We start from the raw sequence: 72,089 nt of genomic DNA on the forward strand, positions 1-72,089 counted from the left end.
CAGTCCGCCCGCCGCTCGGAACCCCCGCTCCGGTGCCGCCCTCGCCCCTCGCGCGGTGAGCCCTCTTCCCCCTCTCCCCCGCCTCCCCTTCTCCTTCCTTAGCCTGACACGGCCTCCCTCCCCTCTCCCTCGCGCTCGCGTGGCCATGGCTCCCCGGCACGGCCTCGCCCCTGCCCCGCGCGGCGACGCTCGATCCGGCACGCGGCGGCGGCCGCGGCATCCCGCCCCGCCCCGGCGCACCCCCCTCCCTCCCCGTCGCATTCGCCCCAGTGCGGCCCGGCGCGGCAGCAGTGCCCCCGGCACGCGCGGTCCTGGCCCCCGCCCCGGCACAGCCCTGCCTCGGTGCGCTCACCCCCAACCTGGCCACCCCGGCGCGCGGCCCCATTGCGCTCGGCCCCTCCCCGCGCAGCTGCCCCGTGGCGCGGCGTGGCATGCCCGCCCTTGCCTGTGGCGTGCCCACCTCAGCGCGGCTCCCTACGCGCACTCCCAGTGCGCTGTTCCCTGTCTAGGCACGGCCTGGCCCCTGCGTAGCGCGGCCCCGGCACGGTGCGGCCTCGACTTGCGCTGCCGTGGTGCCCCTGCGTGGCGTGGCCCCCTACCCGCGACTTCGCCCAGTGCAGCACATAGCGCCCTGTCACGCGGGTGACGTGCCCGTCTACCCCCCTGTGTATTATATGCGCATGGAACGTGTCGTTTATTTTATGTAGTTGCCCCTCTACTTAAAATGGATCATGTTATATTCAATCTCGATTTATAAATCTCATCTGAAACTCATTTAATCAAACTCTCGACGGTTGTTATTTGATCTGAGCCCGAGTCTAATTCCTCGAACCTCGATCGATGCCTGACTATTTTAATTCGAGTCCGTACTCTCAAATGGAATACTCAATATGTCGTCCTCTAATCAAATTTATCCGACTCGGCCAAATATCTCATGTCCGAACCGAATTCAAAACCCCGTATCGACAGCGATTTTAAAATGCCACGATTCACCTTCTCTGACTAAAAATCTGAAAGCTGTCGTATCCCGAGGCAATTTATTTTCGAATCATGCTTAGGGAGTTATTTTCGAGCAAATTCAAAACAGACTCTCGATCGAATTAATCGCTCCATCGTCCGTTCGTCCGTTCGTCCGAACTGTAGTTCACTCTGTTTTGTGTATAGACAAAATCCGCTGGAACATTTTTATTTCGGAAAATAAATTAGCGCGGCCCGATTTAGCGTTTTGGGCCAGCCCAACCCAGCCCAATAGGCCCACTAAGAAACCCTAACCCTACCTCATGCCTATAAATAGGAGCCCTCTCTCCTTGCACTTGGCTATTTTGCACTCCCACCCCTCAAAAATTTTCAGCCGCCAGCAGCCTTTCTTCCTCCCACGCATAGCAGCCAGCGCGCAGGGAGCTCAGCTCCACCTCTCCCCATGGCTGCGAGCTCCCTTCTCCAGCTGCGTGGCGCCCCATGCTCCTTCTTCCTCGTGCAGCAGCAGCCAGCGCCTGTTCATCTTCCTCCCTGCTGCTCCTCCCCTGGTGCTAGCGCAGGGAGCAGTCCCTATGGCCGACGCCCTGCTCAAAGGATGAAGCCCGACGCCCCTTGCCTGGCCTCCTTGGGATGGCGCAGCACCACTCGCAAGGCTCTCCCAGTCGTGGACAGCACCCTCTCCCTCCTCCTACTGAGCTCCCTAGCACTGCCCTCTTCCATGGCGTGGGCGAGCTCTTATCCATGGCGCCCGGGACTCCCATGGCCGCCCCCCTACTCCCTGTGCACAGCACCCCCTTCACCTTTGGCCGCGCCCCTGCACAGCAACCCCCTCCCCCTGGCTCCATCGCGCGCAGGGCATTTTCTCTGGGTCCAAGCTCGAGGAGATGGCCCACCGTCGCCCATGGCCGACCTCCACTTCCCTATCCATGGCGTCCAAAGTTCTCTGCGCCCAGCTCTTCTCTCCCCCAGCAGCAGCCCTGGATTTTCCCTCCACATCGCGTCTCACTTCGCCGGATCTGCGCAGCCCCAACATCGACGACGTTCACCCCCGGTGAGATGACGATGATCCTTGTTGATTCTGTATCGGTATTATTTTTCCTATGATTAATTGTGTATGTGTGCTGTTTTGTTTTTGTTTTGTGGAGGAGAGGAACCCTGTGTTTTGTGAGGAGAAGGCAAGTCGCCCAACGCTCGTCGGATGTTCGTAGCGATGCACAAATCGGAATCACCATCGTTCTTGCAAACACCGATTGGGTTTGTTTATGGTGAGTCGATGCATGTCGCTCTCGATTGGCTTGATTAATAAATTATATAGATGTGGTTGAAATGTTTCGGTGGTAGGTCGTAGTATGGTTATGTTCATGATTACAAATTAGAGATTGGTGGTTTACGATTCGTATAAATCGGTCGATGATGTGCATGTGTGATTATATGTGTAGAAATGTATTAGTATGGGTAGAAGTTTGTGGCGAAAGAAAATGAGTTAGAAAGAGGGCTCGGATGTTTTTAAGTTTCGGTAAGAATGTATTTGATGGATGGTTTGCTGTGAGGATAATTTTTAAAATGCGGATTATGTGTTGGGGAATGCATCGATAGGTGTCTACGTGAAAAGTGTAATTGTTTTATGCATGTGATCGATGATTGGGATAGTCGAGGTGAATGAGGAGTATGATTAATCCTGTTAGTCACTATGATGTTGATGCCTTGTGCGTAACGTGGGGGCACGTATGTGCGTGTGTGCCATGGTGTATTATAGTGATGGTGGCGTAAGATATTTGATTGAGATGTGCGGGTATATGCTGCATTATGGTTATACTCACGACGAGGAAAGATGTATGTATTGTGTAACACGGCGCTTAGGTCGCTATTATATAGTCGTGTGAAGGATGCTCCTGATGGTCGTGTGATTGAGGAGTGATGTAGTGGCAAGCGAGGAGTAAGTTTAGTTTTTCAAACGGTTAGTGGATAGTATCTATCGGTGTTGTCATGATTTTTGTTGTATGGCAATGTGATGCTTCGCTTTGTCAATCATCACATTCCATGCCCATGGGATAAATAATGTCTTGTTGATCGATTAAAAATCTTGTGTGAGCGTTGTCGCAGCCCAATAATTATTGGAGGCGAGTAGCGTTCAGAAGTCGGTCCTTGTTAAAATTGAAGAACAATCCGATAAGATGTGCACATAAGTGCTTTAGGTCCTTCAGTAGCAAATGTAGTCTTATGGAGTTTTTATGCCATGTGTTAATGCATCTATATTAGACCCCCTAAAATGTTCTATTTTAGGTGACTTGTGTGTTAACTAATTTAAGTTGAGCAATGGTTAAGAAACACTGATTAATCTGCTCCAACCCATGTTTTTGAGTTGCGATGTCTAAAATGGTTCGCTAAGTCTTATACTGTGATTAGCCAACTCATGTTAAGTAGGAGTCGATTTCGTAAGTGATTGTTATATATATGTTGTGTCTCGGATTGCGATAATAATAGGCACGTCGACGTGTATGATGTATAGCGGCCTATATTGTTGCTCTAGTTAGTCGAATTGTTAGATGACTTGGTTAAGCGTGTAATCACGGTGAATTGCTTGTTGTGGTCTAAATGTGTATGGTTATGATCGCGGGTAAAAATTAGTAGTGCTCATGTGGTATCTAAGATAAAATGCAAACTAGTGGGTGAAAAGCGCTTCAATATACATATATGTCGTGTTTGATGATTGTGGTGAATGCGTTGATTAATTGTGTATGGTAGTTCTCGCGCACGAAATAACTTGTATAAAAATTAGTAAGTCTACTTGTTAGTTCTCCCTTGGTTATGTTATCTCTAACAAATGGTAAAGTGTTAGGATAATTCAAGTCTCTGGAACGCGGCAATTCTTGAATTGTATAGGAGCTGAAATTTATTAGTTGCTGTTTTGGACTGCACGCAGTGATTTCCTTGTGTTGTATGTTTGATGAACTAATTCATATTTTCTGTAGAAACGTCATATAGAAGAGTTGTAGATAATCTTATTATCTTGCTTGTACTAAAATTTGACAGCCCACAAGTCCAGCACCTAAATCTGCCGAATTTCTGAACAGATTTTAGAGATTGCAATGGTTGCTTAACTTAATGTTGAAATCAGTTATTGGTGGTCACAAGAAAGTTGTAGATAACTTTATTATATAACTTGTGTTAAAATTTGATAGGCATAAGTCTGATCGTTTAGGAGTTATGCTTTTTACAAATTCAGTAATTAAATCTGTCCAAATTCTGTACAGATTTCAGAAACTGCATTGTTTGCTTAAGTTAATGTTACAATCTGTTCATGATCGTTACAAGAAAGCTGTTGATGCTTTTCTTATCTTGCTTGTGTTAAAATTTCATAACCATAGGCCTGATAGTTTAAGAGTTATGAATTTTACAAACTGGTTGCTGTATTCTGTCCACCGTCAGAACAGACTTCGAAAACTGTGTTGTTTGATTTAGTTAAACATTGAATCACTTCTTCGTGATTATAAAAGTTGTGTAGTATGTTTGCTGAGCTTTCCAAAAAGTCTTGGATCACTCTTTTTGGTGATCTGAAGATTAAGTTATGGATGTTTAAATTGTGAAGACTGAATCTGTCTAGTTCTGCACAGCAAAGCCTTCTAGTGTCTTTTATCCTTAGTTAAATATTGAATCACCTTGAGATGTTTATAAATGATATGTAGAAAATTTTATTACTTTTCCAGAAATTCTAGGATCAATTTGTTTGGATGTCTGAATCTTTAGTTGTGAATTTTTGAAGTTGCAAGTCTGAATCTGTCCAAATCTGGATAGAGCTGTTGTATTAGCACGTTTTGACCTTGCTAAGTGTTGAATCATGTTGTGATGACAATACTAAAGTTGTAGAGCACTTTTTAAGTTTTCCAGAAAGTCCTAGTTTGATATTTTTGGACTAATAATTGAAGAGTTATGATTAAAACAAGTAAATGTTGTATTGTTGTCCAAAAATTCTGCTAGTGCTTATTTGATTGTTAGTTCACCCTTTTGGCTTAAAATGGTTGGTTAGCACTAAATTAATATAGACTTGCAATGACTAAGCTTAATAATGCATGTGTGTCATGTTTTATATGTTTCTTCTCTAATTGATTGTGATATAGGAGTTTCATAGACATTGATGCCTAGGTCCTATTTAAACTTACGTTGTCTTGGTTGCTCTTGTGTTGTCAATAGGAGAACAAATGAATGATTAACGTGAGCGTAGTAAATGCGTGTACTTGTGATGTCATATTTGTGTTGCGTAAATATATAAAATGTTGTCATCTTTTTAATGGTGTTAATGTTGATCGTCGATAACGCGTAGATAACTAATGCTAACGTGTGGTTGTTACAGTGTCTTCCAACTTAATTTTTAGTTATTTGAATATCTTGTGCTACTTTCATTTTATTCATACATATGCATCATGCATCTCATTTATGACCGAAAGATGATGATCGAGCAACTGATGTGGTGCCAACCACAAGATGCTGTTGGTGGACGACCTGAAGACTGATGGACTTAACCAGTGGATGCTCGCCAAGCGAGCACCTCCCCCAGCAAACACTATCTAAGTGTTAAATTAAAGGCAAGCTCCAGTTTTATACATAACCGTTATATATGCTATTTTACTGCACTTAATGATTGTAGGCTTGTACTGTGCACTTAAGTGTAGGAGTTGACGAAAACTCTAGTTGCATGAACTCAGGATTCCTTTTGAGATGGATACTAGTATGCTAGGTCGAGTAGCTGCTTTACTAATTAGGGATCTCGGTAGAAGTCGAGTGATTTTTCTAGCACTCGCGCGAGGTCAGGAATTGGTTGTATCCAGTTTTATATCAGAATGATGATGGTCTGTGGACAATGATCCATGGGGATGTGTTGTCTACGAGACGGAAATTGGAATAAGGATTAAGGTGTGGTACCGTGTGTCAAGCGTTTGAACGTACTAAGCACATGCCGAGAAATATGGTAAATCGGTAAGCCTAGTACCTGAGTGAACCTGGCAGAAGATTGCCCTCCTCACGCGACCTGAGACGTGGTCTCCCATTCCGGTTATGGTGGGTACAAGTGCGGTCACTGCACGACGGCAGTCGGGGTCAGTGAGGCATTGTACGCCAAGGCGGTGAGCCCCTCTCTGCTGACGGGGTATCGATGGGGACAGTTGATGTGTGTGGGGACGGAGTGCCTCGCCACGTCGTGTGTTTAGGTTTACCTTGCAAGGTTTAAAAACTCGATTCGAATCGTCTGCTTCTCGCAGCTAATGAGACTGCTTGATCCATGCTGCTACATTGAGTAATAAGTGGAAATGAGTTGACTGGCAAAAGATGTTGATTGATAAAATGATTGATACTATGTATGAATAGCTAGGTACTCATTTAGTTTAAAAAGGATCATACTAAAACTTGAAAAGCTAAAACTTGATTTTAGACTCAGCTAGCACTTTTGGCAAACCAAACCCCTCAGCCAAACAGCTGCATGTCTAGAGGTAGAGGAGTAGACTCCTCACACCGGGTAAGTCTAGCTGAGTATTAGTATACTCAGCCTTGCTTGTGGCATAATTTTTGCAGGTACTCCTTAGAATGATTTGTTGATGGTGTGACTTGGCCTTCGTCCCTGCCACTGGGACAGACGGTCGAGTGGGTTACTGCTTCCGCAGGAGAGGACCAGGAGGAGTAGTGTGGCCAGGCTTCGCCATGTTACTCGGTTTTCTCCGTTAGTTATTTCCGCTGCATTAAAATTTATGGTTATTATTTCTGAAACTCCGATAATGTAATCACTAATGATACTTATTAAATTGTGGTATTATGTTTTATTGTATTTCTCTGTTCCTCACCTTCGTGTGAGCTAGTGGTATTCGATCCTAGATAAATGGCTTTATCGGACTAGATCCGAGGGACTGACGTTTTATTCCTATTTAAGTGTGGTCTAGCATCTAAGGTGGGACTTAGGCACTTAAGCGGGAATAATTCGGGCGGTTCCGCCACAGTTAGCATCAAAGTCTGTAATAAATTCTTAAGTCATAAGTCTCAGTCTTAGTTTGTCATGTTAATTTGCTTATCAGTTGCTTCCATGCTTGTTATGGTGAACCTATGATGGATTTGGATCTTTGTAATGACTGTTGTCACATTGTGGGTTTCCCCTACAGCTTGGTTTAGCTAGTGATGATTAGTTAGTCAATTGTTTAGTTGGAAAACCATTTACTTTCACTTTACTCTTTATCTGAGAAGCTGTGTTTGATCATGTTGAGAATCAGCGGAAGCAATGTTCATTCAATTTTATGAAGGATCTTGTATACCTTCTCTTATGCTAGAAGATTTGCAAGGTTTGTGTTGATGTTGTGATTACCTTCCACAGATGTCTGATGCAAGGCGCCGAGGTGGTAGGTGTGATCAACAAGGGGCAGCGTGCCTAGCAAGAGGAGGAACCCCAGCAGCAACAACTACCTCCCCCACCACCTTAGTTTACTGTGGAGCAGATGTACATGATGCAAACTCAGGCTATGCAGGTCATTGGGCAGACTCTGGCTGCTATACAACAAGCTTAATAGCAACCACAACCACAGGTGCAGATGCCACCGATGCCACAAGTGTGGCGAGTTCATGCGAGGCACCCTCCTTCCTTCCTCCACTTTGCTGACCCTATGGATGCTAAATACTGGCTGCGTGCAGTGGAAAGGGATCTGCACACCGCTCAATGTGATGACAAGGAAAAGGTTTTGTATGGTCCCCGTCAGCTGAGAGGAGCAGCATAGTCTTGGTGGGAGTCCTACCTCACCACACATGCCAAACATGAAGCCATCACTTGTGAGGAGTTCAGAGACAACTTCCGCATGTACCATGTTCCGGAGGCACTGATGATCGTGAAGGAGGAAGAGTTCCTAACACTTAGGCAAGGACCTATGTCTTTTAGTGAGTACAGAGACATATTCCTGTAGTTGTCTCGTTATGCACCCGAAGACATCAACACTAAGGCTATTCACAATGAGGATTCCATGTCTCTGTTTCCAAAAATGCCACATCAGATTTATGGATGAATGAAATACCCACTCTCAATAGAGAGTTTCATCTCACTATTTCATATGTCAACATACTTCTTAAATGCTGCATATAAATAACCAATAGGATTTACTCAATTATATGAAGATGAAACAAAACACTCTCAGTGGAGGTTTCACACAGTTTCCAAGATCTTGGAAACGAGTTAACATGGTTTCATCCCCATGAAACTCCATGAAACTCTTCCTTCTTAAATGATGTGACATGTCATCAAAATAGCTGATGTGGCAGGCTAATTAATATATGAAACACCCCATGAAACCTTCATTGTGAATAGCCTAATGCTAAAAAGCAGTACAGGTTCATGAGAGGTTTGGTCGACCCCTGCATTTAATGGTTGGTCTATTTCTTCCTCTCACATATTGTGTAATTGTGTTGGAGTCCATAAGCAGCCTGATGTTAGCTGGCTATTAATAAGCACCCACTTTTATTCTCTCTTTCACGTCACCGTAAATCTAATGTGGTACTCTATGCCTTACATCCAGCCTATATATCTTATTATACTTGGTCTCATATAAAACCAAACTATTCGGTACCGGGTTCAGTCGGCCTCTAGCACTTGGCAGCGTACACAACCGTCCGCACCAAATACTATGCAGGATACCACTCCGAAGCGGCCAGGAATTAAGGATGGCACGAGAAAGGGGCGCCAGGCAAACCGATTCGACCAGCAGACACTGCGACGAGGACTGGCCGCGGGGGCTGTCGCGTGCACAGCCACGTCGGAATCAAATCCTCTACAGTAACATCCTTTTGACGTATGGGGCCAGGCACCGGTCGGCCCCACACGTCAAGGATGAGGTACGTTCATGCACGTTACTGCAGGCGCCACGCCCGTGCCCCGGGCGGGCCCGGAGGTCGTTGTTCCTCTCCACCGCTGCAGCGCAGCTTACAGCTCAGGTGGCCAGGACGAGACCAGTAACGTGGCCGGCGCGGCGGCAAAAGATCCGAGGCCTTCTCGTGGGCAAAGAAAGGACATGTCATCTACCGGGTCGGCGACGTCGACAAAGACAATCAGGTACCACAAAACAATACAAGTCACAGTCCGCTCTGAAGTCTGAGCTGAAACAGATTATACAAATTAATGCATGTTCTAAACCGGGTGCCTGGGCGATGAAGCTGCTCAGCAAGATGGGCATATATACCTAAGGCTGAGGAGAAGTAAACCGACGCGTTCCTCGAATACGGGCCCGCGGAATCGCATTTCGTCGTCGAGCAGTGCTGTTGGCAAACCTAGAACTTCCCCGTCGATCGGTTACAATTGAGATCTCATAAAGAGGGCAGCAAGAGCGTCATCGCCTTCGTGGTGTGGGCCCTGACGGGTGACGGCTACAAGTTTGAGAGGCCTGGAACGCTGGAGCATACCTACAACTATGGTGTCACCGACACCGAGTATGACAAGGGGAATTGCATATGCCCAGGTGTGCAATCTGGTTTTCTTCGCGCTAGGTCCCTGCAGCTGAGATGCTTCTCTGGACACAACATGATGCTGAGTTGTGAGCCATTGCCCTTGCCAGGGATCAATCCACACCAATGCATGTCACATCCATCCTGGACCCTGATGAGTGAAATCGGTACTATCCAATGCACCGACGTTTTTGGACTATAGAGAAGGATGATTCCCTTCGCTTTTCGACAAACTTCCTACGGTGTTCATATATCGTAATTCGTAATGCAGGTGTTCGTCAACGACATCGACTTTGCCAAGGAACAAATGAGCTCAAACACTCTGCGAACAGGATTCTGTCTCGAAAACAAGAACAAGCGTTAGACTAAGGCGGCTCCAGCTGTGAAAATTGCCAAATTCAAGAACTCGACTATATAGTTAAACCAGGAATGTTATAAGCGCGATGACTAAAGCTGGACTTTAACATTCTGCTCTGTTTCATGTTGTCGCACAACAAATGCATGAATAAATTGGGCAGTTTTGAATTCTGGCGAAGTGCTGTTCAGACTCGACAAAGTATAAAGATGGCTCCACTCCTAGATACAGTTCATCCTTTTTATAACTAAAAAAACATTCACTTCGGAACCAGCGTTATATCATTGAAAGATATTGATGCAATCAGAAAAATGAGGGATACCTAAATATGTACACTTTTATCAAGTAAATCATCTCATTCCACCTCAACACTTAAGAACAGCCCTTCTAAGAAATTATGTACAGTTCATTGTTTTTATGACAACTGGAGAGAGAATGCCAACAAAAAAAACACCAACATGAAAAATCAATATGTGGTAGGACTTCCTCACAATGTTATAAGCTATTCAACCCTCATTCAAATAAAATACAGGCAACCATGTCTATGACAGGAGCACGGCATGATATTTACCTCTGCCCAACCAGATTGTTGTCGATTGCAATTTAACCTTTTTTTATCTCGAGGCCATGAGCCACAGCATGTGTTTCTTCAAAGTTGCGGTCACAGTTATAGATACATGGATGCTACCCAATCATAAGCTTCCCAGACCTCTTCATAGTCTTTGTATGGTGCTATTTGGTGTCATACATTGCAAGCTGCGGCCAATCCAAGTAGAATATGACAGCCTTTCAGCAAAGAGGGTGTATGCTAACCAACCATGAACTTCCCGTATACCACCACTCTGTAGTTTTTGTATGGCGATTTGGTGTCAAGACACTGGAAACTGCAGGTCAATACTGGTCGGATATTCACTTTTAGCGAAGAGGCGTTGTCCTAACTGATGCATGCATATGTCATTGAATGTGCATGCTAACCAATCATAAACTTCCCAGATACCTCTTCGCGATGTTTTGCATGGTGTAATTTTGTGTTCAACACAATGGAAGCTGCAGTAAATCTAAGTCAATTAGTACATCACTTTCTACAAATAAATTGACAGCATCAAAATGGAATATGATCAGAAAAAATACGGTGAGAAATCCAATTCCTGTTACTTGCAAGAGAATGCGACAAATAGCAAAAGTAACTTGCCTTATACAAGTTAAAAAGTTGTAACTCAATCCAAGTAGAATGCACATTGTCGCACTGCTGCAGCCCGTAATTAAAATGAAAGCTATCCAGGTGAAACCCCAAATTTTCATTATGCATAGAATGTGTCACCATTATTAGGTTTGTAAAGGATCCTGAATCAACGACCCCATGCAGATGAGTTACAATGTATCCACTCGTGTTGAACACAAAAATGAATATCTGACGTTCCTAGGCAAGTTTTCAAATTATACGCAGATGGAGAAGAACAAAAAACAACCAGAACAACCAACTGATGCTGAATTCATAACCAGCATCAACCACATTTCTGGTTGGTAGTAATCACCTCAAGCAATACAGAAGTCCTCATAAAAATCCGACAGCTATTTCCAGCAATGGCCTCATGCAACTAAGAAGCATTGGATGTTTGTCCAGAATGCATCCATGAAACTACATCAGGCAACCTACAAGAGCGGTGGAGTGCAGCAGTGAGCCAAGTGCCAAAAGTTCAGAAAAAGGGCCTCAAATCCTTGATAATTCTTGTGGCATGGTGGCTTTGGAATCACAGGAATTTGTGTTTTTGAGAGGGCATCTCCTAGCAGTGCTGTCATTCTACAACACATTCGAGAAGATGCTATCTTGTAGGGCATGGCTGGGGCGAAAGCTCTCAGAAGATTGTGGCCTTAGGTCTTAGGCTTCTTTGGAGCCTGTTGGGTGTGTTGGGTTGCGTTTGGAGGCCACTGGTAGTGGTGTGCATAATTGAATATGTTCTTGGCTGCTTTCTTAGCGCCTTGTACTTGGTCTTTTTAAGACCCTTTTTCTCTTCTTAATACAAAAAAATGAGCAGCTCTCCTTGTTAGAGTATATGGTAGGCCCAAGTAGCCCATGTATAACACTATATAGCTACCCATTAGGGTTAGCCCTAAGCATTAATTATCACTGTAACATGGTATCACGCTAGGTTACCCTCCTCTCCCACCCAGCCGCTGCCGCCCTTCCCTCAGGCGTGCGCGGCTTAGCCAGCCGCCGCCGCCCTTCCCTCAGGTGGCCTCCGCCGCCCTCTCTGCTCCCTCCAAGCGCCGCCGCCGGAGCCTTTCCACGCGCGCGCTGCGCACCCGCCCGTCGAACCGGCTCCGCGCGGCCCGCGCCCACCGTCGTCGGCGTAGACCCGGCTGGCCGCCGCCGCCCCAGCTCCCGCGCGGCCCGCGCCCACCGTCGTCGGTCCCTTCTCCGGCCGCGCCCCATCTCCCTCTGCTCGCCGCGCCCCAAGTCTCTCTGGTGGTCGTGCCCCTGCTTCTGCCCGCAGCGGTGCCGCGCCGCGACTCGTCCCTCCATGGTTGAGCAGCAACCTCCTCCCCCTCCTACTTCCACGTCTTCCCTCCCCTCTCCTCCTCTTGGGCTCGCGCCGCAGCTAGTACACCCCGCGCCCCCTACGTCGCGCGCGTTCCCCGGTCTCCCCTGCGTTCGGGCCAGAGTGGGGGTCAGGCCCTAGCGCCGCTGCGAGCACCGCCTCTGCCCTTACTGTTGTGGCGACTGCGGTTCCCGCGGGGGTTGCAGATCCGGAGGACCCTTCCCCGCCATCGTCGCTTCCTATCGTCGATCAGCCACCTCCACCGGTCGCCCACCAGGGATACACTGTCGCCGCCCTTACCGCTGCCCGCGCGGAGCACGCGGTGCGACAGGCGCGACTGCGGGAAGCGGCCCTCATGTGGGAGCGTGAGCGCGATGCCGCCGACGCTATCGCTGCTCAGATTGTCGCGGCGGAACAGCACCTTGCCTCGCCTGCGGCCCACGACGGCGGGGCCACCTCCTCTGACACCGTGGGCGGCGTGTACGGCGTCTCAACCGCACCACAGTCAGAACCGGGCCACGCACCATCCCCACGGTGCTCTGGCATGACCCGACTGACCCGCTCGTGTCTCAGCTCCACCTTCAGGCTGGGAGTGTCCAGAACATTCGTCTCATGGTTCCTGTCGTCCTGGAGCCAGAGTCGCCGTCCTACGCACGCTGGCGGGACTTGCTCCTCCTTACCCTTCGCCGCTACGCCCTGGATGACCACGTCCTCTGCGACCCCACCGGCATGGCGCCGACTGCCGCGTGGGTCCGCCTCGACAGCATCGTACTCACCTGGATCGTGGGGACGATTTCCGTCGACCTCCACAGCCTCCTCCGGAACCTTCCTCACGCTCGGGCTGCTTGGCTAGCCATCGAGGGCCAGTTCCTGGGCAATGCCGAGGCCCGGGCTCTCCGCCTCGACGCGGCCTTCCGCATCTTCGTCCAGGGGGACCTCAGCGTCAGTGAGTACTGTCGCAAGATGAAGACCATGGCGGACTCACTTGGCGATCTGGGCTGCCCCGTGGAGGATCGCATGCTCGTCCTCAATGTCCTCTGCGGTGTCAGCGATCGCTACACCCACCTCCTGTTCGCTGGTTCGCAGCCGAGGTTCACCTCGCTGCCGGGGTTCACCTTCGCCTCTCCGTCGCCCTGGAGGCCTGGACCTCGACGCCTGCCGCTTCCTCGTGGCCCACGCTGTCGGCTGCTCCACCGTCCGGGCTGGTTGGTTGGGACGCGGCCGCCCTGGCTGCCTTCCAGACTCCCACTCTGGCTCCGCCGATGGGGTCCCGAGTGGATCGGACACCGGTGCTACCTACCACACCACTCCCAACCCCGGTATACTCACCTTTGTTCGCCCTCCTTCCTCTCTTCCTTCGTCCATCATGGTGGCGAATGGCTCGTGTCTTCCTGTCACATCTGTGGGTGCCGCCGGCCCTCCCGGCTCTTTTCGTATTCCCGATGTTCTTGTCGCTCCTTCTTTGGTCCACAATCTTCTTTCTATTCGCCGTTTTACCGCTGATAATTCTTGTTCTGTCGAGTTTGACTCTTCTGGTCTTACTGTGAAGGACTCGGCAACTCGGCGCCCCCTCCTCCAATGTGACAGCACCGGCCCCCTCTACACCCTTCGACTTCCGCATGCCACCTCTTCTTCGTCTTCGTCACCTGCCATTGCTGCTGTTTTTGCTGCCACCACGTCTTCTACCACCTGGCATCGTCGCCTTGGTCACCCCGGACGCGAGGCCTTGATGCAGTTTACTCGTAGTGCCACTATCCCATGTACTAGATCACGTGATGAGCATCTTTGTCATGCGTGCTAGTTAGGCCGCCATGTTCGTCTTCCTTTTTCTTCGTCTTCCTCGCATGCTACTCATGCATTTGATCTTGTACACTGCGATTTGTGGACTTCACCTATTACCAGTATGTCAGGCTACAAATACTATCTTGTGGTGCTTGATGATTTTTCTCATTATGTGTGGACTTTTCCTTTGCGTGCCAAGTCTGAGGCTTTCCCCGCCCTTCGCCACTTCTTCGCCTGGGTGTCCACTCAGTTCGGCCGTTCAGTGTGACAATGGTCATTCAGTGTGACAATGGTCGGGAGTTTGATAACTCCACCTCCCGCGACTTCTTTCTCTCCCACGGGATGCAGTTGCGTATGTCTTGCTCGTATACCTCCTCTCAGAACGGCAAGGTTGAGCGCATGATCTGCACGACCAACGACACCATTCGCACTCTTCTCCTCCAGGCGCACCTACCGGCACACTTCTGGGCCGAGGGCCTCCACACCTCTACCTACCTCCTCAATCGTCTCCCTTCCACTGCGTGCCCGGCCCCCACTCCTCACCAGGCACTCTTCGGTACCCCTCCGCGCTATGACCACCTCCGTGTCTTCGGGTGTGCTTGCTACCCGAACACCGCTGCCACTGCTCCTCACAAGCTAGCACCCCGTTCCACCCTCTGTGTGTTTCTCGGGTACTCCCCGGACCACAAGGGCTACCGCTGCTTTGACCTCTCCTCTCGTCGGGTCCTCATCTCTCGCCATGTGGTGTTTGATGAGACTGTATTTCCCTTCTCCACCACCACACCACCCTCCTCTGACCCTGACCCTGACCTTGACCTCCTCTCTCTCTTTCCGATTGACGTGGTGGTCGAGCCACCTATCCTACCTCTCTCTGCAGGTACTCGCTCACTGTCTGTCGGTCCTACTCCCGGCCCGGTGCCTTGCCCGGGTCCGGTGGTGTCGCCTCTCCGTGGGGCCCCGTCTCCGATCACCCCCGGGCCGAGCGGGGGTGGTGGGTCTGCACCGCCTGCGGGGCCGTCGGTACCGACCCCTCCAGCTCGCTTCACCCAGCCAGTGCGGGTCTACCAGCGCTAGCCCCCGGTGCCCACGTCGTCGGCCGTAGGACCGCCACCGCCGGTCCCTCCAGCACGCTTCGCCCAGCCGGTGCGCGTCTACCAGCGCCGTCTGCCGCCGCCGGGGTTCGCACCTCCAGCGGCACCTCCGGTGGCCCAGTCCCCACCAGGGACACCTACACCTCCGCCGCAGCCACCAGCGGCACGTGTCGACACGCCGGTGTACCACCCACCGCTCCTTCACCGCGACCCACGGCACGTCCACCCGATGGTGACGCGGCACGTGGCTGGTACCCTGCCGCCCCGAGTCCTGGCAGCCACGACCGGAGACTCGCGGGTTTCTCTGGTACCCTCCTCCGTCCGCGCCGCCCTGCTGGACCCCCACTGGCGTCGGGCGATGGAGGAGTACGCGGCGCTCGTCGCCAACCAGACGTGGGATCTGGTACCTCGTCCGCCCGGCACCAATGTCGTCACCGGCAAGTGGATCTGGATGCACAAGCGGCGGGCCGATGGTACCTTGGAGCGGTACAAGGCTCGTTGGGTTCTTCGGGGCTTCACTCAGCGCCCCGGAGTTGACTACGATGAGACCTTCAGCCCGGTTGTGAAGCCGGCCACCGTCCGCACGGTGCTCTCGCTGGCCCTCGCTCGCTCCTAGCCAGTTCACCAGCTCGACGTCAAGAACGCCTTCCTGCACGGCGCCCTCACCGAGACCGTCTACTGATGTCAACCGGCGGGGTTCGTGGACTCCTCTCGCCCTGACATGGTCTGTCGGCTCAACAGGTCCCTCTACGGCCTCAAGCAGGCCCCCCGGGCGTGGCACTCCAGACTGGCTACGTTCCTATTGACACTGGGCTTTGTGGAGGCCAAGTCAGACACGTCTCTGTTCGTCCACCATCATGGAGCAAAGACTGTCTACTTGCTTCTCTACGTGGATGACATTGTCCTCACCGCCTCCAGTCCGTCACTTCTTCGTCGCCTCGTCGACGCCCTTCAGCGGGAGTTTCCGGTCAAGGATCTGGGCGTGCTTCACCATTTCCTGGGGGTCACTGCTGAGCCTCGCCCCTCTAGACTCCTCCTTCACCAGCGATAGTACACTCTTGACATTCTGGAGCGGGCCCAGATGAGTGACTGGAAGCCCTGCTCCACCGTAGTCGACACGCAGACCAAGCTCTCTGAGGCCACGGGTGACTCAGTTGCGGACCCTACCGGCTATAGGAGTCTTGTCGGTGCCCTTCAGTACCTCACCTTCACTAGGTCGGACATCTCCTACGCCGTGCAGCAGGTCTGTCTCCATATGCACGATCCCCAGAAGCCCCACCTCGCGGCTCTCAAGCGCCTCCTCCGCTACCTCCGGGGCACCGTCGACTACGGGCTGCTTCTTCACCAGTCTACATCCTCCGAGCTGGTCGTCTACACCGACGCTGACTGGGCCGGGTGCCCAGACACTCGGCGCTCCACCTCCGGCTACGCCGTCTTCTTAGGCAGCAACCTTGTGTCCTAGTCATCGAAGCGCCAGTCGGTCGTTTCCTGCTCGAGTGCCAAGGCGGAGTACCGTGTCGTGGCCAACGGCGTGGCGGAGGCTGCCTGGCTCCGACAGCTCCTAGCCGAGCTTCACAGTCCCCTCTCCAGGAGCACGTTGGTCTACTGCGACAACGTCAGCGCCGTCTACCTCTCCACCAACCCAGTGCAGCACCAGCGGACCAAGCATGTCGAGATTGATCTCCACTTCGTCCACGATTATGTCGTCGTTGGTGCTATTCGGGTCCTCCACGTCCCGACCACCTCCCAGTTTGCTGACATCTTCACCAAGGGTCTTCCGTCCTCGACCTTCGTCGAGTTTCGCTCCAGCCTCAACATCAGTAGTGGCTAGTTGCGGCTGTGGGGGGATCCTATGGTGTAATGTACGGTGTAATGTATGTCTTCCTTTTTCAGTCCAGTCTGTGAACTCCGTTGCGACGGAAGTTCAGACTGTGAGGGGTGTTAGAGTATATGGTAGGCCCATGTGGCTAGGCCCATGTGGCACATGTATAACACTATATAGCTACCCATTAGGGTTAGCCCTAAGCATTAATTATCACTGTAACACTCCTGCATGTTCTAGGGAAAAAAACAGGATACCTAATTTGCTGCATGTAAGCGGGGAAAACACCAATACAAACTACACAGAAGATGCAAGACATAGTAGCATCAAAAGTAATCTCACCAATTGTTTACTGCATGGACCCGCAAGCTTTTACGAACAATGCAAAAGGTTAAGTGCGGTTAGAGGGCCCTGGACTATAACTTCCACGAGTGTGTGGATCAATGGACCCCTGTGCTTTTGAATGTGTCGCGTGGTCCATTGGAGCATCAGCATTGTCAAGTGACGTGGATTGCAGCAGTACATTATTATGACTAGCAGACACTCCCTGCAGTGAAAAATGGGGGGACATTATTACCACAAGGAAATGCAAATCATACTTTGAAAGCCTAACAGCTATAAAATGTATAGAGTTGTGACGAAGACCAAAATGGCTCTAAAATTCAATTAGCACGTAAAGATTATGCAAGCAAAGAAATAAACAGCATATGCTAAAATTCAACATCATCAACAATGAGAAAGGTGAGTATTCCTAGTTGAAGTTGAATGTCTGTCACTCTCTCAAAAAATGTCCAACACACACAACTTATGGAAACTCACTCATGAAGCTCTTTCAGTATAGTTTATTCTCAAAGACAATTATGGAGGAAGAACATAGTCGCACCCATTTACATAGAAGCTACATGCCTACATACTGCCTTTTTGCCTTGTGTTCTCAATATTTATAGTACATAACTTCATGGCATATGCTAAATGTAGCAGCTGAAGCATGTAAGTCGTCTTGGACTTCGTCAGTTTGTTGTGTTTATGTGATTGTGAATTTGATGGACTTTTCATGGCAGGCGGCTGCCTTCGCCGATCATGTTGCGTCGGGCGCTCTGACCTCGGAGTTCGCTGCCGAGAGGCGACGACTCGAGGGTAAAATTGAGCGCTTCCGAACGCAGCATACGGAAGCTGTGCGGGACAAGTCAGATGCGAAAAACAAGAGCCGCAGGTGTCGTCCGCCGGCGCGAGCACACGTGAGCACAGTGCCTCGGCAGCCTGCAGAAGAAGCACCTCACCAAACAACGACACACCGCCACGTGATGGGAGGGGGAGAAACAATTGAAGCACTTCCCACGCAAGTCGGCAAGGATAGGCCTGGGTGGAGTCTTCGAAGGGCGGGAAAGGCGCCAGCGAGCACGCCGACTAACGACCGTCACCCAGCCATCACCGGCAATGGGGTGAGACAAGAGGGCTGGAGGAGGAGACAAGCACGTCCTTGTATGAAGGCCGCCTATCAGGATGGTCGCCACCATCATCGCGCCAGCGTTGGGCCTTGGAGCCGCCAACCCCTGTTTTCAAGTCGTCGACTAGTCGTCCAGTCGGTCCTGGGAGCTCGACTTGGGGAGTCGGCTAGACTTTTCTGGCAAGTCGGACGACTTGTCAACTACTGAAAATTCTCAGTCGACCGACTTGTGCCCCAGTTCAGCCCAAACAGCCCAAAGGCCCATTACACAACATTTTTTCTTGATTTGGGAGATATTTAGGGTATCTACTATCTAGTATCTATCTAGCTGCAGCAGCAGCTTAGCTATCTAATGGAGCTTATTTCCTTTCAAGTTTGAACTATATTTTCTTGCTATTTGTTTTCCAATTTGAACTATATGGCTGTTATGACTTATGAGTTTATGACTTATCACTTATGTGGCTGATTTGGTTCAGTTTAAGGCTTCAAATGAGGTAAGACTTGCTGTTTATTTCAGTTTCGTTCAATTTCAGGCTTCAAATGAGGTAAAACATGCTCTTTCTTCATATATAAATGCTATATAGTCTATATGAAGCCATTATATACGCAAAACAGCCAATATATTGGCAAGTCGACGACTAGACGACTGACTTATCGACTAGTCACCAAGTCGGTACCTTGTCGACTCGACTTAAAAACCTTGCCGCCAACAGGCAACGAAGCTGGAGAGGAGGGTCCCGACGCTAGGGAGGGGAGGGTTGTGGCCGCCGAGCCTGGAGTAGACGTCAGCGTGAGCTCTAGGTGGTTTGGGCGTCGGGGGGAGGAGGGGGTGGAGGAGGGCAGGGGGGCGGGAGACACATTTTTCAATTCCCCCATCAGCTCGATGTCAAGAATAAATGTAGTAGTATCGTACGATAATGGAATCAAATATGCAGTATTTACAGAGAAGAGTCTTCGTTTATTGGGAAAGAATCAATATACTTGAATGTCGAATCGAGGTTCAATAAGACAGTCCTCAAATGTTCAGCAGGAAGTATTTTTCTGGAATATTTATGTGTGCTTCCATAGACCCAAATGGTTTGCATGATACGTTACTGTCCCATCAACATAGACAACTGGAGAAGCTCATTTTCCAATCTGCAGCATTGCTAGAGAATTTGAACTGCTCATCGTGTCTGTGTACTGAAAATTCCAACCAAATACACTTCGCACAGACCATACTGGCTCGTAATCTTTCTTGAATTGAATAGCCTGTGAAAGTCTTAACAATATTAATTGAAGCAGAACAGTAAATTCATAGTGCTCTAAAGATGCCTGTACTACTGAAGAGTATAAACTCAAATTGTACCACATGGAAATAACATCTTCTCATCGTGATCTCATTTCTGTCATAAGCTTTACTTTGCCACTTCGTCATTCTGTATCTGCCTACCAAATTCATTCCAATTTTGAGATCCCTCAGGAACCATCATTATGTTTGTTTTCATGCTACAGAGTCATACATAGCAGAGCGATCTCAAGAACTGAAGAATAAGGATGATGCCATCGGAACCTGGAGAAAGCAATTCAGGAGAAGTCAAAGGTTATTACCTCTATGCAGGGTGATTGCTTCCCTCCAGGTATGCTATTTCAAAAGTTAACCGGGATAGAGATGACGGGAAGGAGAATGAGAGGATCCGTCGTGTGCCGTCGCAACGCACGGGCACTGTACTAGTTCACCTACAAATGTCACTGGTGTGTGCACCACATATAGACCTGTTGATGGACGAACATCCAAATCCAATCCAATCAACGTCCAATTAAAATCATGCTCCTATCCAATCCTAATAATTAGTGGAGATATCCAATCCAGACGAATCCAACTCCTCTAAATTCAAATCCATCCAATACTAGTTGCCTCTTTGCTGCAAACTCCACACAACCTACCAGAGTTTCCAATCCAATAATGACCAGACTAAAGCTGAGGATCAGGAATTAGTCGCTTTATGCTTTCTGCATCTCGTGGCCACACATTGGGGCGCTCCACGATCTCTCCTTCTGCGTCAGCAATGACCTCGGCGTGCCACAAGACCCTGCTGCCAGCCGCCACCTCACCCTCACTGGTAACTTGCAGGAGTTATGTGCACGTACCCGGAAGGGATGGAGAGGGTGGTGGCCTTTGCCTGCATCCGCAGCAAACCCCAGGTGCTTGGTCAGCGAGCTTCATGCTTCACCATTGTGCCAACCAAATTCAAGTGGGCACACCCAGTCAACAGATTCCTAACCAAGTGGTTTGTGGCACCGAGTGGATTGTGGTGCATCCACTGCTGTTCCCTCTTGCATAGCTGATGATCATGTGATCTATGTCCACCTGTGGGCGCCCAGAGACATGAGGGCTCGAGTACTGTCGATGCCTGTTGTCCAGGCGGGCGGGCTGATCTTGGCATCTTCCTCAGCACAGGGGAGTGGAGTGTTAAAAAGGCCATCGCGAAGGACTATCTGAGCCAGCCGTGAGATATGCATGATGTTGTGGCCAGTTTCCTGCTACCTAGTATAAGTCCAATAGAATTTGGGTTCTCCAAATTTTTTTGTACAGAATCCAAAGCTATTGGATCTATACAGAATGGATGCCATGTCCAACCGAGTCCAAACCCAATGGAGTCCAAGTGCCAAAATCCAAATGGATCTTGGACTAATGCCAAGCCAGTCCCGGGTCTAACCACATACATGCAGACGTTGTAACACACTCTACATGATTTGTTCACTAACTCTACAGCTAAACTCATGCCATACACTTGATGACTAATGTGTGCTTAGATCACTTCCAATGCAAGTGCTCTCCAGCATGCACTAATGCATGCTAACAGTGCAACACTTCTAAACTTATGTGTATATCGAGTTCATAGCCTCAAGACTCCACACCATACAAACATGATTAAGTACATCAAGATTATATCCAACACTCATTAACTAAACTTGGCTTACCAATCTCTCAGGATGCAGATTATTGGAACGGCTGTTTAATTGCATTCTGATTGCCGGGCGTTGTTCTGCTTCAAGCAGACCTGAAGCATTAATTGGGCGTGCAACACCAACTGAAAAAGGTTGTTATAAACATGCCACTGTGAATTGACATCCTATAGAAGTTACAACTAAAGAAGTACATTTTTTGACAAAAAAAAAACTAACACCACAAAGAAGCATTATGCACGAAAACTTGAAATCCAGAAAGCAAAATGCACTGTACAAATAGAGAAAAATGACTACAAACAGCACTAGTTTTATACTACATCACCTAGTTTTATACTACATAGACTACCTTGGTGCTTGTCCACGTTTGTTGCAACTGGACGGCTGCTTACGCCTGCATCATGCTGCCACGGCGGGAGAACAATCAGCAAAACCGCTAAAACAATTGGGGAAGATACACTCGTTTATTTGTTGCATCAAATCCATATTAGAAAGTATCACTTTCTGGAAACCTCCAACATATTTAAAATGAAATACTGAGGGAAGTTATAACTCCAAAAACAAGCAGTACTTACAGAGCATCCTTGCTGAACCTTAGCCTTCTGGGATTGCTTACACTTCAACAAAGTCCAGTCATACACATAATCAAATTGATAGCCTAGAGAAGATCAAATAATAAACAAGTTATCAAGCTTTTCATAATTAATAAGATATGATGGGAGATTGCACACCAGAATTCCAAATGTTTACCTTCGCGCTCAAACAATTCTCGAAAGACATGCCTCAAGAAACTATAATCGGGACGCTGATCAAATGTCAGAGAATGGCAGTAGTGGAAATAGGAAGCAAATTCCACAGGATGGGATTTACATAGAGCCTATAATGACAAAAGTCATGAGTACTCTTCCTGTCAACGATATCAAAGGAGTTAACATTCGTAAATGCAAAGCAAGTTACTCAAACAACCTCAATAGGAGTCGAAAGCTTCTTCTCACTTATTTTGTCATACTTCTGTTTCTTTGTGGCTGCTTTCAAGCCCTGCCAAGGAAGACTGGACAGAACAGATAGTTAGTTAGTTACACTTACACCAAGTCCATAAAATGTTTCATACACAACAAATTACGATCAAAATGTTTCATACACAAGAAATCACAATCAAAGATAGCTGGCATATTGAGTTATTGACCACTGGTTTTCAGGACAGATTTGAGAAAAATGTACTAGTTGTTTTGCTTCAGGCATAACCACATAATATATTGGGGGAAAGTGTTTTTGCCCTGTCCAAAATTTCAATTGTGATTTACTGAGCCATTTGCCATTTGCATGTCCATTATTTGGACGGAGATTAAACGATCTAAAAAATAAAACACATAAAACCAGATGCAAAATGACCGAATTGCCCTTATCCAAGCTATCCAACCAGGCCCATCCCAACCGTCTCGATAGCCCAAACTTAGGGAAGACGGCGCACGGGTGCAGACACGAGCAGCACACAGGCAGGACCCGCGTGGGTCGGTCATTGCCAGTGCGGCGTGTAGGCACTAGCCAGTACTCTTATCTGTTTCGTTTCGCACAGGGCAGCCTCGGCGAGCTGATTTCATTTCGCTTTTGTGTGAGTGTCTTCTAATCTGTTTCGGCAACGTTTTTTCCTGTCTGTGCCCAGACCTGTGTGCTCAAGGTGAATATTCACTGTGATGGCTGCACAAAGAAGGTGAAGAAGGTCCTTCACAAGATTGATGATAAGTTGCGGGAGCAAGAAAGATCTTTTTTAAAATGCAAATTGCTTGCTTTTTTCCATTCTTGTGTGTGCGTCTTACTGCTACTGTGATGCCGCCAGGGTGAGAGGGTCTATTCAGTTCGGTTCAGCTGTGCTATTTTGTTTTTCTCTGTAACATGGTTTTCATTAATGACTGCTACACATGCAGCATTATTCTAGGACAATGGTGAAAGAAATAAACTATCGAGATCTTTAGCACAAAATAATACCTTCCCCTAAGGAAATACAGAAGAACGTATCCGATCGATTCCAAATCATCTCTGCGGCTTTGCTCTGGCAACAAAACTTAGTGATAGTGAACCAAAGGAAAAATAAATGGCTATAATTTTGTCCGATAATCTATAGAACCAGTGCTATTTTAGTGTTATAATAATATACATGTGCACAATACAAGCATTCAAAGTAATGACACAAGAGATAAATGCAAAATAGAACGGCCATATTACTCACCAATCCCAAGATGAGTATTACGGCTAGCATAGCGAGCTGTGCCAGTCAAGTTTTTATTTTCTCTGTAAAAACAATTATGTTAACTGGTCAAAAAAATAAACAGGTATTACCACAATTGCAAAAATAAGAATAAAATGAAACAAAAACTGATAGTTCCGGAAGCAATGGGTTTTAAAATCATTAGCTCACCTATAAGGTATATGGCGGTTGGTGGCTGAATCACGATATCTCTTTGCAAGCCCGAAGTCAATTACATAAACCTGACAGTCAGAACACAAAATAATCAAGATAAACATTTGTGCCAAAATCTTTCTTCTCCTTTAATGATACACAACTCTCCTTGTTCAATAAAATTCATAGTGCAATCTAAGTATCACTGGCCAACTAAGGTTTTGTTTGAGCTTGCACATTGACACAATCTGCAAACTAAAACAGATAGGGTCCAGTTGTGACTATTGTAATAATACACATGCAAGATCGTTACGATCCACAAAGCTGTATCACCGCAGATGCCCAGCTTCAAGCACTCCCTCCCTCCCTCCGTCCCCGTGCATGAAGTCAGTGGATTGGAGTGAACTGACCGTACTACAAATCAACATACTTGAGGAAGCTTCTTACTAAAACAAAGAAAGGCCAGCTCCAGAGCTCTCACACTCTAGGATGGGAGTACCTTCCAAGACTTGACCAAAAGTTTCTCTCTTTCATCTCAATTTAACATTTTCCGAAACGTAGCTAGACTGAGGCAAAGCAAGAGTGCAGCTTGAACCGATCCCAGGCGACATCTTTTTTAAGCCGATGTTGGGCGTATCAGCTATCTCACCTGGAGCATGAGGAAAGAAAACGGTCTCGATAGCGGACAAAGCTCTTCCGGTTTAGCAAGTTTCTCTTGGACTGTGTGTTCTTCCAACAGACGAGACGTGAGGAGAAATGGAGACTTCTCCCCATATTTGGTCTAATCCAACTTTTCTTTAAAGTCTCTAGCGGGTGCAAGCGGCTCCCGCACTGAGTCGGGTCTGTAGTCTGTCATTTTGACCAAAGATGAAGTTTGGTTAAGTCCTCTAAATGAGTCCATTCACCTCATTCACATAGGTCCTTTCCTCGGTAGTCTGACTATTTCGATATAGCATCTCTATCTTTCGGTACATCCCAGGCAAGCCTTAACTAAACAGTTTTGTGCGCACGTGTCCATTTTAGAGTAGTTCGTGTGTTGGGTAAGGTTTCCATTCGAGACCATGAAAATGAGATATTTTATTAGATAGAGCCGATGAATCAAAAGAAAAGCAAGCCTCTTCAGCTTGAGTTGGGTTAAAAGCGGTTAGCAGTGACCATTGAATCAGTTTCTTTAACTTGAGTTGGGTTAAAAGTTCGGATGGTATTTGCACCATCGCCATCTTCAAATAGAGTGTTTTCTATAATAGCCCCAAGGATAGCACATAGCAGAGCTACGCCAAATACACCGGCAACTCCCATCATATGAATGGGTTCAACGTCCAATTATGAAACCCTTGGAAGACAAGGATGAACTGAAATATAGGTGCTGCGCCAAAACTCGGCGCAAAGAACCAACCAGATTGTTCCAGTGGATAAATAAGGAATACGGAAACAATTGCATTATAAGAGCAACTCTAATAGTTCTCTAAACAACTCCCTAAACCTTAAATTTAAGAAGTGAACAGAAAAATGCTTCACCAATAATTCTCCAAATAGATTTGCTAAATTTCATTACTTGCTATCCAACCCCATTTACTCCCCAAGTTTGGCAACTCGATAATCACTCCCTAAACACAGTTGGCGTCAATTTCTTCACATCCGCATGTTCATTTTTTTTCTCTTCTCCGCGCAGCGGGGTAGACAAGTCTATCGCGCTTTTTTTCCCCTTTCCTGCGCAGTGAGACAGCCAGATCCAACGTGTGTGACACAAGCTTTTTATCCGCCATCGGACCACCGCCGCCCCATTGGTCGCGCCTCCAGACCGCCGCTCCACCACAGGTCACGCCAACCAGCCTTCTCCTCCGCCCTCCGATTGATAGGATTTGATGTTAGCCGTCGATAATGGATCCTCAACCCTAGGTGATGGTCACCCACCATTCGTAATTTTTGTTAAGCCATTTCAGGGTGGGTGATGATGACGAATAGCAAGCCACATCCACTAACAAGCATTTATTTGTCCATGTCAGCATACCACACATCAACTAAAAATTCCTTTATAATAGTTTATACCTTCATGCAAGTAAATATTAGTCGTCTAATTTCATTCCAAATTATTTGTGGTCCCCGCAGCAATGCACGGGTATGCTTCCAGTTGTATAACAATCTGCAAGCTAAAACAGAAAGCGCCCACATACAAACCTGGTTAGCTTTTCGACCAAGGCCCATGAGGAAGTTATCAGGCTTGATGTCTCTGTGCAGATAGCCTTTAGAATGCATAAATTCTATTCTTGTTATCTGTAATAGTAAATGAAAACCAGTTTCAACCAACTACAGCATGGGTAAAAAAGAGGTGATTTTTTAAGGTTAAATAAGGAACAGAAAGGCAGGACTATTTTGCTGTTCTGCTCATGTGCCATCTCAATGTAGCTACTGTGTAAATCACTTGAGATTGTGTGTTCCACTGTCAGCTATTTGTGTGTGATCCACTTAAATTTGAGTGTAATTCACTTGAATTTGAGTGTTCCTTACATATGGCATAATCCAGTCGATCACAAACAAGTGCTAATGGCATATGTAGCAATCGTGGGATGCACTGTAAGAGTGCTACACAAGCATCACTGAGAAATAAACATAAGTGATTGGCACCTTTCACAAATTCATCACAATAGTAAATAAAACCTAGGGAGGTTGGAGAAGAATTATTACCATCTGGTCCGCTAGCATCAAGACCGTCTTCAGTGAGAATCTCCGGCCACAATAAACAAACAGATCTTCAAGGCTTGGTCCGAGTAAATCAATAACAAGAATGTTTTCATCGCCGTCAATGCCGCACCATTTTATGTTTGCGATACCAGCTACATGGATTCAAAATAGCAACAATTCAACACAGATAATGGTATAACAATCAGCAAAGTAAGATTTGTATGTACTCAAACGCATACTCCCTCCTTGAAGAGCATTGTACAGTTTGGCCTCATATAGCAACTGTGGATGATTGGTTTTGCTGCTTTCCTGTACATAATAATAAACATAAGTTCCAAAAATAAACATGGCAAATACACATCTACAGCATATATTAATTTGCAATGTGTTGTCATATAATAACTCCATTCATTTGTAACTTCATCAAATGACTACTTATCATGTCCTAACAGATGTCATTTTACAGAGATGGTTTCGTTTTCATTTTTTTTACAAAGAGGTTGCAAGTAACCTAGAGCACAAAAACCTGAGGGGTCCAGGACGCTGAATCAACATTACACAATTTTAAGCTCCACCTCATAACCCTACTGCGCGCCGCAATAAGCATAGCAAGAAGCCGCGAAACCATAGACGAATTCCAACAAAATCAAACAAAAACGAGGGACGGCTGAGGGAACGGGGGCTCACAATCTTGACGGCGACGATCTCGTAGGTGTCGACGTGCGTCGCTGCATAGAGAGGGAGGGGACAACAACAAGCACAGCACCAAAACCTCGTCAGATCCAAACACCAAGCAAAGTGAACAACAGCTGTCGTGATCGAGGTCGAACCGAGGTAGATCTCCCCGAAGGAACCGCTTCCGATCTTGCGACCCAGCTTGTACTTGCTGCCTACGATCCGGTCCATCCCCTCCTCCACCAGCTTTTCCTACGCCTTTCAGCTCTGGCTCTATCGGCGCCGCGACGGCGAGTGGAAGGAAAGCGAGGGGACTAGGGTTTCGACTGCCGACTACTGCGACGAAATGGGTAGCAAAGAAGGAAGAGGAGAGTGGGCAAAGTGGCGGGTTGAAGGCTTCTAGAAGGTCGGAAACGGATTAGATTTTGCAGCGCAAGACGCGACGGTGAGAAAAAAAAAGTAATGTCGGAGACTCAAGCAGCTTTGCTTCCAACAGCAAACTTCAGGCAAATGGATTTAAATAAAATATATATAAGGACAAAGTATTATCTCTACTACTTATTAAGGCTCTAAGGGTAGCCCGCATGGCTGTTGTTCAATCTGGATCGTCCATCCGTGCGCACAAAAGTTCAATACATGTTTACAATATACCACTAACTGATTACAAGAGCTAATTGCTTTCTCTGTAGCAGCCACGTTTATAAGTTGCTGCCGCACTCTTTTGCTAGCCGATATGGTACCATTTATTTGTGCCGCGGTAGAGAACATGAAATTTATTTGGCTGGCTGATATGAGGCCCATCTATCAATTCAATTGTAAACGGCCCATCTAGGAAAAACCCTAGATATGCCCGCGCCCGCAGGCTCTCCGTCGGTCGCGCGGCTCTCGCGCGGCGGCTCCTCACCCGCCGTCGGTCGCTCCTCATCTCGCAGACAGTCGCGCACCTCCTCTCCTCTACCACTGTCGCCCCCTCCTCGCCGCCATTACTGCTCGCCGCGTCCTGACTCCTGTAGTGGAAATCGGGCGGAAGGAGGTGTTCGGAACATCGAGGCTGCGATCCCAGCGAGCAAGCTCGCGTGGCTTGGTGGGCACAGCCTCCTTCTCGCCGCCAGCTCTCACTCTGGGCCGGCCGGGGTGGTGGGGGACATACGTCTTTGGGATGTTCGGGCGAGCGCCACGGTGCCAGTGTGGGAGGTCAGGGAGAAGGAGGATTGCTTTGCTGATGTTGCCGCGTCTGACGCACTGTCAGCGGTGTTCAAGGTGGGTGCAGCATCCAGTGAGGTGTTCATGGCTGACCTGAGGAGGCTTGGTAACGGTGGTGGCGTTGGATTGGAGCCATGGGTGTGCATTGGCGATGGATAGAAGGCGGCTGCAGCCGCATCATCTGGAAGGAAAGAGAGGAATGGTTGTAGAATTGAGTGCTACTGCAGTTGGGTGTTTGTGGCACGAGGCGCGGACGTTGAGGTGTGGAGTCAGGTGGGATTGGCACCAGAAGCCAGTGGAAAGAAGGTGATGAGGAGGAATTGGGTTGGCAGTGAACTATCCACAAAGCCCAAGATTGTGAGCTGGGCATTTGGTGGCAGCAGGATGGCATTGGCCAGAGCTGATCAGCTGCCTGTGGAGATATGGGATAGTGCTACAGCAGCAATTGGCGCAAATCCCTGAGTAGAGGGAGGATATCGCAAAAGCAAGCCGACGCTTGTCAAATGTTCAATTGCTGCTTGTTCCTCTATGCAATGTAAATTTACTTTAGCGTGTTGTTTGTGATGTATCCCAGATAGTTAGAATCTTGAATGCAATGCCTGGAAGGTATGGAATGATTTTACTGGGGTTGAATATATTCTGTGTTTTCTGATCATGCAATCTACTGAATTTTGTTATCACCCTAGGAAAAAGGGTAATACAGTATCTTTTTAAGCAATTGTGGAAAAAGGTCTTTGCCAGGGTAAACTTTGTTTAACTGAGTTATTCTTTTTGGGTATTGAAAATCTAACTTCCTCAATAAGAATTTGCATAATTGTCTTACATCAGTTATAGATTTGGTGCTTCTAGAAGCTCAACACAATTCCATAGAAGCTCACCACAATTCCAGCATGATATGGGAATCTGTTACAACATGCTTTGCAATAGTTCATGTGTGCTCTCAGGTCTGCAAGATTTTATGGTACTCCCTCCGTCCCATAGTACTATTTGTTTTAGCTCTTATTTTTTATGTTTATATTCAAATGAATGATGATAAATATATACATATATATAAAACATATACATCAAGTATTGTATGAATCTATTAACATCCCAAAATAAATTTTTATTTGGGACAGAGGGAGTACCATTTAGATATGAGGATTGCCTAGAGATTCGTCACTCGTTTGCTCAGAAGTTGGAAATAAATGATGACTACTTAAAGCAAACAAATACTGTGGATGGAACACAAGGTTTGATGAACATTTGGGCGTTTGAATCATTCCTGTTCTGCTGGTCGCCTCACATTTAAATTATCGAGTACCCTGCAACTAAACCATCGAGTTCCACTGAAGTGCAAATTAGTCTTGACAAGCACCTAACTGTTGCAGGGGCGCAGGGGCAGATGTTTCTTGTAGGTAATATATGTGCTGAAATTGGGTATATAGCCCGGTGGTTAAGGGCTTGAGGCTCCAAGGGAGGAGCCGGCCGGCTGCGGTTTGAACCTCGTTTGGCACCAGGCCTAGCCGTGCCAGGGTGGTGTTGTTCATGTGTCATGAAATTGGACGGTTTTTATAGCGAATACCTTTGGCATTTGTACATTTCCTTTGTGCTTTCTGATTGAATCCCTGCACCCGAAAGCTCGCACAGTTTGAAGGTCATTCTGACCATGAAGTTGTCAACCAGCTGCTCTCGGCGTGAAGATGAAAACTCGGGCTGGTTAGTTTGTTGTATTGTATGGGTCATGCACACTCACCAGGCCACAGGAACTTAGGCTCCACCCTCTGTCAGTGCAGGTTTGGCGACAAAGAGAGGATGACGTCCATGGCACCATGCTACTGGATACAAGAATTGTTTAGCTTCAACAACAACATGCGTGTACGTTAAAACATGGAGCGTCTCCACGGAATGGGCGAGCGAACGCACGGAGCCGCATCCTATATATATAGGACGAGTTCTGCTCTTTTCTTATCTTTGAGGCAGGGAGGGCAGCAGAGCAGCGTCGATGGCCATGGATGGAGCTGTGTCTGATCTCCATCTAATCGCCTTCTTTGCCTTCCTTCTCAGTACACATGGTATATATACAATATGCAATGCTCACACATAACATAGACTTCCTTTTTACTTCTGAATTTGTACATGCATATATTTAAGATAATTAGGTAGGTGCCCGTGCGATGCCACAGAACATAAATCTCGATTTGTATATCAGTTATGCTTCCTGTGGAGCAAGGAAGCGAACGCAAGCCAGCCTTTTTGTATTAGTGCATTTTGTTCGGTTCTTACTTGATCATCCTGTGTTCTTGTGTGTGCCATGGCCGAGTGGCAAGCTCAACACTGGTATTGTTGTCTTGTCTCAAATGAAGTCCGGTTCCACAAGTTAACCGGAAATCTTCGTGGGTGATAGCTGTGTCAGATTCTTCCGCGCATAGGGCAAGTAATGCAAGTGATAGCTGTGTCAGTTTACCCCTATTTTCTTAGGCATCACTTTTCTCAAATGAAGTCCATTGGAGGTTCGCAATTTATGTTCCGTGGCATCGCACGGACACCTACCTAGTTGATTTAAAAGAAAACAAAACCAATAACTATTCTTTATAAATACCTGTGGCATCGATCAATGTTTTCCTAGCCCAGATCTGCGGCAGGCTCTGGACGTCCAAATCGGATGTTGTCCGTGTTGACAGCATGGACTATTCGCATGGGTAGAATCAGTTAAAGTTTTAGATTTTAGTAAAATTTATTAGTAAAATCTGTAGAATTAATTCGGGAGCTAACTTGTAATGGTTATAGACCTCCTTCATTTATATAGAACCTTCACAATCGATTTAATCAACTATATTTATCGTTTTCCTTATGTATTAGGAGTAGCTCTAGTTTAGCACTAGATTAGCCTTCCTCCACCTCAAATATCCAACTCCCTTCGGTTCTACGTTGATTAGAGACGTCTTGGGTGGCCTACCAACACCAAGATACACCCTAGGATCTCTCCTCCCTGACAAACTCTGCTACGAAAAAGATGGCCCTCTGCGCCAGCACGGACCGTCTGAGCCCCAGGCGCAAACCATCCGGACGTACGCATAGAAGGAGTCGCTCCTGCGCTCATATCGCGGACCGTCTAGCCCTGTACCGCGGACCGTCTGAGCTCCAGGCACAAACCATCCGGACGTACGCAGAGAAGGAGCCGCTCCTGCGCTCATATGGCGGACCGTCTGGCCCTGTACCGCGAATCATCTACGCCTCCGCAAAGAGCATCGGCAGGTGATTCGCTCTAGTGTTTGGCGTCCAGATCGATGCCAACATACTTTTTTGCGACTCCGCTGGGAACTAGTTGTCTAGATCTACTAAAATCAGGCCCCCAAATGGTCGATTCTAAAGATCGCACCGATATCTCCCCAGACAATATCTTTAGGTCGACTATCGGAAGCCTATCGACCGATGAGCAATAACTATGGTCAATGATCAATGGCCACACAACCCCCATTTTTGTCGAAAATAGCCATGAACGACCATTTTCAATGACACTGAAGGCTAACACCTATGGATTTTTGACCAAGAAATGGTCTCCACCATAAATCCAAGAATGTGATCTATGACAAGGAAACATATGTGTAGTGAGGTGTATGAGCCTCTGGTCGAAGATCAATGGCCACACAACCCCCATTTTTGTCGAAAATAGCCATGAATGACCATTTTCAAAAATACCGAAGGCTAACAAATTCGGATTTTTGCCCAAGAAATGGTCTCCACCAGAAATCCAAGAATGTGATCTATGGCAAGGAAACATATGTGGGGTGAGGTGTATGAGCCTCTAGTTGATGATCAATGGACACACAACCCCCATTTTGTCGAAAATAGCCATGAACGACCATTTTCAATAATACCGAAGGCTAACACGTACGAATTTTTGACTAAGAAATGGTCTCCACCAGAAATCCAAGAATGTGATCTATGGCAAGGAAACATATGTGGGGTGAGGTGTACGAGCCTCTAGTCGATGATAAATGGCCACGCAACCCCCATTTTTGATGAAAATAGCCATGAACGACCATTTTCAATAATACCAGAGGCTAACACCTACGGATTTTTGACCAAGAAATGGTCTCCACTAGAAATCCAAGAATGTGATCTATGGCAAAGAAACATATGTGGGGTGAGGTGTATGAGCCTCTTGTCGATGATAAATAGCCACACAACCCCCATTTTTGTCGAAAATAGCCATGAACGACCATTTTCAATAATACCGAACCTATGGATTTTTTACCAAGAAATGGTATCCACCAGAAATCCAAAAATGTGATTTATGGCAAGGAAACATATGTGGGGTGAGGTGTACGAGCCTCTGGTCGATGATCAATGGCCACACAACCCCCATTTTTTCGAAAATAGCCATGAATGACCATTTTCAATGACACTGAAGGCTAACACCTACGGATTTTTGACCAAGAAATGGTCTCCACCATAAATCCAAGAATGTGATCTATGGCAAGGAAACATATGTGTAATGAGGTGTATGAGCCTCTGGTCGAATATCAATGGCCACACAACCCCCATTTTTGTCGAAAATAGCCATGAACGACCATTTTCAATAGTATCGAAGGCTAACACATTCGGATTTTTGACCAAAAAATGGTCTCCACCAGAAATCAAAGAATGTGATCTATGACAAGGAAACATATGTGGGGTGAGGTTTACGAGCCTCTGGTCGATGATCAAAAAAGAATTTAAGTTGAAAACATTATTCAAACAAAAGAAATTGCATGCAAGACTCTTTTTTAAATACTACTCCCTCCATCCAAAAATATAATTCAGGAATCTCGTTGATAATTATCTACTACTACACATTGTGCAAAGGTAGCAGGTGGGCTTTGGGAGAGATGTAGTATATATTTTTACTGTAACAAATATTGACATAAACACACATGTGGTTTAGTGGTAGCTACGAGCACATTTGCTTGAGAGGGCGCAGGTTCGAATCCCATTGGAGCCACATTTGTGTTTTTTTAATTTAATTTTAGCTAGGCGTGGGATGCACGTGGGAATGGGAATGAGCTTTGCGGGGAGGTGGGAATGAGAAAAACAGTGCGGGGAGGGGGTAATGGGAATGGCAGAACACGGAATGGCAGAGCTTTGCGGGGAGGGGAGAATGAGAAAGACAGTGCGGGAATGGGAATGGCAGAACACGGAATGGTAGCCTACCCCTTACCGCCTTAATAATCTCTATTGATGGAACTATGGAAGGTGGAAATCGGCAGTGTCCTCATCGGCTATAAATGTAGCCACACCCCAGTTTCTATCTGCTCTCCCTCTTTTCGCGCCTCCAGAATTTGTCACCTATCACAAAAAATTAAGATCGCATTGCAGAGTGCATGTGTTGGTTCTCTTCTTCCTCACGCCAACACTAACGCCGGACAGAGGCCGACAACAGCAGCGGCACCGCAGATCTGTCTCTTTCCTTCTTACTCTCTCTCTCTCTCCCTGCATGGAGTCTGGCTCTGCCGTTAAACTGTTTGGATCATTAGATTGGTAGGATAAAACCGAGTGAAGTTCAGTCACAAACTTGGCTTTGTTCTTATTCTTCATACCGATTTATGTTAGTGTCGTTACTATCTGTCTGCTTGAGTAATAACAACATACTGTATGGCACTGAATCATTTGGTGGATAACTGAAATGCGTGAACTTGGAAACGGCCTTGAACCAGGCTTCCTGTATATGCGTGGAGACATATACAATACAGTATATTTAGCGAGGGCGTGATTTTAGCTTTTGTCTCTGTGTCTTGTTTTTACCAAGATAGCAAGTTATGCTACTATATTTAGCAAAAACTATCAGAAGAGAGTATAGCACATACTCAAATTGCCTGTTTTCTCACCATGGACGAGCCAAAAAATAGTTACCAGAATATTAATTTTTGAAGCAAAGAAATCAATACAAACAAATCAGCATCAGTTGTAAACGAGCTTTTAGGCTGGTGATTACACGTGGAGTGGCAATAGCGGTACAATTGAACATATAGAAATGTATGGTGGATTACTGAATTGTGTGGACTTGGAAACGGCCTCGAACCAGGCTGCCTGTATATGCGTGGAAAGGAACTCGTGAGTCTGTTTGGCGGAGCTTTACCAAGCTAATGGGGATCAGTGCACCGACTCCCATTACCATGTGTATGTGTGTTTGCGTGCTGCTACGACGACTACTTTCACGCACGCGCACACAGAAAATGCGATGCTACCACTCCATATGACTCTAAGATGTTTTGACATGGATGTTCGACTGCTTGCCAATAAAGAGTCATGTGGGACGAAAGGAGAAATCATAAATAATAGAAAGCATTATATGGACATGCGTTTCTGGGTAAGTTTGTTTCCAATCATTAATGTATTAATATATAGTATCTACATCTAATCCTCATGTGGACATGTATATATATTGTCCAGAGAATGGTTGGTTTTGGTCATCAGGATCCAAAGTACCATCAGGATTCTACAACAGAAGAGTTAGCCAAAACACTCTATTGTTGGCCATCAATGAATTATTATATCACAGGTTGTAGATATGTAAGTATGTGTTCATTTCGAATGTATTTATAAAGGACAGTTCTTTGCAATCCTAATGACTGATATTTTGCATGTTCTTATGCCATGAAAATTAAACAGATGTCACACCCTTTTCGTAATAGATCATGTTAAAAGGCATGTGACTTTTATCGACTTTACACTGACTCAAGATTGGTGTAAACACATGCCACACAAGAGGTTTGCGGAAGCGATTATCATGGCCTCAAAGAAATATAAGATTGCTTACAATAAGAAACGTTCTGGATGAGCGGAGGATATATTTAAGTGGGAACATACAATTCAGATTGGTGTTCCAATTGACTTAAGAGGGTATTTTCTTCGTACCACCTTCTCAGCAATTTAATTTTTTTTATGATAATCATTGTATAAAACATAGTTGTCTAAACATTATTCTATAGGTTTAATACCAGCTACCTTGTTCTACAAGTGTCGGTGTTTTGGGTCCGACCGCACACCTGGGGCTGCCCCTCAAGGTGTTTTTAGAAGTAGGACGGTGTCGCCGACTGTAGCAAAATGGTTCGTGCCAGATGCACGAGGGACAATGGACAATGTTTGCAGGTTCGGGCCGCTTAGAGATGCGTAACACCCTACGTCCTGGTGAGTATGCTTTGTGTAATGGGTTACAATGTAGCTCTAAAGCGAGAACGTGGAGAGTTGAGGTGGATGGCTGAGTAGTGAGATTGATCGTTCTAAAGGGGTGCCCCTAGGCCTTATATATTCGACCGTGGGGCAATACATGTGGATATGATAACAATGTGCACCTAAAAGATAGTGAACTGTTTGAGTCTATCTTCCTATGGTTCTGCCGACCTATCCTCGCCTGGTTCCGTTGCATGGGGCTCCAGCGTGGGAAAGTTGGATCTTTGTTGTGGTCGCTTGCTCAACGCTGTGGGCCGTCCGGGCTTGCACCAATCCGGCCTTACGTCAATCTGCTTTACTGATTGTCCCTCCCCAGGCCCATGAAGGAATGACCTTACGATTTATTGGGCCCTTGGGCCTCTCGTGAGGTCTTTTATCCTTCCAGTGGACCCGGGGGATATCTGTCCCCCACAAGCCCCCGATCTTTGGGTTGATTTTGATGTAATCAGCCCAAAGATCCCAGGTCCATCTTGCAGGTAATTTGGAGGAAAACGACTTCTTACTGTCTCCTTCTGCTTTGATCACTCGTAGACTGGAGCTTTGTTTCATGTTTGTGCCTTAGAGGTCGGCATTTCATATTGTAGGACCCTGAACTTCATTGGGTGCACCGGAGGTGCACCCAATGGGTGTAGCCCCCGAGCTTCGAGTAGATTTTGGAAAATAATCTACTCGAAGGTCTTCATCAGAAATTATTTTTATTTTACTCTTGTACTTTGGTTGAGGGCCAGCCTTGTCTTTAGTCTTGTCTTATGCCTTAGAAGTCGGCACTATCTTGGCTTGAAATGGTGATTCATGGGGTGCACCGAAGGTGCACCCAGTGGGTGTAGCCCCCGAGCTTTGAGTGGATTTTTGAAAATAATCCTCTCGAAGGTCTTCATTTCGTGTCCTTCTGCTGAGAATAATCTTTTCTTTTTTCTGAATGCCTTAGAGGTCAGCATTATGTCATCAATATTATGCTTTAGAGGTCAGCATGTATTTTGTCTTTTGCAGCCGAGTTCGTGATCCGCCCGTATCTTGCTAGGTGGTGTAATTTACTTGCTCTGCGACTGATTGGACATTTGATGGACGTTCTCTGGCTCGTCTTCACGTCGCTTCTGTCGGTCAGATTTTGTACTTCACCGGCTATATTTGGTTTTCCTCTGATCCTTACTGATATCTCATTTTTGTCTTGAGGTATTCATTGCATGCCCTGCACGGATGTGACAGTTTTGAAAAATATACTGATAATTCCTGGGCGTCCCCCCAATGGGTGTGGGCAAGGGACGGCTTGGTACGTTGAGTGTTTTAGCCGACTGCTTCTGAGTAGTAATGTGATGTGACGGCGGGTGTAATCATATCATCCGCGTTGTTGCCTGGAGTCCCAATGGGTGTTGCGTTGCGTGAAACGGCGTCAGCCGCCTGACGTGTCTTCAGACGGGTTGAAGTGTGTATTGAATGCTTCGCGACTGTTTAGTGACCGTGGTTGGAGGTGAGCGGTTGCTTTCTTCTTCTATAAATAATGCCTTTGCCTCTCCGGCTTTTTCACATCTCTTGCTGTTCTCTGCTGCTTGCTTTCCTCTCATCCTTTCATTTCCACCATGGGCAAGAACAACAAACGCAAGCGTGAGCCGACTCCTCCATCGGAGGACTTTGGTGACTCGGAGTACTCAGAGGAGGAGTTCTCCTCTGAGTCCGAGGGGTCTCCGGCTCCCATCCCTCTGCGTGAGTCGTCTGACGATTCAGACGACTCCCAAGGGCTTGCGGCGGAGGTCTGGACTTACATCCGGGCCGTCGAGCGCTCCGGGCTCGAGGGCTCGGATGAGTCGGAGTACTCCTCGGACGAGGAGGACTCGTCCGAGGAGGGCGGTGGTGGCGATGGCGACGACGACGACGACGAAGGCGGTGGCGGCGATGACGGTGACGACGGCGGCAGCGGCGGCAGCAAGGATGGCGACGGCGGCAGCAGCAGGGGCAGCAACAGGGGCAGCGGCGGCGGCGGCAGCAGCAAGGGCAGCAACAAGGCCAGTGGCTAAATGCCACTGGTTTTTAGATATTAGTATAGATTAGAAGTAGTATAGTGAAGTAATGTAGTAGTATTAGTAGTGTAGAGTAGTATAGTGTAGTGTATTAGTAGTAGTAGTAGTAGGGAAGTATCAACTCATAATGAGTTGATTTGTAAGTACTGTTACTTCCCCTTAATGAAGAATGATATTGCCTTCTCTGTGCCAATTGTTCTGCTTCGTAATCAGTTAACTTCTGCCGTGATATTCATTGCTCATGATGCTCTCTATCCGTTATGTTTGTAGCATAACTCAGAGTTCTTGAATCATTCCTCCGCCCACCTTATTTGTGAAGTTGATTCCCTTGGAATAGTAAGTAAATAACTCGGGCATCATATCGACGCTTTTAGAGGTAGCTGCCGAGTGACTTGAAGACGACATCGAAGTTTTAGAGATAACTGCCAAGCGACTGAAGACGACGTCGATGTTTTAGAGATAACTGCCGAGCGACTAAAGACGACGTCGGCGTGTTAGAGGTAACTGCTGAGCGACTGAACACGACATCAGAGTTTTAGAGGTAACTGCCGAGCGACTGAAGACGACGTCGGCGTGTTAGAGGTAACTCCCGAGCGACTGAACACGACATCGGAGTTTTAGAGGTAACTGCCGAGCGACTGAGAACGACGTCGGAGTTTTAGAGGTAACGCCGAGTGACTTGAAGACGACGTCAGCGTTTTAGAGATAACCGTCGAGCGACTGAAGACGACGTCAGCGTGTTAGAGGTAACTGCCGAGTGACTGGTAGTAACATCGGTGTTTTAGAAATAACAGCCGACTTATAGCGGACCGCGTCGGCCACTTTGAGGATAATAGCCGAGTGATGATGTGGTGCACCGGTGTTTTAGAAGTAATTGCCGGGTGATGACGTGGCACGCCGGTGTTTTGGAAGTAACTGCCGGGTGCTGACTGGGCGCTTTTGGAAACGGTATCTGACTCGGGAATATCCCATAAGTACTGCGCTTTTAGCCGCCTCTGCTTTCCGTGCCCTAGTTCTTGCTTTCCTGCCTCCAAATTCTCTCTGCAATTCGGCTCCCGCTCTGTTCGCCAGTAGAGTCGAGATGGCGCCCAAGAGGAAGGCCTCGAGTTCATCCGCCGCGGTGATTCCCCCAATCGACCCCAACAGTCAGTTGCCTTTCGCAGGTAACCACATGTGTGTTGTCTCCGAGCTCGACCTTCTCCACCTCGTGTCCATCGGGGTCCTTCCCCCGAGGGAGCTCTGTTCTTGGCGGATTTGTCATGGGGTCACTATCCCGACAGAGGATACCCATGAGTCCGTAATTTACGTTCCTTTCCTTCTCCGTGGTCTCGGTCTTCCCATTTCTCCCTTTTTCTGCGGCCTCCTTGATTTCTATCATCTTAACCTGACCCATCTGAGTCCCAATTCCATTCTGCAAATTTCCATTTATGTTCATTTATGCGAAGCTTTTCTTGGCGTGCTGCCACATTTTGGATTGTGGAAATACTTGTATCACTGTCGCCCTGGGATGGCCGGGGGGCAGCATCAGTTGGTTGGGGGTGCTAGTTTGGAGATGCGCCGTGGGAGGAAGACTGAGTATCTTGAAATCCCTCTTAAAGACAGTATTAAGGGATGGTGTTTGGAATGGTTTATTGTTGATAACCATGGAAATTCTCTCCCCCACGGTCGGGAAGACAGCTGGATGTTCGCACTCCAAGTTGGACCGAATCCCCCACTGATCAGGAGGTGGCTGAGGCAGGGGCTTTGCTAGCTGAAGTTGGACTGCTGAAGGAGAGGGTCTGACTGCTGAGGCTGTGGTTGCTGATTTTGTCTTCAAGAACATTCAGCCGTTGAAAGACATGGCATACCCAGCTTATCTGTACCGAGGCCTAGCTGACTCAACTCGGGTTACCAACAGAAGAATTCCCTCTGTAGACTTGGTGAACCGACTTGAGATGATTCTTAGAGGCAAGGTATCAAATGTTGGTGCCCCAGTGGCATACTCAGCCTGGAACCTGCCTCCTCCCAAGGCCTTCACTCTTTTTGTGTCAAATCCACCTGTTGCTGATGGCAGTTTGGGCCTTAGAGTACGACCCTCTGCTGAAGAAGTTAACACCTTGGTTGCCTCGCTCGGGGAAATTCCTGATGATGAACGGCAGGTCCATTTTGAGGTGCCCTTGGATCCTAGTGAAGCAGAAATAAGTGCTATGCTTGACTTGCTGGCTGAGGACTCTTCTGATGCTGCTCCTGCTGGGACATTGGTGGTGGCGCCTCTCCCAGAAGCTGGTACAACCTTGGATATCCAGAAGCCTGCCAGCGCTCGCCCGAGACGCCCTTGCCGAGCCAATCAACTTGATCCTTCTGCTGATGAGCAGAAAAAGAAAAAGAGACGCCTCCGACGAGTATCTAGTTTGGATCGGGACGTTGGTGCTTCGGTTCCTGCTGCTGAAGAAGTGCCTGTGCCTGAATTTACTGACGCTAACCCTAATGGGGGTGCTCCATCTGTTGCTGATCCCAATGGGTGTGCTCCATCTGCTGCTGGTCCCAGTGGGGATATTGTTTGTGTTGCTGATGAAAATGACAGGGAGGAAGAAGATGAGGTCCCTCTGACTCGGAAGAACAGTCGGCAGTATGTCGCCAGTGGGGAAAGTAGTGGAGTTCCTTCTCCTGCTTTGTCTGCTCTCATTGGTCTACAAGAATTGTCTCTGGCGAACTTTGATCAAACTCTTGAAGACATGGTTCCAGAGGATCTGTTATCAGAGCCAGCGGATGATGGTGTGATGGAGGTTTGTGCTGATGTGCTTGATGCTGGGTTGAGGTCATCCCGCGCCTCATCGACCTTAGAGCGTGGTCTTGAGGGTCAGGAGACTGACTTGGATCGTCTTGGTCCCATGGAAGTAACTGAGGGACCATCAGCCTTAGAGGCGGCTACTGCAGAGAACTTGGTCCTCAAGGATGGTGTTGACACTTGCCCAGCCCCCGAGGATGTTGCCGGGGATGACTCGGCTCGGGTGGAAAGCGCAAGCCACTGCCCAGCCCCCGAGGGTGCTGCCGGAGATGATCCAACTCAAGTGGGTAGCGCAAACTATGGCCCAGCCCCCGAGGGTGTCCGAGCGGGGTCTCCCTCTGGTACTTCCATGGATGTTCATGCGGGATCTCCTCCGCACTCCGGTTGCATGGTGGTAGCCCAAGCCTTGGACCAGGGAGTCGCTTTAGAGGGCAGCGTTCCCGCTGACCAAGTTTTGGGCTCTGTTGATGGCACTGAGTTGGTTCCTGCTGGTTCGTTGCAAGCTGCTTCGGGTGGCGACCTTACGCCCGGTCATCAATTGATCTCTCACGATTTGGGAGTCCGTTCGTTCTTCTCCAATCTCCAGGTACCGTGATATATTTTAGCTTGACTTTTACACCGCCTGTACTGCTGTTATTACACTTATCTGTTCTCCTTATCAGGCATTGGTGGACGGGATGGCTAGCCAGCTGAGGTTGCAGGGTGCTTCTGTTCCAGAAGGAGCTTTGTCTCTTGCACGTTGGAATCCGGTGTTACTTCAACATCGTGTCTCTGACTTGGAGGCGACCAATGCTGGTTAGTGCTTTTTTGCTTCTCTTTGTCTTCATTATTGAACTGCCTTACATTCTGACCCCTTTTGTTTGATTGTCTCCTGCTAGATATGACTCGGCAGATTTCCACTCTTGAAGAAAAACATTCTCGAGATCAGGCTGAACTGGTCCAGCGGTGCTCTGATTTTGAAGAAAAGTATTCTCAAAGCCAGGCTGAACTAGCTCAGGTCTCTGCTGCCCTAGATGACGCCAATGCACTGAGCTCTTCCCTTCGCACTCAGCTTGATTCTGAAAAGGTGACTTATGGAACTGTGCCTTGCATTACTGTGTTCCTATTGCTTGCTTGATGTTTGAAGGAGTTGATTTTTGTTTGCAGGAAGAAAAACGTGTCCTTGTTGCTTCTCACGACAATCTTGACAGACTGTATCGTGATTCCAGCAACTCGTTGACCATCCTGGAGAGGAGTCATCGCTTCACCATGGAGGAGTTAGACAACCATCGCTGTAAGCTGCAGGAATCCACGGATGAGGTGATCCGGCTCAAGCAATTGATATCGGCTAAGGATGCTGTTATCAAAGAACTGCGTGCTTCCAAGAAGTCCATCGCTCAGGAGCTAGAAACCGCTCAATTGGCTGCCAAGGTTGCTGAAGAAACTTCCATTACTCTGAGAGCCCAGCGCGACAGAGCCATGGATAAGGCTATTCGGGCGGGGCGAATCTTGATGAGGAGACCCGGCGTGGTTGTTCCTGAAGATATAAGGGCTGACGTGAATGCTGCTCCTGATTCCTCAAGTCGCCCTTCCTCGTCGGTTGCTCCTGAGAAAGATATTGCGAAATAGAGAAATATTTTGCGTGCTTTGAGCGCGCGGTTAGCATGGTCAGACATTTGTTAGAGGATATCAGTTTAGTACTTGAATGATATTGTTATTCTCCTATTGTTTCAGAATTTCAACAGTACGTAAATTTGCAGTAGTAAAATGATGTGTGATGGTTTTGAAACTTGTTTACGGGATATAGAAGTCATCCCTATATGGGTAATCGTAAGCGCGTCAGATCGCCTTAAGTTGCTGCTGACTTAAGTCAGTTGCTTCTGTTAATAGGGCATAGTGGTCACCCCGAGTTACGTAAGCGCGAGCATGTTGCACCGGCTTAAGTCGTTGCCAACTTAAGCCGATTGCTCCGTTAGCAGGGCATAGTGGTCACCCTGAGTTAAGTAAGCGCGAGCATGTTGCACCGGCTTAAGTTGTTGCCAACTTGAGCCGATTGCTCCGTTAGCAGGGCATAGTGGTCGCCCTGAGTTAAGTAAGCGCGAGCATGTTGCACTGCCTTAAGTCGTTGCCGACTTAAGCCGATTGCTCCGTTAGCAGGGCATAGTGGTCACCCCGAGTTAAGTAAGCGCGAGCATGTTGCACCGGCTTAAGTCGTTGCCGACTTAAGCCGATTGCTCCGTTAGCAGGGCATAGTGGTCACCCCGAGTTAAGTAAGCGCGAGCATGTTGCACCGCCTTAAGTCGTTGCCGACTTAAGCCGATTGCTCCGTTAGCAGGGCATAGTGGTCACCCCGAGTTAAGTAAGCGCAAGCATGTTGCACCGGCTTAAGTCGTTGCCGACTTAAGCCGATTGCTCCGTTAGCAGGGCATAGTGGTCACCCCGAGTTAAGTAAGCGCGAGCATGTTGCACCGCCTTAAGTCGTTGCCGACTTAAGCTGATTGCTCCGTTAGCAGGGCATAGTGGTCACCCCGAGTTAAGTAAGAATGCAAGTCAATCATGAACAAACTGAGTATCTTTGAAGCCTTTTTTATTGATGACATATTTCCCACTTTACAGAGTACATTATTGTCCCGATAGCTTTTGAAATACAGCTAGGGATAAAACTTCCTGAGGTGTTATATATTCCAAGAGTTCCCAATTCCTGTGCCATCCATCTGAGTGAGACGATATGATCCTGACCGAGTGACTTCTGCTATTATGAAGGGTCCTTCCCATAAGGGCGATAACTTGTGCCATCCCTCCCCCGTTAGAATTCGGCGGAGGACGAGATCTCCTACTGAGAAGGATCGCTGTCGCATGGCCTTGTCGTGATAGCGCCTTAGAGTCTGCTGGTATCGTGCTGATTGAATTACTGCATTCAGCCGTTCTTCTTCGAGTACATCAATGTCTTCCAGCCTAGTAGCTTCGGCTTCTGCTATGCTTTCGAAAACCAATCTTGGCGCCCCGAACTTGAGATCGGCGGGTAATACTGCCTTCGACCCATAGACCATGAAGAAAGGAGTGTTTCCATGCAGAGCTCGGCTAGGCTGGGTTCTTAGGCTCCAAACGACATAGGGCAATTCCCTTATCCACTTTCCCGCGAACTTTTCATTCTTATCGAAGACCTTTTTCCTGAGTGCCTCCAATATCATCCCGTTAGCTCGTTCAACCTGCCCGTTGGCTCTTGGGTGTGCTACAGAAGCATACTTGATCTGAATGCTTTTTTGCTCGCAGAAATCGAAGAACTGTGAACTTGTGAAGTTGGATCCTAGGTCAGTTATGATGTTGTTTGGTATCCCGAATCTGAATATTATGTCTTGTATGAATTCCACGGCCTTAGCTGAGGTTAAAGAAGCAATGGGTTTGAACTCTATCCATTTAGTGAACTTGTCGATTGCTACCAGTACATGAGTGTATCCTCCTTGAGCTTTCTTGAAAGGTCCAATCATATCCAGTCCCCAGCATGCGAAGGGCCAAGTCACTGGTATGGTCTGCAGTTGCTGTGCTGGTAGATGTTGTTGCTTTGACAAGTACTGGCAAGCTTCGCACCTCTGAACTAACTCGGTTGCGTCATTCTTCGCTGTTGGCCAATAGAATCCCGACCTGAAGACCTTCCCGACTAGTGTTTTGGACGCTGCGTGTATTCCACATTGCCCAGCATGGACCTCATCCAGAAGTCGCTTCCCAGTGGATGAGAGAATGCACTTCATGAGGACGCCTGATGCACCCCTTCTGTATAATGTCTCCCCAATGAGTGTGTAGTGAGCCGACTGTCTGGCGATACGCTCGGCTGCATTTTTGTCATCTGGTTCCTCTTCATTCTTTATATACCTGATGATTGGCCTTCTCCAGTCATCAGAGTCTGACTCTGGTTGATTCACGATATTACACTCTTCTGCTTGATCCATTGAGATGCTCGGCTGTAGTATTTCTTGTACAAAGACTCCAGGTGGGACCTGAGTTCGACTGGATCCTAGCTTGGACAATACATCGGCTGCCGTGTTCCGATCTCTTTCTACGTGATGAAATTCCAGACCCTCAAACTTATCCTCTAGTTTTCGGACGGCAGTGCAGTACTTCCCCATTGAATCGCTTGAACAATCCCATTCTTTGTTTATCTGGCTAATGACTACCAGAGAGTCTCCGTACACCATCAGTCTCTTGATTCCCAATGATATGGCGATGTTCAGTCCATGGATCAGAGCTTCATACTCGGCCGCATTGTTGGAGGCTGGAAATAGCAACTGGAGGGCATACTTGAGGTGCTCGCCTCCAGGTGCGGTGAAGAGAATTCCTGCTCCTGCTCCCTGCAGCTTCAGCGAGCCATCGAAATACATTCGCCATACTTCTGCGGTCTCTGGGTTATCTGGTACTTGCTGTTCAGTCCACTCTGATACGAAGTCAACCAATGCTTGAGTTTTGATGGCAGTGCGAGGTCGAAATTTGATGTCATGAGATCCCAGCTCACAGGCCCACTTGGCTATTCGGCCAATGGCTTCCTTGTTGTGAAGAATATCCCCTATCGGAAAACCAGTGACTGCTATGACTTTGTGGTCGTCAAAGTAGTGACGTAGCTTGCGGGCAATTAGAAGTACTGCATATAATAGCTTCTGAACTTGAGGATACTTTTTCTTCGAGGGACCCAGAACTTCACTGATGAAATAAACAGGATGTTGTACTGGGTAGGCATGTCCTTCTTCTGCTCGCTCGACTACCAACGTGGTGCTTACCACGTGAGTCGTGCAAGAGATATACAACAGCAGATCTTCGGCTGGTTGAGTTGATGTGGCTCGCCGTGGCAGCTTCAGTACTGGTGGCGTTGTCAAGAATTTTTTCAGTGTATCTAGGGCTTCCTGTGCTTCTGAGGTCCACTGAAACTTGTCCACTTTCTTGAGTAGCTTGTAAAATGGTAAACCTTTTTCTCCCAGCCTGGATATAAATCTGCTCAGAGCTGCCATACATCCAGTAAGTCGCTGAACCTTGTTTTGTGATCGTGGTGCTTCCATTTTCATGATAGCTTCAACCTTATCCGGATTAGCCTCAATTCCCCGGTGGCTGACAATAAATCCAAGTAACTTTCCTGCTGGTACCCTAAAAACACATTTTTCGGGATTAAGCTTCCATCGATACCGCCGTAGACTGTTGAAAACTAGCTATAAGTCTTCAATGAAGTTTTCCGAGTTCTCCGTTTTGATTACCACATCATCTACGTAGGCTTCCACACGCTTGCCCCAGTGATCGGCTAAACATGTTTGAATGGCTCTCTAATAAGTCGCTCCAGCGTTTTTGAGGCCAAACGACATGGAGGTATAACAGAAAGCACCAAACGGAGTGATGAACGCTGTTTTTTCCTCGTCTTCCTTTGCCAAACTAATCTGATGGTATCCGGAATAGCAATCCAGGAAAGACAACACAGAACATCCAGCGGTGGAGTCCACCACCTGATCTATCCTCGGGAGCCCGAAGGGATCCTTTGGACAATGTTTGTTGAGATCAGTATAGTCGACGCACATGCGCCAATCCACTTTATTCTTTTTAAGTACAAGAACAGGGTTGGCTAACCACTCGGGGTGTAACACCTCTCTAATAAACCCAGCCGTGACCAAGCGGGCCAGCTCAGCGCGAATGGCCTCTCTCTTGTCGGGCGTGAAACGACGTAGTTTTTGCCGGATCGGCCTTGCCTGGGGATAGACCTTCAGTTTGTGCTCGACCAGTTCTCTTGGGACTCCCGGCATATCCGCAGGTTGCCATGCGAATACGTCTCGGTTATCTTGCAGAAACTGGACGAGCGCGCTTTCCTATTTGTCGTCCAGGCTGGAGTTGATGATGGCAGTCTTGCGTTCATCAGCGAACCCCAGGTTGATCCTTTTAGTTTCTTCAGTCGGCCGCATAGAGGTCGCGGCCTGAGCTTCGTTTGCCGGTACTGCAAGGTCCCCCTCAGACTTAGAGTCCGCTTGTGTTGAAGGAGTCGTCGACGGCTTGGTGGTGAGGGCTGCTTCGATGGCCACTCGGAAACACTCTGCGGCGCCTTGGAAGTCAGCGCGCACAGTTATGATTCCTTGTGGTCCTGGCATCTTCAGTATCATGTACGTGTAATGCGGAATGGCCATGAATTTTGCCAATCCCGGCCTCCCGATGATGGCGTTGTACCCGCAGTCGAAGTTCGCCACTTCGAACCTCAGGAACTCGGTTCTGTAGTTCTCCGGAGTTCCGAAGGTGACGGGCATGTAGATGTGGCCTAGTGGGTATTCTCCTTCAGTTGACACGATGCCGAAGAAAGGAGTGTCTGACTCGTGGATCTCTTTGAGGTGAACTCCCAAGCCTTGGAGTGTCCGGGGGAAGGTGACGTTGATGCTGCTCCCCCCGTCCACTAACACCTTCTTCACCCTGCTCTCTCGGATCACCGGATCGACGAGGAGCGGGTATTTGCCTGGGTGGTCGAAGTTGAGCCATTGATCCGCCCGAGTGAAGGTGATCGGGTGCTCCGACCACCGGTATGGGGCGGGAGGACCGGTGGTCGCCACCAATATCTGGCGATCGTTGAGCTTTTGTTGTCTTCTGTTCTCCTGCGATCCGTGTCCACTGAAGATGACGTTGACCTCCCTGTCAACGTGCGGGAAAGCTCCTCCTCCTCCCTCCTCCTGCTGCTGGGGTTGTCGTGGTTCTTCTGGCCCTCCCCTCGGCGGAGGAGGAGGTAGAGGTTGGAAGGGTCGGCCGTGCCCGACGAAGTGCTTGAAGTCCCGGCAGTTCCGAAGAGTGTGGCGCATGTCCTTGTGGTACGGGCACTAGGCGTCGAGGATGTCGTCCAGCGTGCGCTCGCCTCCGCGAGGTCCTCCCCGGACGCGAGAGGCTGGTGGTCCGGCGGCGTGTACTTCTTCGCGAGGTCACTTCTCCCAGCGTTTGTCGGGTTGCTGGTTCGCGTCGCGTCGTGGTGCTGCCGGTGCGGGCTTCGCTCCTCCGATGAGGTCTTGGGCTCGTTCGTCGGCGGTGATGTAGAGGTCGGCTTCCCGGAACAGCTCCTCGGAGGTAGTCGGCGCCTTCTGCAATATGGCTCGGACGAAGGCCGAGTCATTGGATCCTCTGTAGAAGTCCTCGATCACGGCCGCCTCCGTGACCTCAGGGATACGATTTCTCATGATCTGGAACCTTTTGAGGTATGACCGGAGAGTTTCATCCCCCCGGCGCTTGATGGATTTGAGGTCCCATGGTTGCGCCGGTTTGTCGGAGAGGGACTGAAAATTGGCGGTGAAGCGTCGACTGAAATCGCCCCAGTCGTCGATGCAGTGTCGGGGTAGATGTCGCAGCCATTGTAGCGTGTCTTGTCCGAGGACAATGGGTAAGTACGCGGTCATCACGTCCTCGGACGCCCCGGCGGCCCGAGCAGCGGTGGTGTAGACGGCTAGCCAGCCCCCTGGATCCTGCTTAGGTTCATATTTGTCGACATTGGATACCTTGAAGTTAGGGGGCCATTGAATGGCCCTAAGGCGTGGAGTAAGGGCAGACACTCCACATGTGTCCTCCTGTCGTCGGGGATGATGTCTGTCCCGTGGAGGGGAGTAGTTGTTGTGGTGCCTCGACCGTCCCCGGGTAGTACCGCCAGTCGAGGCCGTTGCCGACTCAGTTCTAGTGGCCTGGCTCCGAGCTAGGATGCCATGATCCCTGTCGTACTCCTCCCAGCGACGGATCTCGTTCTCATGCCGTCGTTCACGTGAAGCATTGATGGAGCTTCGCGCGTCCCGATGTCTGTTGATAGCGTGTCGTAGATCGTTCGGCGGGTGAGCAAGCGGTAGAAGATGGTTGGCTGCCTGGGTGAACAGCCGTCGATAGCCCTCGGCGTCGGGAGTCCGAGGGAGTCCATCAGCTATCCGAGCTAGTACTCCCCCAACTTCACTCGGCGTGTTCATGGCTCGGGCGAAGTCGGGATTCAGGTTGCGCCCGAAGAGTGGATTCTCCCGGTGTTGCCTTGCATCTTGCTCGGCTTGTTCTTGAGCTCGGCGGCGATCACGTCGTCGGGAGTTCCTTCGTTCTCTGAAGACGCGTTCCTCCAGAGTTTCTCCTATCTCCGAGACCTCGTCCCGCAAAACAGGTTGCTCCGGATCCCGTTCTCCGGCCTCGTGGTGTCGCCGAATGTTTCGGCGCCGGTTTCTCCGTCGGCGGGATTCCCGCTGAGGTGGTTCTTCTCCGGGCGCGGTCGGCTCGTCGTCGGAGACGGGGGCGACTCCACTCTCCCGATGAAGAGGACGTCGGGGTAGAATGGTACGGCGGTCGTGACGATCTTTTTTCCGTTCTCCTTTGAGGGCGGAGGAACGGAAAGAACAACTTGCTTTCTCCCGGCCTCTTTCTTCCTTGCGACCTGTGTCCATTCTTTCGTCGGGGAAGTAGACAGTGGAGTTCTCCGGGTCAGCGGGCCCTCGGCCCCTGACTTTCTGAAGGCGATCTTTTTTCGGAGACCTGGAGGTTGTGCTTCTCCGGTATTTTCGGAGTTTGTTAGAGGAGACTTCTTTTTCGGCGGATCTGCAATGCGGTGTAGAGTTCCCTCTTCATCTGCTATGGACGAGATTGTTCCAAAGCAGAATACGGATCCGGGACGGAGGGTGATCTTGCTGTGGAAGGTGACGGCCATTGAGCTAGCTTGGATCGCCGACACCCCCCTACCTGGCGCGCCAGCTGTCGGTGTTTTGGGTCCGACCGCACACCCGGGGCTGCCCCTCAAGGTGTTTTTAGAAGTAGGATGGTGTCGCCGACTGTAGCAAAATGGTTCGTGCCAGATGCACGAGGGACAATGGACAGTGTTTACAGGTTCGGGCCGCTTAGAGATGCGTAACACCCTACGTCCTGGTGAGTATGATTTGTGTAATGGGTTACAATGTAGCTCTCTAAAGCGAGAACGTGGAGAGTTGAGGTGGATGGCTGAGTAGTGGGATCGATCGTTCTGAAGGGGTGCCCCCTAGGCCTTATATATTCGACCGTGGGGCAATACATGTGGATATGATAACAATGTGAACCTAAAAGATAGTGAACTGTTTGAGTCTATCTTCCTATGGTTCTGCCGACCTATCCTCGCCTGGTTCCGTTGCATGGGGCTCCAGCACGGGAAAGTCGGATCTTTGTTGTGGTCGCTTGCTCAACGCTGTGGGCCGTCCGGGCTTACACCAATCCGGCCTTACGTCAATCTGCTTTACTGATTGTCCCTCCCCAGGCCCATGAAGGAATGACCTTACGATTTATTGGGCCCTTGGGCCTCTCGTGAGGTTTTTTATCCTTCCAGTGGACCCGGGGGATATCTGTCCCCCACAACAAGCTATGACCATGTGGGGGAATGACAGACGAATGAAATTTGTTGGGGTGAGTGTAGTACGTTCGTTTTATGTTCAAAACATACATTCTAGCTACCTCGTTTTACAAGATAATATGTTTTGTTTTCTTATGTCTTTGTATGTAGGATGCAAAGATTCTTCGAAGGAACTTTATGATTGATCTGTTAAGTTATGAGGACAATTCGTGCCGATATACCATCCCTGCAAACATACAACAGAGACTTATCGATATCGCTAAAAAGAATTAGCTGATTAGTGTACGGTTGTCGACACATTTGTCTGTAATTAAAAATTCTAAATTAACTTTTTAGAAATAATTTATGTGACAATGATAATGTTTTCCACACGGATTTTGCATATTATAGTGATGTTTGTTGTTCCGTATCAATGTTTCATACAAACGTTTTACTTCCGTCGCAACGCACAGGAATATAGCTATAATAATATAACACACATATGTACATAAGTTATTGTGTTATTATACGGTTCCGTTGCAACGCACGGGCACTCACTTAGTGAATGTTTATGAATGCAAATGTATGATGTAATGTACCGTGCAAATGAATGTCCAAACACACGCATATGAAGCCACAACCAAAGCCTTCATTCCCTTAGGAATAATCAAAGTCTCTTTGCCGTTTATTTTTCGGCTTCACCGCTTATTTTTCGGTGTATCAGCACTGACTTTTTGCTGTAAGTTCTGCATTCCCTTAGGAACGTCTTTTGAACTTCTTTGCCTTCTATTTCGGCGGTATCGCGTTGACTTTTCGCGCTTCGCCTTATATTTCGGCGGAATCAGCGTTGACTTTTCGCTGTAAGCTCTGCATTCCCTTAGGAATGACTTTTGAGCAGAAAACTTACGCTGCGCTCCCTTAGGAATGACTTTTTGTAGCTTCGTCATGCTTTGCATCCCCTTAGGGATGTCTTTCGAGCTTCTCCCTATTTTTCCTTTTCTCTTTTGCACTCGATGGTGCATGCTCAGCTTTTACATTTACAACTTTGGGGGATATTGCTCTTGTAGAGCTGAAATAAAAAAAAGAGAAATTACATGCTATGGCCCCGTTAAAAACCTTTCTCCCCCTTTGGGAAGGAAAAGGGTGCCATAGGAAAAAATAAAAGATTACATCAGGCTACACATAATATCACCAAAGCTCATCCGCATTCCAAGATCTAGGAATGTCGTTGCCGTCCATATCCTTCAATCTGTAAGAACCGGGTCTTGACGAAGATACTACCAGAAAAGGTCCTTCCCACTTCAACTGTAGCTTGCCTACTGTATCTGGGTTGGCAACCCTCCGAAGTACCAAGTGCCCTGGCCTGATATTTTTTAATTGAACTTTTCTGTCACGCCATTTTATTGTTTCGACTTGATATTTATTGATGTTCTCCATAGCCTGGAGCCTGATTCCTTCTATAGCATCTTTTGCCACAGAATAATCAGCTTCGTTCTCTGCCGCAACCACTGTTCTTATTGATCCTGCTTTAGCTTCTTCCGGGGTTATTGCTTCGTCACCAAACAGTAATTTGAATGGTGTAAAGCCTGTTGACTTTGACGTTGTTGTGTTGTGGCTCCACACCACTTTGATCAATTCATCTGGCCACTTTCCCCTGGGCTGATGGAAGATTAGCTTCATTATTCCCGTCATTATAATGCCATTAGCTCTTTCGACAAGTCCATTTGACTCTAGATGTCTAACCGATGCAAAATGGATCTTTGTGCCAATTTGTTCACAGAACTCTTTGAAAGCTTCGGCATCAAACTGTGTTCTGTTGTCCACAGTAATAGCCTTCGGCACTCCGAAGCGACAAACAATATTTTGCCAGAAAAATTTCTGAACAGTGACCGAAGTTATTATGGCTAAAGGCTTCGCCTCAATCCACTTAGAAAAATATTCTACCGCCACCACAACATATTTTAGATTTCCTTGTGCTGGTGGAAGTGGGCCTAGCAAATCAAGGCCCCACCTTTGCAACGGCCAAGTGGGCTGTATTAGCTGAGTCAGAGATGAAGGCTGTTTTTGATCTCTTGCACATTTTTGACAGCCTTCACATTTTTGAACTAATTCTGCTGCATCCGAAGCTGCCTTCGGCCAATAAAATCCTTGACGAAAAACTTTCCCCAGCAAGGGCCTAGATCCGATGTGATATCCACACAAACCTGCGTGTATTTCCTTCATCAATTCTATACCTTCAGCTCTGGATAAACATTTGAGCAATGGAGAGCAGACTCCATGTTTGTATAACTCCCCTTCTATTATTATATATGGTCGAGCTCTTGCCTCTATTCTCTTATTATAAGCTTCGACATCTAAAAGGCAATTGCCCTGGAGAAAAGATATAATCTCAGTTGTCCAATCTTCACTATGAACAAGAGATATATTGAGCACTGCTCTTTCAAGGAGTTCCACCGAAGGTGCTCTTATTGTCTCAAAGAATACTTCCGAAGGTAAAGGCAGCCCCTGTGCCGCTGACTTGGCTAGCAGATCAGCGTGCTCATTTTCTCCTCATGGAATATTCTTGACAGAAAACCCTTCGAAAGAAGCTTCAAGCCTTCGAACTGTATCCAAGTATTTCTCAAGCTTCGGGTCTCTTGCTCTACAACTCTTGTCAATATGTCCAGAAATAACTTGGGAATCGGTTTTAAGAACTGCCCTTCTTATCCTCATTGCCTTTAACTTCCGAAGCCCCAAAAGCAAAGCTTCGTATTCAGCAATATTATTTGTGCAGCTGAAATCAAGTTTTACTGCATAGCATGTTCTGACTTTGGAAGGTGCAATTAAAACATCAGCTGCACCTACCCCGAAGGTTCCCCAGGAACCGTCGCAAAACACTGTCCAAGCTTCGGCATCTTTACTTGCTTCTTCTTCTTGAGCCCCTGGCGTCCAGGTAGCGATGAAGTCTGCTAACGCCTGGGACTGGATCGAGGATCTATGCACATAATAAATGCTGAATTCGTTGAGTTCCTCAACCCACTTTCCAATCCTTCCAGTAGCTTCTCTGTTCCTCATAATATATATCCTTCAAAGGCTGTGATGAAGGGACAATTATATGGAATGCTTGAAAGTAATGCCGAAGCTTCCTGGAGGCCATTAAGACAGCATATAACACCTTCTCCAATTCTGTATAATTTTTCTTTGATAAACTGAGGACTTCGGAGACAAAGTATACCAGGGCCTGCTTTTTAGTTTGTCCTTCAAGCTTCTCCTGGACAAGTGCCGCACTCACTGCAGAGTGCGAAGCTGCCACATACAACAGCAGAGGAGCCCCTGACGCGGGTGGAGTTAGCGTCGTTAGATCTATCAGGTACTGCTTCAGCTCTTCGAAGGCTTTTTGCTGAGCTGATCCCCATTGAAAGACTTCGGCTGACTTCAGCACTTCGAAGAATGGTAAATTTCTCTCTGCTGATCTAGATATGAATCAGTTCAAAGATGCCAGTCTTCCTGTCAGCCGCTGAGCTCCCTTCTTTGTGCTTGGCGGCTCCATCCGAAGAATAGCTTCGATTTTATTCGGATTAGCTTCTATTCCTTTTGTTGAAACTAGACAACCAAGGAATTTTCCCTTCTTTACTCCGAATACACAATTTTCTAGATTCAACTTCAGACCAGCTTGCCTAAAATTAGCAAATGTTTCCTGCAGATCAGCGATGTGTTCTTGCTTCGTGCTTTTTACTATGATATCATCAACATATGCTAGCACATTTCTGCCTATCTGAGAATGAAGGACTTTCACTGTCATTCTGCTGAAGCTTCCTCCAGCATTCTTGAGCCCCTCAGGCATCCGAAGATAACAATATGTACCACTAGGGGTTATGAAGCTGGTTTTTGGATCATCTTCCTTCTTCATCCAGATTTGATGGTAGCATGAATAACAATCTAGTAGACTCATGAGCTCTGACGAAGCTGCTGCATCTACTAGAGAATCTATCCTTGGTAATGAAAACTCATCCTTCGGACAAGCCTTGTTGAGATCAGTAAAATCAATGCACATTCTCCATTTACCATTGGCCTTCTTCACCATAACAGTGTTAGCTAGCCATTCTGGGTATTTTACTTCTCTGATGACTCCAGCGCTAAGAAGTCTTTTTACTTCATTCCGAGCACCTTCGGCCTTGTCATCAGTCATTTTCCGAAGCCTCCGCTTCCTGGGTCTGAAGGATGGATCGACATTGAGCGAGTGTTCAATGACATCTGTTGGGGACTTGTCCTCAAATGCTATGAATTAAGAACAGGGCAACATAAAATGTTAAATGTTAATGCCCTTCGTCCGCTGAAGCATTATTTCCTTAAGGATTTAATGAACTTCGGACGAAGGTTAAAAATGGTACAATTACGAAGGTTGAATCTTCGTAATTGAACTTTCAGAGAGTATATAAAACAATGCGAGATATGAAGCATTAAAGACAAGTAAATTATAAATGAACAACATCGTTTGCATATTATATAAACTTGATGTATTCAAATATTAGATACATTTATACCTCTGCCTTGGCAAAGGATAATTTCCGAGTGATACGATTGCAATTACAGGAATGCGTGAACAGTAAAGGAATACTGTTCACTATTTATAGGCACAGGACACAACCTGTGAGGAATTACAATCATGCCCCTCATAAAAGTTTACAACATTGACTCAGACCTTTATGGACTAAAAGGTCATTCTATCTTTAAGTCGGTTCGACCCTTCATCTTCGGATATGTTGTAATACCGAAGCTTCATGAATGGTACCTTCGGCGTCACGTACGAGCAGCTTCAGCCAAAGCTGTCTCTTTCTGCAGGACCTTCGGCGACGAAGCATGGTTCCAACAATAGCCCCTTCGCGGTGCTAGATCGTTTTTCGTAACGAGCTTGATCCGTGAAAAAAGTCTCTTAGGCTTCAGGAAGCCGAAGGTCCGAAAAACACCTTCCCTGAGCTTGTTGTCGAGAAACGATACAGTTTCCGAGCGCGTAGCGGTCCCACCCTGCAGGGTTACTATTTGGTCTCTGCGGTCCACCGCGCAGCGGGTGTGAGCAGCTGTTTGCCTGGTGTAAAAATCCTGACGATTCACCTTCTTACCTGCAGTACTATATAAACAGACGGGTAGGTGTGAAGTTACCACAGCATTCATTGCTATTGCACTGTTTTGCTGCCAAAATTTTTAACCATAGCCGAAGCTTTACTATCGCAATCAGACGAAGCTCCAGTTTAAAGCCTACTTCGTCAGAAGAAAAGCTCCGGGAGAGGAAGTTATTTAGTTCCTAAGAAATTCAGAATTAAATGGCCAGAGTGCGCTCTACCGCTAGAGTTGAGCGTGAGGGAGGCGAAGCCGAAGGAGCGGAGACCATTCCTATCTCCGAAGCAATGCGACGATCCGGACTGGTGACCTCGGAAGTAATCCCCACTGCCGAGACAGAATAGACTGTTGTCGAAGCGGAGGAAGGAGATATTGAGGAAGCTGCTTCCGATGATGATTACCATATCGCCGTACCGAGCAAGCCCAGCCATTTGGACTTCGGAAAGTCGACTGTCTCCAAGGCTGATTTCTCCAAGATGGTGAAGTCGGGCTATTTCAGTGAAAATGAGAAGAAGCTGCTTCGCTTCGGGGGGGGGGGGGGAGGAAACTACCCCGAAGCCAGAAAAGGATGAAATAGTTATTTTCAAGAGTTTTCTGAAAGCTGGGTTGAGGTTTCCTTTGAATAGAATGATTTCTGATGTGCTGCAAAGGTTTGGGATCTATTTTCATCAGCTGACACCTAACGCCATTGTCAGGCTTAATGTTTATATCTGGGCTCTCCGAAGCCAGGCGGTGGAGCCGTTTGCCGACAGCTTCTGTCGAGTTCATGAGCTGCATTACCAGACTAAGGCCAGAAAAGATGGATTGCATGAAAATTTTGGTTGCTATAATTTTGCTTATCGGAAAACCACGAAGTTTCCTGTGATCAGCTACCGAAGCAAATGGCCGGCAGGCTGGAAATCAGAATGGTTTTATGTCAAAGTTGACGAAGACAAAGAGAAGCTGGTACAGAGCCCTCTTGAATTGATCTTCGGAGAAACAAGACCCCGATGCAAAATGGCAGTAGAAGGTCCAACTTGGGCTGCACTGGCTGAATTCAAAATTATTGCAGAACATGTTGGCACTAGAGATTTAGTGCAGGAATTCCTGGCCTTCAGGGTTTTTCCAACTATGAAAGAGTGGACCATGCCGAAGCTTAAAGGGGAAAAGAAAGAGGGGGAACTTGTCAGACTGCCTTATTATTATAAGTTTAAAAAATATTTTAAAGCACCCTGCCAAGAATGGCTCGATACAATTGAAACAATGAGTAATGAAATTCTTGGAAATTACTCCAAAAAAGAGGACCAGCTGATGACAGCAGCCTTCGGCACTCGACTGAAGCGAAGGCTGAACAGGGTGCTTGACGCTATAGGATTTGAATATGCTGACTATGGTCGAGTGGGCGGGGATGCTGGAGGCCCGAAGCGAAAAAGAATTGCCAGCGCTACTGACGAAGAGGTCGGCAAGGTAGCCAAAAAGAAAAAGAAAGATTCTGAAAAACTTAGCCCTGAAGAGTCAAACCCTGAACCGAAGGTGTCCACTACAAAAAAGAGAAAAAATGCATCTCCAGAGCCGGAAACGCTGGTTCGAGAAGAAGATACTCCTGCTACTCCTTCTGCTGTTGAAGTAGGAGAGATTATGAAGGTAATGACTGAACCCTTGCCTATCAGGCTAAGTCCGCTGGCACTGGAACTGACGAAGTTTTTTCAGAAGGACAAGGCAGCTTCGGCAGCAAAAAGTCCTGCGAAGCCGAAAAAGCGGAGAATTATTCAAGTGACAGATGTGATCCATCAGACGCCGCCACCGGCGACGGCGTTAAAAATTGTCTTTGCCGAGACTGCCGAAGCCGAAGGCGCCGCAGCCGAAGCTACTGGAGTGAAAACCACTGAAGCTGAAACCGGCGAAGCCGAAGCTACCGGGGCCGAAGCCGGGGCCACCGAAGAGTCGAACCTGGAAACCACACTTGAGGTTATTGACAATATACTCCTGAAAATGGCTGAAGAAGAAGCTACTGTGGCTGCGGTGAATACGGCAACTGAAAAGGGGAAAGAGCAAATTGATGAAATTTCGGAAGAAGGAGATTTTAACTTTCAAGATTTGCTTGGACAAGAGTTAACAGACGCCGAAAAAGAGGAGTTGAAAAAATATGCCATATCTTGCGGATATAAATCAGGGGCTATGCTATTTGGTGGGGTCAACGAAGGGAAACTAAGATGCCTTCGGAACCGCACCGAGGCCAAAATTGTTAGAACCCTCTCCAAAAGCATTGGCTTGCCGAAGCTGGAAGCGGACTTGTGCCGTTATCAACGACACCATATCGCCGGAAGCTTGCTTTATGCTAACTTCAAGGTAACGAATATTTTTGTTATTTTATTACTATTATTATTATCTTTTAGGTCGTGTTCTAACGAAGATCGTTTCGATAGAGCATATTATTAAGCAAGGTTCTAAAAATGCAACAAGATCTGGAAGAAGAGAAAAACAAAGCCGTCATTCAAGATTTGGCTAAAAAAGTTAACAATTACGAAGCTAATCTGAAAAAGAAAGACTTCACAATCCAAGACCTTGAAATCATGGTCAAAGAGCACGAAGGTGCATTAGAAAATAAAGATTTTGTTATTTAGACCATGGAGGGTTCTTTGGCTGAAGTCCAAACTGAGATGACAAATTAAAGAATGAATTGCTCCGACAGTCAGAAAAATTCGAGCAAGAAAAGAAATATCTTGAAGCAAGCCTGAAAACTGAAGTGGATAAATACTCAAATTTGCAGAAATACTTTAAAGAACTTCAGGAGAAATGCTTAAGCTTCGGCAGCCGATGCGTGCAGCGGCTGAAGGATGTGTTTCACTCTGTTGGAGCTAGCTCTACGAAATTTACACCTTCAGCTGAAAATCTGCCGAGAACATTAGAATATATTGAAGGCGAAGTTGATGCCCTTGACGAAGTTATTGGTGGGCACGCCGACTTCTGCGCCCTGGTAGCTTCTCGGGGCACAGCTACTGCTTTTTTGAAGGCTGGCTGCACGCATGGAAACGTTGTGAACAGACCAAACTTCAGCTTGTCAGCTTCAGATTTGATAGATATCCCAAGCCTAGCCAGAAGCATCGAGAATAGATTCATGACCCAGATCTGGGTGAGTGGCGGGCGAAAAATGGCAGGCGACGAAGCTCGAAGCCATCTTAAGCCGGTAAGAAACTTATGTTTGTTACTTTTACCTTCTCCTTTGAAATTTGCACCTTTCTTACTCTGCTGTTTGGTATACACAGGATGACAAAGCTGAAGAATGACGACGCTGAAGTTTAACGAAGCTGAAGACGAAGCCTTAGCTGAAGCTTAAAGTTGCTTATAATGTGCTTTCCTGCAAAAATTCCTGGAGAAACTCTTGTAATATAGATATGGAACAACTCATGTAAATTTGTACATACCTTGTAATATATTCTGTCTCCCTTATCCGCATTCAGTCTGCTTTGCTATGGACGAAACTTCTCTTTTGAGCCGAAGGCGAAAAACACCTTCCCTTCTTTTCGTACACAACGAAGCATAAAATTTTTTTCCTTCGAATCTTTTCCTTATTTTCTGAAGCACCTGTCTTCTTTGTGTAGCATGATGATGATTCTATATATGTCTAAATGAATGTTTATGAATGCAAATGACATGATGACATGTAATGTGCAAATGAATATTAGGACACATGTTCAAAAACCATAAGCACGGCCCTTCATCCCCTCAAGAATGATACAAATCTTTTTGCCGTTTACTTTTCGGCTTCACCGTTTACTTTTCGGTGTATCAGCGTTGACTTTTCGCTGTAAGCCTCCCTTAGGAGCTTCTTCGCCTTTTACTTTCGGCGGAATCAGCGTTTATTTTTCGCTGTAAGCCTCCCTTAGGAGCTTTTTCGCCTTTTACTTTCGGCGGAATCAGCGTTTATTTTTCGCTGTAAGCTCTGCATTCCCTTAGGAACGACTTTTGAGCTTCTCCCTGTTTCCTTTTCTTTTCTCCTTTGCATTTACATTTACATTTTCTGGGGGATATCATTCTAATAGAATTGAAACAAGGAAAATTACATGTTGTGGCCCCATTAAAAACCTTTCTCCCCTTTGGAAAGGAAAAGGGTGCCACAAAAAAGAATATAAAAAATTACATCGAACTAAACATAATATCGCCGAAGCTCATCCGCATTCCACGATCTAGGAATGTCGTTGCCGTCCATATCCTTCAATCTGTAGGAACCGGGTCTTGACGAAGATACTACCAAATAGGGGCCTTCCCACTTCAGCTGTAATTTGCCTACTGTTTCAGGGTTAGCTACTCTTCGAAGTACCAAGTGTCCTGGTTCAATGTTCTTCAGCTTGACCTTTCTATCACGCCATTTTATTGTTTCATCTTGATATTTATTGATGTTTTCCACAGCTTGAAGTCTGATCCCTTCAATAGCATCTTTTTCTACAGAGCAATCAGCTTCGCTTTCGCCCTCTGCCGAAGCTACTGTCCTTATTGATCCTGTTTTAGCCTCTTCTAGGGTTATTGCTTCGTCACCAAACAATAGTTTAAAGGGTGTAAAGCCTGTTGATCTTGACATGGTTGTGTTATGACTCCACACCACTTTGATTAACTCGTCTGGCCACTTTCCCCTGGGCTGATTGAAGATTGACTTCATTATTCCTGTCATTATGATCCCATTGGCTCTTTCGACAAGTCCATTTGACTCTGGGTATCAAACTGATGCAAAATGGATCTTCGTGCCGATTTGATCACAAAATTCTCTGAAGGCTTCAGAATCAAACTGTGTCCCATTATCCACAGTAATAGCCTTCGGCACTCCGAAGCGACAAACAATGTTTTGCCAGAAGAACTTTTGAATTGTAAATGAAGTTATTGTGGCTAAGGGCTTCGCCTCAATCCATTTGGAAAAATATTCCACTGCCACCACCACATATCTTAAGTTCCCCTGTGCTGGTGGTAATGGACCTAGCAAATCCAGGCCCCACCTTTGCAACGGCCAAGTGGGTTGTATTAATTGAGTTAAAGACGAAGGTTGTTTTTGATCTCTTGCACATTTCTGACAACCTTCGCACTTTTGAACTAAATCCGCTGCATCCGAAGCTGCCTTTGGCCAATAAAATCCTTGGCGAAAAACTTTCCCAAGCAAGGGCCTAGATCCAATGTGAGATCCACACAGACCTGCATGTATGTCCTTCATTAATTCTATACCTTCGGATCTGGATAAACACTTGAGCAATGGGGAACAGACCCCACGCTTGTATAGCTCCCCTTCTATTATGACATATGGTCGAGCTCTTGCTTCTATTCTCCTGTTATAAGCTTCGTCGTTTGAAAGAAAATTACCCTGGAGGAAAGAGATAATCTCAGTTCTCCAATCTTCACTATAAACAGGGGATATATTAAGGATTGCTCTTTCAAGAAGCTCGACCGAAGGTGCTTTTATTGTTTCAAAAAATACTTCCGAAGGTATAGGCAGCCCCTGGGCTGCTGACTTAGCCAATAGATCAGCGTATTCATTTTCTCCACGAGGAATATTTTTGACAGAGAAACCTTCGAAGGAAGCCTCGATCCTTCGGACTGTATCTAGATACTTTTCAAGCTCCGGGTCTCTTGCTTTGTAGCTCTTGTCAATATGACCAGAGATAACTTGAGAATCAGTTTTAAGAATGGCCCTTTTGATTCCCATTGCCTTTAATTTCCGAAGACCCAAGAGCAGAGCTTCATACTCAGCGATGTTATTTGTGCAACTAAAATCAAGTCTTGCCGCATAACAAGTTTTAACTTTGGAAGGTGAAACCAGCACAGCAACCGCTCCTGCTCCGAAGGTTCCCCAAGACCCATCGCAAAACACTGTCCATGCTTCGGCATCTTTATTTGTTTCTTCCTCCTGAGCCCCTGGCGTCCAGTCAGCAATAAAGTCTGCTAATGCCTGGGACTGAATCGAAGATCTATGAACATAATCAATACAAAATTCATTGAGCTCTGCAGCCCATTTTCCAATCCTTCCAGTAGCTTCTCGGTTTCTCATAATATCCTTCATAGGTTGTGAAGAAGGAACAATTATGTTGTAAGCTTGAAAATAGTGCCGAAGCTTCCTGGAGGCCATCAAAACAGCATACAGTACCTTCTCCAATTCTGTATAATTTTTCTTTGATAAACTAAGAACCTCAGATACGAAATATATTGGGGCCTGCCTCTTAACTTGACCTTCAAGCTTCTCCTGGACAAGTGCTGCACTTACCGCTGAGTGCGAAGCTACCACATATAATAACAAAGGAGCCCCTGGCGTAGGTGGAGTTAATGTTGTTAAATCTATCAAATACTTCTTCAGCTCTTCAAAGGCCTTCTGCTGGATTGGTCCCCATTGAAAGACTTCGGCTGACTTCAACACTTTGAAGAATGGTAAGTTTCTCTCTGCTGATCTGGATATGAATCTATTGAGAGATGCCAGCCTTCCTGTCAATCTTTGATCCCCCTTTTTTTGTACTTGGTGGCTCCATTCGAAGTATAGCTTCGATTTTACTTGGGTTGGCCTCAATTCCCTTTGTTGAAACTAGGCAACCAAGAAATTTCCCCTTCTTTACTCCGAAGACACATTTTTCTGGATTCAGCTTTAGACCAGCCTGTCTAAAATTAGCGAAGGTCTCCTGTAAATCAGCAATGTGGTTATCCTGCTTCGTGCTTTTTACAATGATATCATCAACATAAGTTAGTACATTCCTGCCTATCTGAGAATGGAGAACCTTTGCTGTCATTCTGCTGAAGCTTCCTCCAGCATTCTTAAGCCCCTCAGGCATCCGAAGGTAACAATATGTCCCACTAGGGGTTATGAAACTGGTTTTCGGTTCATCCTCCTTCTTCATCCAGATTTGATGATAGCCTGAATAGCAATCCAGCAAACTCATAAGTTCTGATGAAGCTGCTGCATCGACTAAAGAATCTATCCTTGGCAATGGAAACTCATCCTTCGGACATGCCTTATTGAGATCAGTAAAATCGATACACATTCTCCATTTACCATTGGCCTTCTTCACCATAACAGTGTTAGCCAACCATTCTGGGTATTTTACCTCTCTAATAACTCCGACACTGAGGAGTCTTTTCAATTCATTCCGAGCACCTTCGGCCTTGTCATCAGACATCTTTCGAAGCCTCTGCTTCCTGGGTCTGAAGGATGGATCAACATTGAGCGAGTGCTCAATAACATCCCTGTTAACTCCGCAAAGATCATTAGCTGACCAAGCAAAAACATCTTTATTGTTGAACAAAAACCTTATCAAGGTTTTCTCCTGCTCCTCGGACAATTGAGATCCCAATAGCACCTTCTGCTCTGCTATATCCTCACATAAGAGCATGGGTTTCGGCTGGTCAGCCGAAGCAGCCTTTTCCCTTCTGAACTTGTATTGCTCACAAGCTTCAGTTCCATCTATATTATGGATTGCTTTTGAGTCTGTCCAATTTCCTTCGGCCCTTCTGGCAGCTTCTTGACTTCCATGAATAGCAATGGGCCCTTGGTCCGAAGGTATCTTCATGCAAAGATAAGCTGGATGCAGAATTGCTTCGAAGGCATTAAGAGTACCACGACCAATGATTGCATTGTAAGGGTACTCCATGTCAACAATATCAAACATAACTTGTTCAGTCCTTGTGTTGTTGATGAATCCGAAGGCCACTGACATTGAGATTTTGCCGAGTGCTACAATCTGCCTTCCTCCAAAGCCGCAGAGGGGATGTGTGGCATCAAGAATTTTATCTTCGGGCTCTTGCATCTGTCTGAAGGCCTTATCAAATATGATATCAGCTGCACTGCCTGTATCAACCAAAACATTGTGGACCAGAAATCCTTTGATAACACAAGAGATAACCATGTCATCATTGTGTGGGTAATCCTTGAGTTGAAGGTCCTCTTGGGAGAAGGTAATAGGAATGTGAGACCATCTTGACTTGATGAAGGGTCCTTGCACCCCGACATGCTGTACCCTTCTCTGTGCTTCCTTCTTCTGCTTCTTGTTGGCTGGCTCTGAACATGAACCGCCTGTTATCGAGAGTACCAGCTTCGGAACCGAAGTAGCTCCAGCTTGAATGTTGAACGAAGCCATCAGCTCAGAAAAGTGGAAGTGAGTTCACCGGAGGTGGGCGCCAATGTTGGGGACTTGTCCTCAAATGCTATGAATTAAGAACAGGGCAACATAAAATGTTAAATGTTAATGCCCTTCGTCCGCTGAAGCATTATTTCCTTAAGGATTTAATGAACTTCGGACGAAGGTTAAAAACGGTACAATTACGAAGGTTGAATCTTCGTAATTGAACTTTCAGAGAGTATATAAAACAATGCGAGATATGAAGCATTAAAGACAAGTAAATTATAAATGAACAACATCATTTGCATATTATATAAACTTGATGTATTCAAATATTAGATACATTTATACCTCTGCCTTGGCAAAGGATAATTTCCGAGTGATACGATTGCAATTACAGGAATGCGTGAACAGTAAATGAATACTGTTCACTATTTATAGGCATAGGACACAGCCTGTGAGGAATTACAATCATGCCCCTCATAAAAGTTTACAACATTGACTCAGGCCTTTATGGACTAAAAGGTCATTCTATCTTTAAGTCGGTTCGACCCTTCATCTTCGGATATGTTGTAATACCGAAGCTTCATGAATGGTACCTTCGGCGTCACGTACGAGCAGCTTCAGCCGAAGCTGTCTCTTTCTGCAGGACCTTCGGCGACGAAGCATAGTTCCAACAACATCCCTGTTGACACCACAGAGATCGTTGGCGGACCATGCGAAGACATCTTTGTTGTTGAACAGAAACCTTGTTAGGTTTTTCTCCTGTTCCTCAGACAATTGAGATCCCAGCAACACCTTCTGCTCTGCTATATCTTCACATAAGAGCATGGGCTTCGGCTGATTGGCCGAAGCAGCCTTCTCCCTTCTGTACTTGTACTGCTCACAAGCTTCTGCTCCATCTATATTATGGATTGCTTTTGAATCTGTCCAGTTTCCTTCAGCCTTTCTAGCAGCTTCCTGACTTCCATGAATAGCAATGGGCCCCTGATCCGAAGGTATCTTCATGCAAAGATATGCTGGATAAAGAATTGCTTCAAAAGCATTTAGTGTCCCACGACCAATGATTGCATTGTAGGGGTACTCCATGTCGACAATATCAAACACAACTTGTTCAGTCCTTGTATTGTTGACAAATCCGAAGGTAACTGGCATCGTGATCTTGCCGAGCGCTACAATCTGTCTTCCTCCGAAGCCACAAAGAGGGTGTGTAGCATCATGAATCTTATCCTCTGGTTCTTGCATCTGTCTGAAGGCTTTAGCAAATATAATATCCACTGCACTGCCTATGTCAACCAGAACATTGTGGACCAGAAATCCTTTGATAACACAAGAAATGACCATAACATCATTGTGAGGGTAATCCTTGAGCTGAAGGTCCTCTTGAGAGAAGGTAATTGAGATGTGGGACCATCTTGACTTGATGAATGGTCCCTGCACCCCGACATGCTGTACCCTTCTTTGTGTCTCCTTCTTCTGCTTCTTATTGGCCGGCTCTGAGCATGAACCGCCTGTTATCGGGAGTACCAGCTTCGAAGCCGAAGCAGCTCCAGCTTGGTTGTTGAACGAAGCCATCAGCTAAAAAAGTTGAAGTGAGTTCACTGGAGGTGGACACCAATGTTGGGGACTTGTTCTCAAATGCTATGAATTAAGAACAAGGCAACATAAAATGTTAACTATTAATGCCCTTCATCCGCTGAAGCATTATCTCCCCAAGGATTTAATGAACTTCGGACGAAGGCCATGAGCAAAATATCACGAAGGTCACACCTTCGTGATCAGACTTATAAAACAACGTAAGATGAAATATAAAACATAAAACATTAAAGAAAGATATACAAAAAACAGATAATATTATTCACATATTTTATTATACAAGCCTAGATGTTAAAACATAATATTTAGGTACATTTATACCTTCGCCTTGGCAGAAAGCAATAATTCCAACGTAACGTGTCAGCGATTACAAGATTGCGTGAACAGTACAGGGGTACTGTTCACCTATTTATAGGCACAGGGCGTAGCCTGTGTAAAATTACATTTATGCCCTTTACAATCGACTATAATAATGACACAAAACATCATGGGTCTTTAAGTCATTTCATCTTTAAGTCGGTTCACCCCTTCGTCTTGAGATCTATCACTGTGCCGAAGCTTTGTAGGTGATAGCTTCGGCGCTGCTTCTGAGAAGATCTGCCGAAGGTGTTCTCTTTCTTTAGGATCTTCGGCTACGAAGCATACCCCCAACACTACCTTTTGAGAATTTTGTTTTCGGATAAGAATTTCTTTCTCCATAAAGTATAACTCCCTAAATTAAATAAATAGTGATAGAAGAGAATTTGGTATACAAAACATATATTTTAAAAAACTAGAAGTTGGTCAATAATTATTAGTCCTTGTATAAACCATATAATCGAAGCACTCCTTAAAAATGATTGAACCAAAACAATTCATAAGAAATATTATACAACTATAAATAAAGAAGGTTATCTATCTTAAGTGTGCATTCAAAGATAATATTTCCCTAAAAGAATGACTATGTGTATATTCCAACATTAAAACATTTATCTAAATGGATAAGAAAAGAAAGGAAATAATTAAATTATACATCATACCGGATTTTTTAGTTTGTGCACATAAAAGAAGTTAAAGTCTAAAGTTTGAATCTAGTCAAATTCGAATTTGGAATTTAGAACTCAAAAGAAGAGTAGGAAGAAAATCAGGACAATAGAAGGAAAAGGAGGATAAGGAAATAGAATTTGGGCTGGAATCGTCAGGCCCGTCCATCTGCTATCGGACCCGCGCGCTAGCCTACTCTAGCACCGCAATGGCCGTGAAACCGCGCCAATCGGTGGGACCTACTTGCCATCCTCATCGCGCGCTCCAGTTTCCTTCTTTCCCCCGGTCGCCCAGCAGGGGCAGCACCACCAAACCCCGCGCGATGCGCGAATGCCATTGTGGTTACCCGGATTTGCATTCTGGGTCGAAATCCCATCGCCCTGGGTATATAAATCCATGGGCGTGCCCCCTAGAACCCAAACCAATTCGCCATGGAGAGCTCGCCGAAGTACAAAGGAGGAGCCGCCGTCATCAATACCCACATATCCGGACCACACAGAGCGAACATGGGGCCAGGATGATTTACCGTGCCCTTGTGATTGCACTCATATGCTTCTTGGGTGGGGTGCACCATCGGGAGTTCCTCCACTGGTGCCTGCAGTCAACACCCGATCCGCCTAGTGCATGGCTGGGCTGCTTGGAGTTCATCACCGGCGTGCAGATTCGAGTAAGGAACTTACAAACCTATCTACCATGTTCTCCACATCCCTTATTGCGTAGCTGGGGGTAGCAGTAGTCCACCAGGGTGCTGGGTGCGCTTCATGACGACAAAGCTCCACTGCGGGGTGCAGCGCGTACTGTGCACTAACGGCGTGAGGTGGAAGAGGAACACGAGCCGTCCAATCGGGGGTGAGCGCCTTAGATTAGAAAGAGTCATCCCTTTGCCTGGATGAAGCGTCGGCCGTCGATTCGAAAATGAACAGATTTGATTAGAAATCTCTGTGCCCGTGCGATACTTGGATCTGAACGTTGATTCACGATCGTGCGCACCAGAACAGATCGCGACGTTTTAAAACCGGGGCCATCGGATTATGATCCAATGGCTCATGATGGACCATACCCCTTCGGCTCGCCACATTTACAAAGGAGGCCCTTGATTATGTTATAATTGACCCACGATCCACTGCAGTATAGGAATCATCGCCAATAGGTCCTAGAATTTATGTTTTAAACCCTGCGCTCTCTGATATTAGTTTCCGCAGTCCAGAACCCTTAGGAAATTCAGAATTAATTAAGAAAATGGGTTTTTTAGTATAAAAATAAATCCAGAAACTTGTTTAATTCATATTTAATTCATTCTAACTCCAAATTGATCCATTCCAGTTGCGTTAAATCCATAATAATATTGTTTATCCCCTGGTAGCTTTCTTTTTCTATGAAACATAAATTAAAATTATGTACTTAATTTCTTTTGTACCCGACTCCTAAACCTTTAGAAAATCATATCTTTTAAATCGTAGCTCCGAATTTAGTGATTCTCGAGCCGGCGATCTCGTTACAACGCGCAGAATATTCTTATGCAATTTGTTTTATGTTTGGTGTGATGTTAATTTTACCTATACCATGTTTGTTTTTATTGCTACGACTAGCGCGAGGTTACGAGTCATCTAAAGATCATCCTGGTACCTGGGAATCTTGAGTCTCAGGCAAGTTGTGCCCTTGATCACTTCTTTTTACCCAGTCATGTTCTTATTAATCATAATGATCTGCAGAGGTTATTTTTGATGGGACCCTTTAGGTTACCCTAGTTTTACTATCTTTATACCTTGATTCCACTGAACTTTTTGGGTAGTACTTGAAAGGGAAATGTGCCCTTGGGCCATTTCTATAAATGTTTTGGTGATTAGATGCCCAACACATTGCTTTAAGTTCATATGTGCCAAGTGATTCAGAAGTGCACATCAAGAACCAAGGTATGTTTCTAGCCTCAGTAAATTGTCTTTGGGTACTAACATGTTTATCTAAATATTAGAGACATTGCCAAGAAAAGAGGAAAAGAAGTGGAGAAGAATTGGCTATGTTTAACAAAATCAGCACCAGCTTGATGCGCACCGGATTGTCCGGTGCCCAGGTTGGCCCGACGGCGAAGTCGCTGCTCTCGGGAAAAAGTGAAGGTGCCGCGACTATAATTCACCGGACTGTCCGGTGAGCCAAACGGCGCCCGCAGCCAACGGTCGTCTGCACGATCAACGGGAGACACATGGCCGAGCCAACGGTCGGATGGTCACACCGGACTGTCCGATGTGCACCGGACAGTGTCCAGTGCGCCAACGGGACCAAAGACCCAACGGTCGGCTTCGCCAGAAAAGGAAGGAGATCATGCATCAAACAGAAACTGTTCATGTCCGGTGGTGCACCAGACTGTCCGGTGCACCACTCGACAGAAGGCAAGAATTGCCTTCCAATTGGATCTCCAACAACTCCTAGCTGTCTTGGGGATATAAAAGGGACCCCTAGGCGCATGGAGCACAACACCAAGCATTCTTTGAACAATCTAAGACACCTAGACTCCGCCGCCACGCATTTGGATCGCTGTGTTAGAGATTTGAGCACCTTTCAAGTCGAGAACTCATGCGCCGTGTTTTTTGTGCTCAAGTCTTGGATTGTGTGCGTGTGTTTGCTGCGTATTGAGTCTTGCGTGTGTTGCTTTCCCTCCCTTACTCTTGTGCTTCTCTTTTGATCAATATTGTAAGGGTTTTACTAGGGTATGACTCAAATACAAAGGCGTATAGGGTCTTCAACAAATCGTCAGGATTGGTTGAAGTATCTAGCGACATTGTATTTGATGAGACTAATGGCTCTCAAGAGAGCAAGTTGATCTTGATGATGTAGATGAGGATGAGATTCCGACGGCCGCGATGCAAACGATGGCGATAGGTGATGTGCGACCACAGGAACTGCAAGAACAAGATCAACCCTCTTCCTCTACAGTGGTGCATCCCCCAACTCAAGACAATGAACAAGTACCTCAAGAAGAAGGGAAGGATAAATGGGGGAGCACATGAAGAAGATGATAAGGAGGAAGAAGCATCACATGCCCCTCCAACTCAAGTCCGAACCACAATCCAAAGGAATCATCCAGTGGATCAGATTTGGGTGACATCAGCAAGGGAGTAACAACTCGCTCACGATTAGCTAATTTTTGTGAGCATTACTCTTTTGTTTCTTCTATTGAGCCTTTCAGGGTCGAAGAAGCCTTGCAGGATCTGGACTGGGTGTTGGCCATGCAGGAAGAGCTCAACAACTTCAAAAGAAAAGAAGTCTAGAGCCTGGTGCCACGTCTAAAGCAAAATGTTGTGGGAACCAAATGGGTGTTCCACAACAAGCAATACGAACACGGAGTGGTGACAAGAAACAAGGCTAGACTTGTGGCAAAAAGTTATGCCCAAGTCACAGGTTTGGACTTTGAGGAGACTTTTGCTCCTGTGGCTAGGTTAGAATCAATTCAGATTTTATTAGCCTATGCCGCTCACCATTCCTTTAAGTTGTTCCAAATGGACATGAAGCTCTTTCCTAAATGGACCAATCAAGGAGGAGGTATACGTGGAACAACCCCCTGGCTTTGAGGATGATAGGTATCCCGACCACGTGTATAAACTCTCTAAGGCGCTCTATGGACTTAAGCAAGCCCCAAGAGCATGGTATGAATGCCTTAGAGATTTTCTAATTACTAATGCTTTCAAGGTTGGGAAAGCTGATCCCACTCTATTTACAAAGACTTGTGATGGTGATCTTTTTGTTTGCCAAATATATGTCGATGACATAATATTTGGTTCTACTAATTAAAAGTCTTGTGAGGAGTTTAGCAGGGTAATGATGCAAAAGTTCGAGATGTCGATGATGGGCAAGTTGAACTACTTCCTTGGATTTCAAGTGAAGCAACTCAAGGAAGGCACCTTCATCTACCAAACGAAGTACACTCAAGATCTTCTCAAGAGGTTTGGGATGAAGGATGCTAAGCCCGCGAAGACACCGATGGGAATTGATGGACATCTCGACCTCAACAAAGAAGGTAAGTCCGTTGATCAAAAGGCATATCGGTCAATGATAGGTTCATTACTTTATCTTTGTGCTAGTAGACTAGACATTATGCTTAGTGTATGCATGTGTGCTAGATTTCAATCCGACCCCAAGGAGTGTCATCTTGTGGCCGTTAAGCGAATTCTTAGATATTTAGTTTCTACGCCTTGCTTCGGGATATGGTATCCAAAGGGGTCTACCTTTGACTTAATCGGATACTCAGATTCCGACTATGCCGGGTGCAAGGTTGATAGGAAGAGCACATCAGGGACGTGCTAGTTTCTAGGAAGGTCCCTGGTGTCTTGGAGCTCTAAGAAACAAACATCCGTTGCCCTATCCACTGCCGAGGCCGAGTACGTTGCCGCAGGTCAATGTTGCGCGCAACTACTTTGGATGAAGCAAACCCTCCGGGACTTTAGCTACAATCTGAGCAAAGTCCCACTCCTATGTGACAATGAGAGTGCAATCCGCTTGGCGGATAATCCTATTGAGCACAGCCGCACTAAGCACATAGACATCTGGCATCACTTCCTGAGAGACCACCAGCAAAGGGGAGATATCGATATATACCATATTAGCACCGAGAACCAGCTAGCCTATATCTTCACCAAGCCTTTAGATGAGAAAAGGTTTTGCAGGTTGCGTAGTGAGCTAAATGTCTTAGATTCGTGTAACTTGGATTGATCTATAACCATCATGTGTTCTATGCCTTTGATCGTGTTACTTTAAGCATTTATTATCTTTATTGCGTATATTTGGTGCTCAAGTTTTACAAGTCATCCCCGGACCTCACAAGTCCCTATGCAAATAATGCACATGTTTAGGGGGAGATGTGCTACAACTTGACTCCTTCGAGACTAACCTATTTGTTGAGTGCACTTGAAGTAGTCTCAAAGGAACATTGAAAGAAAAGTGAACTTGGACAAGGAAAGAGCTTCCACTGCATTCTAGTAAAATGTATCTTGTCCTAAGTTCCCTTTTATGTTCTCATTGCCTTTTCGCTTCCATTTGACATTTTGGTGAGGCAATGGGGTTAAAGGGCCAACAGTGATCTTGTTTTGGTGCTTAATGCCATAGGGGGAGAAAACTAAGGCCAAAGCAAATGGATCAGCCAACCACTTGTGAATTTCAAAAAATGTAGAGGTAGAAACTTTGTTTTTAGACCAAAATCCTCTTATTGCAAAATTTGGTCTCTTATGGGGGAGAATTTTGATTACGGGAAAAGGGGGAGTTTTTGGCACTTGATCAGTTTTACTCTTGAAATACATCTCTATTTGCCCAAACAAGTGTGTTTGACTTAGATATAAGAAAAAGAATTGGACTTGTGAAAATAAACCAAGTGGTGGCAAAAGTGATCAAAATATGCCAAATCTCAAGTAAGAAAATTTGGTCTTCAAATCGGCACTTTTGAGAATGATGTTGCACTTTTAGTTGCTTTTTAATGTGTTGGCATAAATCACCAAAAAGGGGGAGATTGAAAGGGAAATGTGCCCTTGGGCCATTTCTATAAATGTTTTGGTGATTAGATGCCCAACACATTGCTTTAAGTTCATATGTGCCAAGTGATTCAGAAGTGCACATCAAGAACCAAGGTATGTTTCTAGCCTCTGTAAATTGTCTTTGGGTACTAACATGTTTATCTAAGTATTAGAGACATTGCCAAGAAAAGAGGAAAAGAGGTGGAGAAGAATTGGCTATGTTCAACAAAATCAGCACCAGCCTGAGGCGCCCCGGACTGTCCGGTGCCCAGGCTGGCCCGACGGCGAACTCGTTGCTCTCGGGAAAAAGCGAAGGCGCCGCGACTATAATTCACCGGACTGTCCGGTGTGCACCGGACTGTCCGGTGAGCCAAACGGCGCCCGCGGCCAACGGTCGTCTGCGTGATCAACGGGCGACATGTGGCCAAGCCAACGATCGGATGGTCACACCGGACTATCCGGTGCGCCAACGGGACCAAAGACCCAAACGTCGGCTTCACCAGAAAAGGAAGGAGATAATGCACGAGACAGGAACTGTTCATGTCCGGTGGTGCACCAGACTGTCCGGTGCACCACTCGACAGAAGGCGAGAATTGCTTTCCAATTGGATCTCCAATGGCTCCTAGCTGCCTTGGGGCTATAAAAGGACCCCTAGGCGCATGGAGCACAACACCTAGCATTCTCTGAACAATCTAAGACACCTAGACTCCGCTACCACGCATTTGGATCGCTGTGTTAGAGATTTGAGCACCTTTCGACTCGAGAACTCCTGTGCCGTGTTTTTTGTGCTCAAGTCTTGGATTGTGTGCGTGTGTTTGCTGCGTATTGAGTCTTGCGTGTGTTTCTTTTCCTCCCTTACTCTTGTGCTTCTCTTGTGATCAATATTGTAAGGGCAAGAGGCTCCAACTTGTGGAGATTCCTCACAAACAGGAAAAGGACTCTAAAGAAAAAGACCGTTGTATTCAAGTCGATCATTGGATCACTTGAAAGGGGCTGAGTGCAACCCTCGTCCATTGGGATGCCACAACGTGGAAGTAGGCAAGTGTTACTTGGCTGAACCATGGGATAAAACACTATGTCTCTTGTGTTGCTTTTCTCTGTGATTGATTTCTTCTCAAGAGCTCACTCTATAGCAACTTGGTTTAGTCTAACTAACATTTTATAA

General features: G+C 46.7%; 1 protein-coding gene across 26 annotated transcripts; it reads right to left on the reverse strand.

The window, feature by feature from the left end:
* Positions 1-9,032: 9,032 nt before the first annotated feature.
* Positions 9,033-27,701, reverse strand: LOC100281714 (uncharacterized). Of its 26 annotated transcripts, none has more exons than XR_004857574.1 (18): positions 27,335-27,701; positions 27,192-27,232; positions 26,744-26,813; positions 26,508-26,656; positions 26,001-26,096; positions 23,841-23,911; positions 23,652-23,713; positions 23,411-23,486; positions 22,391-22,475; positions 22,175-22,301; positions 22,000-22,082; positions 21,774-21,828; positions 21,440-21,549; positions 17,371-17,575; positions 11,329-11,446; positions 10,986-11,137; positions 10,365-10,840; positions 9,033-9,774 (listed from the first exon to the last, which is right to left on the reverse strand). XR_004857574.1 is itself a non-coding variant. In XM_008678986.3 (15 exons), the coding sequence occupies exons 1-14, from the start codon at positions 27,408-27,410 to the stop codon at positions 17,420-17,422; spliced, it is 1,257 nt and encodes a 418-aa protein (XP_008677208.1). In that variant the 5' UTR covers positions 27,411-27,701; the 3' UTR covers positions 10,057-10,840; positions 17,371-17,419. The 26 variants fall into 26 exon arrangements, 6 of the variants coding, with proteins under 6 accessions (XP_008677208.1, XP_035822797.1, XP_008677209.1 ...); XR_004857580.1 differs by having other exon boundaries at positions 9,083-9,774; positions 23,411-23,474; XR_004857582.1 differs by lacking the exon at positions 11,329-11,446 and having other exon boundaries at positions 23,411-23,474.
* Positions 27,702-72,089: the final 44,388 nt, after the last annotated feature.

The sequence above is a fragment of the Zea mays genome, chromosome 4, assembly GCF_902167145.1.
Source record: "Zea mays cultivar B73 chromosome 4, Zm-B73-REFERENCE-NAM-5.0, whole genome shotgun sequence".
In the NCBI taxonomy this organism is placed as follows: domain Eukaryota; kingdom Viridiplantae; phylum Streptophyta; class Magnoliopsida; order Poales; family Poaceae; genus Zea; species Zea mays.

Bases quoted from the DNA above. Each gene is read 5' to 3' on its own strand.
- LOC100281714 (XM_008678986.3), bottom strand. From the start codon at position 27,410: ATGGACCGGATCGTAGGCAGCAAGTACAAGCTGGGTCGCAAGATCGGA. The intron at 26,657-26,743 runs GTATGCGTTTGA...GAATCCATGTAG, and splicing joins CAATGCTCTTCAAGGAGGGA to CTGGTATCGCAAACATAAAA. The intron at 23,912-26,000 runs GTTTGTATGTGG...TCTGACTGTCAG, and splicing joins TTGGTCGAAAAGCTAACCAG to GTTTATGTAATTGACTTCGG.